The sequence below is a fragment of the Elgaria multicarinata genome, chromosome 8 (genome assembly GCF_023053635.1).
Source record: "Elgaria multicarinata webbii isolate HBS135686 ecotype San Diego chromosome 8, rElgMul1.1.pri, whole genome shotgun sequence".
NCBI classification, from domain to species: Eukaryota; Metazoa; Chordata; class Lepidosauria; order Squamata; family Anguidae; genus Elgaria; species Elgaria multicarinata.
Genome location: NC_086178.1, coordinates 5546672 through 5618760, shown reverse-complemented (window position 1 = coordinate 5618760; position 72089 = coordinate 5546672). Strand labels below are relative to the sequence as shown.

Sequence of the window (72089 nt, the reverse complement as noted above, 5' to 3'; positions counted from 1 at the left end):
TGAACATTCCGTCACCTCCCATGAAAGCTGGAGGCAGAACCTTCAGGGCTTCCCTCCGAGGGCGTCCAGTTCCATCCCTTGCCAAGATTTCTCAGCGATTTCGGCCCATCTTTGTCTGGCCTTTTTCGCCACCCTCCAAAATCCCCACCCAAAAGGGGGGCGGGGAACCAATAAAACACAAAGAGGGACGGCTTTTCAGAGCCTCCGTTCCCCTCCCACGTGGTTTCTCCCCTCTTCCTTCCACGTTGCTGGAAGAGAGGATTGTGGGGATTTTTCTCACAACTGTTAGCATCCAAAGTCTTCCCCTTGGCTTTCCCCCTCAGGTCAAGATAGGGAGAGCTAAAGGACGTAGTGTTTTCTGGAGCACGTCAAGTTACTATGGACCAAATCCCACATTAGCAGCAGGTCCGGCGGAAGGAGTTTATGGACCACCAGCATGCTTTGGTAGAAGCAGGGCTCCTTGTTCATCTTGCTGTTCTTGTTCTTCACAATGCCAAAGGTTTTGAAGCCAGCATGTGCCACGGGCTTCACCTTAAGGACCTCCAAACACATGCCCAAGAACACGTCGTCGATGGGATACAGCTCCAGGGTTTCAGAGGCTCGGTGGAGCTTCTTGGCCAACGGTCCGTCCATGACAAATCCGCCGCCCCCCGCATAGGGCGGGTAGTTGTTCTTGTTGTACAAGGCGTTGGGGATGTAGTACTTGTTCTCCTTCTTGCGGATGGGCCTGGCCTTGAAGAGGACATCGCCCACAAACAGGTCGCCCTCCTTCTGGTCCGCCAAGAACTCCACAATGTTACCGGGGCTCACAAAGACGTCGTCGTCACCTTTGAAGACGTACCGGATGTTGTCGCAGTAGATGTCGAACCACTTGAGGAAATGCACCTCCTTGAGGGTGAGGTTGAAAAAGCTGTCCAAGAAGTCCCACTGCAAGATGTCCCCGTAGATGTGGTTCTCGTATTCCAGAAGCTTCTGGTAATTCGCCCTCTCGTCTTCCTTGGAGGCGACACCCAAGAGGAACAAGGTCCGAATCTTCTTGCCGTCCAACTCTTTCTCTTGGCCCCAGGTCCTGCGGATGGCCTCCCGGCGGTCGTGCTGAGTGATGATGGACTTCACCACAATCAGCAGGTAGATGTCGCTGCTGCACTTCTCCGGGTGGTTGATGAGCATGGGGAAATACCTGCAGTGCCGGTACAGCAGAAACTGACGGAAGTTGGGCTCCAGGCCTTTGAACCAGTCGTCCTTGCTGAAGTTGAGGTTGGCTGTGCAGTTGATGGTGGTAACGTCCCATGAGCTCACCTGCTTCTCCGTCACTTCCGCAGCCTTGGTCGCCGGGTTCGCCTTCTTCCAGAAGTTGCTGGCGACGGAGATCACGCTGTCCCGCTTCTGAGCTTTCATGGGCTCCTGGGGAAGGAGATCTTTCTGCTGCTGGCCCTGGAAGAACTGAGTGGGCGTCATGCCTCTCTGTAGGACAGTCACTGCAACCACCAGGGCAAAGGACAGGAGGACACTTTTGTAGACGGTTTTCTTCCTATGAGGAAAGGAAAACAAAGAATCAAGGCTGAGCAAAACCTAAGTTTTCCAGGCAACGCAGGCAGGATGGTGCAGTGGAATAATGGGCTGAAGTTACAGGAAGCCAGATTCTGGCTGGACATCAGGAAAAAACTTCATGACTGTTAGAGCAGTACGACAATGGGACCGGTTACCTAGGGAGGTGGTGGGCTCTCCCACACCAGAGGCCTTCAAGAGGCAGCTGGACAACCATCTGTCAGGGATGCTTTAGGGTGGATTCCTGCATTGAGCAGGGGGTTGGACTCGATGGCCTTGTAGGCCCCTTCCAACTCTACTATTCTATGATTCTATGAACCACACATTTAGGCTGGATTTAGTTGTCAGACATTATTGGTGGTTCTCAGTCCTCAAAAACTCAAAAAGGAGCAACAGCGGGGCGGGGCGGGGGGTAGTTCCATCCATGCTTCTGACTTCCTATTGCATGGTGAAAGGCAAGACACAGCCACCCACCACGACATTCCCCCGAACAACAAAGAGTCTTGTGGCACCTTGAAGGCTAACGGATGCATCCTGACAAACCAGGGGAAGGCGACCTGGCACTCTCGCGATGTTTTTACTTGCGATTCCCACCTGGCCTAGCCAGCATGACCAAAGGTCAGGGATTATGGGTGTTGTAGTCTCAAACACATGAAGTCTTTAATATTGTGAAAGTGCCGTCCCAAACATCTTTAATATCGTGAAGCGCTGAGAGATTTCATGATATTCAGCAGTAGAGAAATGCCACAAATAAATAAATAAATTAGTCCAAAATACCAGGGTCAGGATACAGCACTATGAAAGCAGTATGTAAGAGGCAGGAGCAACGCCAAGCAGGACGTGGCACTATGAAAGCGGAATGTATGTTTTTCCCCTCCTCAGGAAAGCGTGGTATGTTATTCCCCCTCACCACGCTAACGGTGGCCTTAAGGGGAAAGCGTGTTATTACTGGACTTTGAAAGAAAATTACAGAAAATCCCCCAGACACCCAGGACAGGACAAAACCCCGGGGGGAAATCTGGACAGTTGGACACCCTAGCTCTGGCGGGGACATTCCAGAACGAGGCGCGACAGAAGCCAAACCCACCAGCATATTTTAGTTTAATCCTCTTACTGCCAGTAACAAAGGGTTGGGAGGGGCATTTTAACTATTTACAATGGGAGGGGGGGACTGAGAAAAGGCCAGGAAACCACCCGGATTAGTGGTGATGGGATGGACATCTGAGGACAATAGAAACCCTTCGGCTATAGAAATGCAATTAAATAAATAAATAAATAAATAAATAAATAAATAAATAGGCATGCCAGATTTGGCCCACAGGGCCTAGGTTCAATACCTCAGGCGTAAAGAACGCAGAAAGGGAAACTGGTTCTCAAAAAATGCCAACCATTCACATGCATTTATTGCAGCCCAGCGTATTTCGGAAGGGAAAGTTCAGTCTGTGAGAACAAGTGCAAACTTTCAACTTCTGCAAACAAATTTTTTATTTATTTATTTCTATAGCACCATCAATGTACAGGGTGCTGTACATAGTAAATTGAAGCAGCTTTCAGAAAAAGCGCCTGTCTTTCTTACATCATGGTTGAGGGGTGGGGGCAGCCTGATTTCACACACACACACACACACACACACACACACACACACACCAGCAGTGGGGTGAAGGTGGGGAACCTATTTCTGAGGGTTGCCTGCTACAACTTGTTTGCAGAATCTGAAAGTGTGTCCCTGAAGCAGGCGCTTAACACTCCCAAAGGAGATTTTCCCCCCCAGCCAAACTGCAGCACGCTCTTTGACCACCAGCACCCACGGCCTCAAACGCCTGGGCGAAACTTTTTAAAAACGCCTCTACCTGGAGCATGTTCAGAGGAGGGCAACCAGGATGATCAGGGGTCTGGAAGCAAAGCCCTATGAAGAGAGACTGAAAGAACTGGGCCTGTTTAGCCTGGAGAAGAGAAGATGGAGGGGAGACATGAGAGCACTCTTCAAATACTTAAAAGGAGGGCCAGGATCTCTTCTCGATCCTCCCAGAGTGCAGGACACGGAAGAACGGGCTCAAGTTAAAGGAAGCCAGATTCCAGCTGGACATCAGGAAAAACTTCCTGACTGTTAGAGCAGTACGACAATGGAAACAGTTGCCTGGTGAGGTTGTGGGCTCTCCCACACTAGAGTCCTTCAAGAGGCAGCTGGACAACCATCTGTCAGGGATGTTTTAGGGTGGATTCCTGCATTGAGCAGGGGGTTGGACTCGATGGCCTTGTAGGCCCCTTCCAATTCTGCTATTCTATGTTTCTATGATTCCACCCATCCAAGATGTCCGTCGGTGGCAGTCTGCATCAGACGTCACCGGCCGAAATTTATTCCATTCATAAAGCTGAAGTTCTACCCAGGCGGTGTCTAATTTCTGCCGGCTACCCACCCCCACCCGGCACTCCGTTTCCAAATCCCTCACATGCCAGTCACCTGGGTTGGCTCCATCGTTTTTGCAAGCAGCAAAAAGGTGTGTGTGTGGGGGGGGGAAGACAGCAGTCAGGGTTCTGTTTGCGGAGTGAGGCCTTCCCTGAATAGAAGGGTGGTCTGTTTCCCAGCCAACAGTCCCTGTTCTCCCCCCCACCCGAATGTAAGAACGGGGCCTGGGAGGTGGGCTCATCATCAGAGACTCTTTGATGCTTGTAGCGTTGAATAAGAGCACAGTGTGGAAACGGTGCTCTTATTCAACTTTCACAGTGTGGAAAGTTTTTTTGGGGGGGGCAGGACACCTCCCCTTGCGTGGTCCAGACAGGAACTGCTTTTTTTCACTCTGCAACTGCCATACATTCTCTGCTCCCAATGGAATGATTCTTCTCCCCAGTTAAATGTGTTAGTCTTTTAAGGTACCACAAGACGCTTTACTGTTTAAGCTTCTCTAGGTGACCCACCCCCTCTCCCGTTCTAATGTCATGGATAGGGAAAAAATGTTTCCATATTTCCATGCTACTCCCTAGTTTTGTCCGCCTGTAACATCAAGCCTCCACTTTGCCTTTTTTCCAGGGGTGGGCTGCTTCTGGTCCTCCAGATGTTTTGACTGACAACTCCCAGAAGTGCTAGCTAGCACAGTCAATAATGAAGGGTCATGGGAGTCATAGGACAAAACATCTGGAGGGCCACCTGTTGCCCACCCTAGTTCTAAACTAAAGAAGCCCCAAATTATTTTAGCCTCCCTTTGCAGGAAAAGTTGTTTTGAGCAGTTTAGTTGCCCATTTATTTATTTATATTGTAGCTCTATGACACCCTGAGACACGGAGCTTTTCTACATGAGGTTGTTAATCCGCTGTATCTACTTTGGGTTTTGTTGCGGAATTGAGATCCAAGCACTACACAACAATCTTTTCCTTTCCTGCTTTTCCATTTCATAACCTCTAGGTGGCCCTGTAGTATGGTGGAATAGTGCAAATACACAACCGGAAATCGCGTTTTCTTTCACTTTCTTTAAATAATTCCACATTATAGCCGACTGTACTGTTTAAAAACCGCAGTGACACTGGAGGATCACAACATCTTCTAAGAACCCATACATGACTATGAGTAGGAAGTGACGAACTCACAATAAATGTGTCATGTAGAAAAGCTTAGGATGACTAGAAGCACAACCAGTATTATAATTGCAGCCACAACAGATTTATATAGTAGCATCTATGAAGCCTGCAGTTTTATTCCAAGGCTGTTGCGTAATGATTCTAAAAAAAAAAAAAATTAAGTTCCTATCCTAAAGCAAACTCAAGAAAGAAGCACAATAGGTTTAAGGAAGCTATTAGTTAAATTGAGATTTTTAAAAAGCTACAGTAAAATTAACTTTAATAAAAGGACCAGCCTAACATGTCAAGTATAAACAAATACTTAAAAAAATATTTTATGATAATGCAACATATAAAATTATACAGAAACAAGAGATTCCATATATATATATATATATATATATATATATATATATATATATGACAATGCTGATTTCCCCATAGTTTTTTCCCTAATACAACTGTAAGGCAATAAGGCTAACTACACCACCAGACGGTTGTTGTGTAGATGACATCTTTCCAAGAAGCTCCCCTGGGAAGCTTTTTCCAGGCCCTTTTCCAAATTCACATCCTGCTGGGAACAGGTGGAGAAGCAGTTTCCATAGTCGGATCTTCCTCATCTCTATTCTCTTCTCAGCAGCCCAATAACAACAATCCAAAGAACGTCAGAAGTGCCCTGAGGCTGGATCAGACCCAGGGCCCATCTAGCCCAGCGCTCTGTTCACACAGGGGCCGAACAGCCATCGACCACGGATGAACAAGCAGGACATGGTGCAACAGCACCCTCCTGCCCATGTTCCCCAGCAACTGGTGCCCACAGGCTTACGGCCTCGAATACTGGAGCTAGCACACAACCATCAGGATCACCTTGATGCAAAAGCATCGCGATCTGCAACTGATGAAGGGAGTTTCACGCCTTATTTTCATGCCTTAAACCTCACACCCGGGTTTCCGGGCTAATTCCCACCCTTCCCATCTGTGCCCATCTTTCTCTCCTCAGACACGTACATACGGCCAGATCGCACAGCCCTTTTGACATGGACAGAGCCATCTGAAGCAGGGGCGTCGTCAAGGGTGGGCACATCTGGGCACCTGGTGAGGTCCCACAGCCCAGCAGGGACCCATTGATAAGACACTCCAGGAGTTACTCCTCCCCTTCACCATTGCAACCTGCTTTGTTCAGCTGCCTCTCCCTCAGGTGGAGAGAAGGAGAAGTAACTGATGCTCCTGTTTGCCAAGTCCTACACCTAGGAAAAAGAAACCAAATGAACAGTTACTTTTTCTTGGACACGCTTATCAGATCTGCAGATGACACAAAATTGGGTGGGATAGCTAATACCCTGGAAGACAGAAACAAACTTCAAAGTGATCTTGATAGGCTGGAGCACTGGGCTGAAAACAACAGAATGACATTTAAGAGGGATAAATGCCAAGTTCTACATCTAGGAAATAGAAACCAAAGGCACAGTTACAAGATGGGGGATACTTGGCTCAGCAATACTACAAACGAGAAGGATCTTGGAATTGTGGTAGATCACAAGCTGAATAGGAGCCAACAGTGTGATGTGGCTGCAAAAAAAGCAGATGCTATTTTGGACTGCATTAATAGAAGTATAGCTGCCAAATCATGCAAGGTACTGGTTCCTCTCTCTTCGGCCCTGGTTAGGCCTCATCTAGAGTATTGCGTCCAGTTCTGGGCACCGCACTTCAAGAAGGATGCAGATCAGCTGGAACGTGTTCAGAGGAGGACAGTGAGGATGATCAGGGGTCTGGAAACAAAGCCCTATGAAGCCCTATGAAACAACTGGGCATGTTTAGCCTGGAGAAGAGAAGACTGAGGAGAGAGATGACAGCAGCCTTCCGATACTTGAAAGGTTGTCACACAGAGGAGGGCCAGGATCTCTTCTCAATCCTCCCAGAGTGCAGGATACGGAATAATGGGCTCAAGATAAAGGAAGCCAGATTTTGGCTGGACATCAGGAAAAACTTCCTGACTGTTACAGCAGTACAACAATGGAACCAATGACCTAGGAAGGTCGTGTTCTCTCCCACACTGGAGGCCTTCAAGAGGCAGCTGGACAGCCATCTGTCAGGGATGCTTTGAAGTAGATTCCTGCACTGAGCTGGGGGTTGGGCTAGATGGCCTTGTAGACCCCTTCCAATTCTATGATCCTATACTATTGTCTTGCTCACCAGCTCTCTACCTGTCAAGGAAGCAATTGGTAGCAATGATGAGACGGAAAAGGAGGAAGCGCCTCTAGTTACAATGGTGGTGAGGAGTTAACATAACATTTTAACATAACATTTTTAACGTAACATTTTAAAGTGCTTAAACGTCAGCTAGATTACTCCCTTAAACAGAGATAGCGCCTTTCTACCCAAGGTTTTATTATGTGGTTGTTATTCCTCACTCACAGAGGTTTGCGGGTCCATTACACAACACAGTCATTGTTCAAGCCCAGACTTGTGCTTTGCAACCATTTTAGCTGTCTGTGTATGTGCCATCTTCTAATGATGAAAGTCTGGTGTATCTCTGATTGGTGGCATGAAAACTAGGGTATTTCTGCAATTCCGCTATACCACAGTGCCACCTAGTGGTTGTGTAATGGAACATATAGAAAAGCAGAGGAAGAAAAAACAGGGGTGGGAGAGAAACACATGTCAAGGAGCCGATCTAAATCTTGCAAAGAATCCGGAAGCAGAACCCTCGGTAAAGGTGCAGGGTGAAAGCCTCATGTAGAAAGCCCATTTTGAAAGTCTTTCTCGGATGTGTAACAATTACAGTGGAATGTGTGAGCCCCACAAATGGGAACATGTTCTTATTAAGAATGTTCTTATCAAATACCATCTCCAACATGGAGAGAAAGTATGCAGGACGAGGCGTAATTACAGGAAAGACTGCATGGGTAGTCATTCGAGCAAATGGATGATGACTCAGAGGCAAAGAAGACCAGAAGCCTTTATTCCAGGAAGAAAATGCAACTTAATCATAGAATCATTGGATAGCAGAGTTGGAAGGGGCCTACTACAAGGCCATCGAGTCCAACCCCCTGCTCAATGCAGGAATCCACCCTAAAGCATCCCTGACAGATGGTTGTCCAGCTGCTTCTTGAAGGCCTCTAGTGTGGGAGGGCCCACAACCTCCCTAGGTAACTGGTACCATTGTCATACTGCTCTAACAGTCAGGAAGTTTTTCCTGATGTCCAGCTGGAATCTGGCTTCCTTTAACTTGAGCCTGTTATTCCGTGTCGTGCACTCTGGGAGGATCGAGAAGAGATCCTGGCCCTCCTCTGTGTGACAACCTTTGAAGTATTTGAAGAGTGCTGTCTTGTCTCCCCTCAATCTTCTCTTCTCCAGGCTAAACGTGCCCAGTTCTTTCAGTCTCTCTTCATAGGGCTTTGTTTCTAGACCCCTGATCATCCTGGTTGCCCTCCTCTGAACACGCTCCAGCTTGTCTGCGTCCTTCTTGAATTGTGGAGCCCAGAACTGGACGCAATACTCTTGATGAGGCCTAACCAGGGCCGAATAGAGAGGAACCAGGACCTCCCATGATTTGGAAGCTATACTTCTATTAATGCAGCCCCAAATAGCATTTGCCTTTCTTGCAGCCATATCGCACTGTTGGCTCATATCCAGCTTGTGATCTACAACCATTCCAAGATCCTTCTCGTTGTAGTATTGCTGAGCCAAGTATCCCCCATCTTGAAACTGTGCCTTTGGTTTCTATTTCCTAAATGTAGAACTTGTCCTTTATCCCTATTAAATTTTATCCTGTTGTTTTCAGCCCAGCACTCCAGCCTATCAAGATCACTTTGAAGTTTGTTTCTGTCTTCCAGGGTATTAGCTATCCCACCCAATTTGGTGTCATCTGCAAATTTGATCAGCGTTCCCTGCACCTCCTCATCCAAATCATTAATAAATCCTAATAGGCTATGGGGAACAGGGGAGGGGGGGTGATAGCTCAGTGGAACGGAGCCCCTGCTTTGCATACAGAAGGTCCCAGGTTCAATCCCCGTCTTCTCCAGGTAGGGCAAGGAAAGAATCCTGTCTGAAACCCTGGAGAATCATGGCTGTCAGTCAGTGCCAGCAATACTGGGCTCGATGCACTCAGGGCGTTGCTAGACCAGGGGTTAGCATGGTGCTAGGCCTGTGCTCGTCCCTGTGCGTCCAGATGACGCACAGGGCATCCCGGCCTCAGCCAGGCCTCGAGCCGCCCTCGCACCGCACTAACGGGAACCGCTTGTAGCACGGTTCTTCCCGTGGTCCCAGACTCAGGTCGGGCTGAGGACAGGACCGCAGGCATGTAGCCAGGTCCGCCGCTTTTCCTGGCTACCAGATTTACTCCTGAGTAGCTGGGGAAAGCGGTGCACAGGCTGCAGCGCTGCGGCCATCAGGGCTACAGTGGGGACATGGGGGGGGGGGGGAGGAAACGGAGATCGGGGACATTATTATTATTATTATTATTATTATTATTTATTTATTTATTTATTTATATAGCACCATCAATGTACATGGTGCTGTACAGAGTAAAACAGTAAATAGCAAGACCCTGCCACATAGGCTTACATTCTAATAAAATCATAATAAAACAATAAGGAGGGGAAGAGAATGCAAACAGGCACAGGGTAGGGTAAACAGGCACTGGGTAGTTGCTGCTCAGGGGACATCGGGGGGGGGAATTGCGGGGGGGCAGGCGGGGGATCAGACATCGCAGGTAGGGGGGGGGGTGGGGGAAGGAGAACGGGGCCGGGGGGATCGGGCATCGGGGGTGGGGGGGCAGGCAGGGGAAGAACGGGCCCGGGAGCCCGGGTGGGGTATCAGACATCGCGGGCGGGCAGAGGAAGGAGAACGGCGCCAGGTGGGGGATCGGACATCGGGGGCAGGCGGGGGCAGGTGGGGAAAGGAGAATTTTTTTAAAAAAAACCTACTTACCCTTCCTGCCTCCTGCCACTTTAAAAAAAAAAAAAAATGGCGGCCGCGACAGCTCTCCTCCAGAGCTCTTCGCGTCTCACGTCTGAATAAGGGCAAGATCTCGCGTTATTCATAATGCGAGGTCTCCCCTCCTCTCCCCCGGATTCTCACCTAGGTCTAGCAAGGCCCTCAGTATAAGGCAGCTTCCTATGTTCCTAACAGCAAGAGTCTCGTATCATCGGTATTCCTGGTAGGCTCAGGGCCGAAGCTACCGTTAGGCCCACTAGGCAGCCGCCGAGGGCGCAGACCTCAGAGGGGCGCAGTGCTGACCTTTAAGGGTCACCGTTTTATACAATTTAGCGGTTTTAAGAAAAAACACAATCAGTTCAAGTTTTGTGCTTTTTATTTTTTTCTACAAAACATCTCTTCTTAAAAATTAAAGTTGGCAATTTTTGAAGGGGATGGGGCACAATTAGCTCGCCTTGCCTAGGGCGCAAAATAGTCTGGCACCGGCCCTGGGTCGGCTACTAGTTTTAAGCATCCTCTCAAAACTACATTTCCCAGGATTCTTTAGAGAAAGCATCGACTCTTAAAATGGTATAAAATACATACGTTGTGTCTGCCGTGCAGCTACAGCTGTTTATCACGCTTGATATCCCGCAGATGCTGGAGGAGGGTGCAATTGACTTGCTTGGCGTGTTTCACATTTCCTGTTCAAGCGGAGGGCAAACCGTTTCTACATGCCCGCCTTTTATGCGGCACGAGGATCAACACAGTGACAGACTTTATCCAGAATTCAATCACTCTGGGGCTGCCTGCCTCAACCTGGGCCTCTCCGGATGTGTTGGACTACAACCCTCATCATCCCCAGCCATGCCAACTACGGATGATGGGACTTGCAGTCCAACGCACCTGGAGGGCCCCAAGCTGAGGAAGGCTGTTCTAGCGTAACAGAAGCGGCCATTCAGACCAGCGGTTTCCTGGGGAACCGCTAATCTGGAACGCACAACAGGATTCGACATGAGAAGGATTAGAAGGTTTACATGTTCCCAAGTGTTGGCTGATAAAACTATGCGAACATTGATTTCGTTAATGCTCGAAGCTCTGAGAGGGCAAAGAAATGTGTTAGATCGAAGCGGAAGCGGTCAGGCCAAAAAAGTGAGTAGGGGACCGAAGGAGAGTCCTGTTGGATCAGGCCGCAGGCCTCTCTAGTCCAGCATTCGGTCCCCACAGTGACCCAGGTCATGAATGCAGGAGCACCCTCACAGCTGTATTCCTCAGCAATTGGTACACAGAGGCATGTCTGAACTACTTCTTCATGCCAAAGCGAAAGAATACACTAAAGAAATGGGTGCGTAGGCCTCAAGCTTGTGGGGTCTAGTTTGGGGTTCTCCCCCGCTCCCCGAAAACCTCAAGATCCATCAAGTAGAACCTGGTGCAAAAGACGCAGACTTAGAAGTTCAACCCAGTGTGCAGCCGCTGAAAAGAAGGCAAACTCCACGTTAGGCATTATAAGAAAAGGAACGGAGAATAAAACTGCCAGAATCGTATGGCCCTTATACAAATCGATGGTGCGTCCACACTGAGAATACTGTGTACAGTTCTGGTCACCACACCTAAAAAAAGGATATTATGGAGCTGGAAAAAGTGCAGAAAAGAGCAACTAAAATGATTAAGGGGCTGGAGCATCTCCCCTAGGAGGGAAGGTTACATCAACTGGGATTGTTTAGCTTGGAAAAAAAGAGGCTGAGGGGAGACATGATAGAGGTATACAAAATTATGCATGGTGTGGAGAATGCAGAGAGGGAGACATTTTTCTCCTTCTCCCATAATACTAGAACCCAATCCCATGAATCTGATTGGTGGAAGATTCAGGACAGATAAAAGGAAGTCCTTCTTCACACAGCGCATAGTTAAATTATGGAACTCACTACCACAAGATGTTGTGATGGCCACCCATTTGGATGGTTTTAAAAGGGGGTTGGATGAATTGATGGAGGAGAAGGCTCTCCAGGGCTACTAGTCGTGATGAGGAAGGGCCGTACCTCAGTGGTAGATGTCACTTGACTTCCCAGAGGGAAGACACAAGACACAGTCCTTGACCAGCTTCAGTTCATGAGCCTCACAACCCAAACAGCTCTGGGTTGAGTAGACAGAATAAATAGAAACAGGTTCAGAGTTTTCTAGTGAAACCGGGGAAGCCTTCCAGGTTTTCAAAGTGTTGGTTCCAGCAGGCTCTACTCCTGGCTGCTCGGATTTAAATACAGGGGCGTGGCCACAAAAGATTAGTATCAGACCTTTAATCCTAGCTCTCAGGCTGTTGGCGCACCTCACCGGACGCCTCTGAAACACCCTCTTTAGTTGACGATGCACTAAAAGAGACACCCCCCTGAAACTGGACAGAGATAGCCTCGCTAGGGTTATCCATGCTCTGATAACCTCTCGTTTGGATTACTGCAATGCATTCTACGTGGGGCAGCCTTTGAAAACGGTCCAGAAGCTTCAGCTGGTACAAAACAGGGCAGCACTGTTACTAACGGACTGGCCGGCGAGACCACATCACGCCAGTCCTTTTCCAACTTCATCGGCTGCCAGTCCAGGTCCGTGCCCGATTCAAAGTGCTGGTATTGACATTTAAAGCCTTAAACAGTTTGGGGCCAGGTTATTTGAAGGAACGCTTCCTCCTCCCATATGTACCTGCCCGGACCTTAAGATAATCCACAGGGGCCCTTCTCCGTGAGCCCCTGCCAAAGGAAGTGAGGCAGATGGCTACTAGGAGGAGGGCTTTGTCCGCTGTGGCCCCCCCGGTTGTGGAACGAGCTCCCCAGAGAGGTCCGCCTGGCGCCTACACTGTACTCCTTTTGTCGCCAGCTGAAGACCTTTTCATTCTCTCAGTATTTTAACACTTAATTTTAACTTAAATTTAAATGTTACTATTCTAACTCTGTATTTTAATCTTATATCAATTTTGTTGCGTGGTTTTATCCTGGCTGTGCTTTTTATACTGTATTTTGTAATTGTGCTTTTAACATGTTGGTTGTTTTATTATGGTTTTAACTTTTGTGAACCGCCCAGAGAGCTTCGGCTATTGGGCGGAATAAAAATTAAATAAATAAATAAATAAATAAATAAATAAATAAAAATAAACTCAGTCCCCTGCTGAGACAAGAAGTCCCAGCTGAATGCCACCTTCAGAAGGGACCAGAACAGGAGAGGAACCGGTAAAATCCCTCCTCTTCATCTACTCTGATCTCCCCTGCCGTGGTCAACTTGTGCAATTTGCATTTTTAAAGCCCTGCAGGTTAGATTCAAAGACACATTTCACAACATGCCTCAGAGCGGTAAAGCAGCAGTTTCTGCAGCTGAAACTCTCCCCATGGCCTGAGTTCGATCCCAGCGGAAGCTGGTTTCAGGCAGTCGACTCAGCCTTCCATCTTCCCAAGGTCGGTAAAATGAGTACCCAGTTAGCTGAGGGAAAGGCAATCACGGCCAGGGAAGGCAACGGCAAACCACCCCACTATAAGGCCTGCCAAGAAAACGTCAGCGAAAGCTGGCGTCCCTCCAAGAGTCAGCAATGACTCAGTGCTTGCACAAGAGGTTCCTTTCCTTCCCTTTCCCTTCAACATCCTGCAGCAGGATATACCATAGGTGCGCACGGCACATTCCATTAGGGTCTGCACCCTGGGATTTTATTATTTAAAAAAAGCGAACATTTATTGAATACTCAGTCATAAAGCCAGGGTGGTATAGTGGCTAAAGTGTTGGACTAGGAGTCAAGAAGTCTGGGTTCTAGTCCCCACTCGGCCATGGAACACACACACACCCCAGTGAATTTGGTCCAGTCACAGACTCTCAGCCCAACCTACCATACAGGGTTGTTGTTGCTGAGGCTAGAAATGGAGAGGTGGATAATGTAAGCTGCCTTGGTTCCTTGGGAGGAAAAAAGGCGGAATATAAATGCAATAATCATAGAATCATAGAATAGCAGAGATGGAAGGGGCCTACAAGGCCATCAAGTCCAACCCCCTGCTCAGTGCAGGAATCCACCCTAAAGCATCCCTGACAGATGGTTGCCCAGCTGCCTCTTGAAGGCCTCTAGGGTGGGAGAGGCCACAACCTCCCTAGGTAACTGATTCTATTGTCGTACTGCTCTAACAGTCAGGAAGTTTTTCCTGGTGTCCAGCTGGAATCTGGCTTCCTTTAACTTGAGCCCGTTATTCCGTGTCCTGCACTCTGGGAGGATCGAGAAGAGATCCTGGCCCTCCTCTGTGTGACAACCTTTTAAGTATTTGAAGAGTGGACTCCATTCATTTCTGGAGTCCACTGACGACGAATTAATACCAGAAGTAAAATCTAACATCTCTGAGCTCCTGTGTGATTTAGCGACTAGCTTCAGAGATTACTTCCCTGCACCTAATCCTGAAAACTCATGGAGAAGGAATCCTTTTGAATGGGGTGATGTACAACTAACAACTCTGTCTGCGGAAGAGCAAGATGCACTTGTTGATGTGACTTGGGATGGTTCATTGAAATCATTTTTCAAAGAATATAGACTGGACCAATTCTGGGCGACAGTTTTTCCTGATTATAAGCTAGGTGAAAAAGCTTTGAAACATCTTGTTTCCTTTTGTTCCACATATCTTTGTGAACAAACATTTTCGACGTTTTGTTATTTGAAGAACAAGCATAGAAATCGGCTCGATGCTGATCCAGATTTGAGATTAAAAGTAGGAAACACTGAACCAGATGTGGAAGGGATTGTTCGGGACAAAAAGAGGCAGGATTCCTCCCATCACATTTAGGTTTAGTAACTGCTAGAAAAGTCATAATTTGTTCAATTGTAAACTAGACGTTAGTAAAATTAAATTCGTCTTTATATTCCTAACTAAATCATTGTCATTTTTGCGTGGCAATATCACAAATACCACAAATTTTATGGTCTGTTTTTTAGTATACCTAAAATCCTTTGCTTATTAGGGGCTACCACTTATTTTCTCCAAAAAATTGCTTCACACAGGTAACTACCATAGAGATAACAATTTTTTCAAAAGTAGGGGGTCCATGGCTTGGTATATGAAAAACAAGGGGTCCGCGGTACTTAGCTAATTGGGAACTATTGCTATACACAGAGAAGTGATGTGCAGAACAGGCTTACTCAAAAGCCAGTTCCAACTGGGTTTCAATGGGGCTTATTCCCTAGTAAGGGTGTTTCAGAGTGCAATGTCAGCTAGCTGATCGTTTTTGAATGGATACACCCCAATATGTGGGGAAAGATTTGCTCAAGACCTATTTAAGTGCACTGAAATTGCACCGCACATTCTCTTGGAAATCTACCAAGTTGTATATTTTCTCCACGCTATCCATTTTTCCTAGCAGAAATTGCCCAGCCTGGCTATCGAAGATTTGAGCAGAATTGCGAGCCAACACCCACAATGGAATTCTAAAGACACAGAGCCATAACTACTGCATTCAGACAACAGTGAACCTGGGCCCTGGGTTCAAATCTCATCACCTTTTGAACTTTCTGTTCCTTCAATGACTCAGGAGGAAAAATGCTAAACTCTCAGTGTCAGTTTCCCCAAGGTAACAAAGCAAATATAATGACTGGCTGTACCTTCGTTGAGGTGAGATTTAGGTCAGGGCTATGAGGCCAAGGGTTGTATAAGACATCACAACCATAACACAGATGCCATCGGCAGGGCGGAGGAGAGAGAAATGCGTTATTAGCATCCTATCTTGTTGCTGTGAAGTTTGCAAGGAAATCTAAAGCACCAATAACTTAGGCTAGCACTGGAGGGGGGAGAATCTCAAAGACGCATATTAAGAAACAAAACTATTGGCCCAACTAAGGATATTGAACAAGATCCAGGATCTCCCTTCCTTGAAAGAAAGCGCTCCAGTTGCAGAAGGTCCCTCTACCCAAATTTGAAAGATCCCACCTCCCACTTACACACAGCTCACCCCATTCTGCGGGGTCCTAACTCAGCATTTCCAGGGGGCTGGAGGGGTTGCGATGTGAAGGAAAGGGCGGGGAACTGCATTTCCGCCACCGCAGTTGATCCAGCTCAAATCTGGATTCAACCCATTGACTTGGTTTGTACAACAACGGCAGGCTCACTAGGGTCTGTTTACCTCTGCAGCTTCACCTGTCTAGCTGGCCCTGCACATGGAAGAAGTAGAATTTGATGGAAATGATAAATTGCCTGCATGGTGCGAAGATTGCAGATCTTTGAGCAGGGGGTTGCAGTTCATTGAGCAGGGGGTTGGACTCGATGGCCTTGTAGGCCCCTTCTAACTCTGCTATTCTATGATTCTATGATATCACTCGCCGTCTAGATAGCTTCGTAGATAGTGCTGGGAGTCAGCAACCATGGTCCATATTGGTTCCAACGATGTGGGGAAATGTAGCTGCAAGGTCCTGGAAGCCAAATTGAGTTGGCTAGTTAGGAAGCTGCGGTCCAGGACCACCAAAGGGGGTTTCTCTGAAATGCTACATGTTCCACATGCCTGGTCAGCTAGACAAGCGAAGCTGAGGAGTCTCATTGCATGGATGAGATTGTGTTATAGGGAGGAGGGGTTCAGATTTGTTAGGCACATTTTGGGACAAACCAGGCCTACACAAGAGGGATGGGTTCCCCTTCAAATAAAATGGAACCAGACTGCTGGTGCTAAACATAAAAAAGTTCACAGCGCAGATTTTAAACTGAACCCTGGGGGAAAGCTAAGTGGAGCCTGGAAGCATGGTTGAAAATAAGAAGAGCCCTGATGCTGGGTTGAACCAAGGGTCCATCTGGTCCAGCACTCTGTTCACACAGTGGCCAACCAGCTGCCCAGAAGAAACTCACAAACAGGACATGAGTGCAACAGCACTCTACCGCCCATGTTCCCCAGCAACTGGTGTATATAGGCATACTGGCTCTGATAATAGCCTTCTCCTCCAGGAATTTATCCAATCTCCTTTTAAAGCCATCCAAACTGGCGGCCATCACTACATCTTGTGGTAGTGAGTTCCATAATTTAACTCTGCGCTGTGTGAAGAAGCCCTTCCTTTTATTTGTCCTGGATCTCCCATCAATCAGCTTCATGGGATGACCTTAATGGGTTCCGGTATTACGGGAGAGCGAGAGAAATGTCTCCTTATCCGCGTTCTCCATACGATGCATACTTTTGTACGCCTCTATCCGGTCTCCCCTCAGCCTCCTTTTTTTCCAAGCTAAACAATCCCAGCTGTTGTAACCTTCCCTCATAGGGGAGATGCTCCAGCCCCTTAATCATTTCCTTTGCCCTTTTCAGAACCTTTTCCCAACTCCACCATCTCCTGCTTTTAGGTGTGGTGCCCAGAAGTGTCCTGTATGGGTCTGGACTGTCCTGCATCCACCCAGGGGCGAGCGGAGGGGTGGGGAGGGATCTCCCCAAAGGAAGCAGACTCACTCCACTCAATGCATGAGAATATGGGCCTGGTCTGTCTTGGCACCTTAACCCAGGGTTTGGGCACAGAGGAAGAGCTTTAGGGTGGATTCCTGCATTGAGTAGGGGATTGGACTCGATGGCCTTGTACGCCTCTTCCAACTCTACTATTCTATGATTCTATGTGGGTAGAGAGCAATCCCATTCAGCAGGGAGAGGGAGGAGCCACCTTTTCCCAGTGGCAGGGTGGAAAATTGTGTGTGTGGCCTTTTCCCTTTTTATTTGGCTATTTCCAGCAATTATTTCTCTTCCACCGCCTCTTATTCCCATTACTTCGAGGGGGAGGAAAATGGCTGGCGAGATCTCCCCTATTCTGGGGTGGGGGTGGGGGGTGGCCAGAAGCACAAGACAGCTTTCGGTTCTTCAGATCCAGTGGCAAAGTCTGAGTTAGGGCTCAATGGGTTGAACCAGGCCCTGGATTAATCTTTAAGCAATATAAGCATGTGCTTAAGGCCCCAAGGGAACAGGAGGCACCACAGAGTACCGGTACCATAGCTGTAGCCATCTAATTTTAAGGAATTCCAGATTATATGTGTATATTTATTGTTTTATACTGTATGTTTTTATCTGTTCGCTGCCCTGAGATCTTAGTGATATAGGGCGGGATATAAATATTTTAAATAAAATAAAATAAATAAATAATAAAAATAGTTTTCAATAAATTTTTGCATTTCCCCCCCTTATAACAGTTTTATTTTAAAAAATGCCTAAAACAGTGATGAAAATTTGTATTTTTTTTTCTGTTGCCCTAGTTATAACTAAGTCATAGGCTTATATTGCTTGCTGCTATTTAGTGCTAAATAAATTTAACAAAAACAGTTTAGATTTAATATAGTTGTGTGTTCTGGTATAGAATCATAGAATCATAGAGAGTTGGAAGCGGCCTACAAGGCCATCGAGTCCAACTCCCTGCTCAATGCAGGAATCCACTATAAAGCATCCCTGACAGAGGGTTGTCCAGCTGCCTCTTGAAGGCCTCTAGTGTGGGAGAGACCACCACCTCCCAAGGTAACTGATTCCATTGTCGTACTGCTCTAACAGTCAGGAAGTTTTTCCTGATGTCCAGCTGGAATCTGGCTTCCTGTCACTTGAGCCCATTATTCCGTGTCCTGCACTCTGGGAGGATCGAGAAGAGATCCTGGCCCTCCTCTGTGTGACAACCTTTCAAGTATTTGAAGAGTGCTATCACGTCTCCCCTCCATCTTCCCTTCTCCAGGCATGGGGGATGGCCTTGAAGAAAATTGAGTTTTTAATTATTATTATTATTATTATTATTATTATTATTATTTATTTATTTATATAGCACCATCAATGTACATGGTGCTGTACAGATAATACAGTAAATAGCAAGACCCTGCCGCATAGGCTTTATTTCACCTTCAGCACTTATGGAGTCTTAATGTCTTGCCAGCTAAGCAATGGAAGGGCCAAGGGGGCACCATGATGGGGCTGTGATTAGGGCATCAGCTGGCCTTAATCCGGCCCTGGTTGAAGCTCTGAGACTTTCTGATTTGCAGGGAAGATCACATCACCTGCTATCCCTGCTCCCTCTGAGTTTAGCCAAAATCCTCAAAAATCGGGATGGGGAGTGGGATTTTCCAGCAACATGGGAGTTCAGCTCTCCCCGTTGTAATGCAAAGTATTTCAGGCTTGGTCTTGAATGGGTAATTAAGACCTAATCCTTTTACAAAAGACCTGGTCCTGCCGGAGAGGAACACTGCTAGAACTGGTTTGCTAACTTTGAGATAAAATGTTTCTCCTTGGTGCTAGGGAAAAGAACTCCTGGAAAATCTTGAGCAGGTGATTGTATTCTGTTTGGGGACTGTTTGGGGACGTGCTAGGGCAGGGGCCCCTCTCTTTTCGCTTTCTCGTGCAATCTCAGGACTCTCCAGCCAAAGTCGAACATGCATAGGATTGCACCCTTACAAATATGTCTAAACCAAGCAACTAGACAAAAACCAAGAAAACATATCAGTGATGAAAAGATACAGGCACCAACATCAGTCATCAGGCAAAACCCTAGTAAAAAGGTTAAGTCTTCAAAAGACAATGGAAACACATCACAGGTGATGCCTCACATATGGCTGAGCGAAAAGCATTGCAAAAGACATTAGCAAGAGGAGAAAAGGCTCATTTCTGGGTCACTGCCATATGATAATCTGCAAGATACTGGCCACTAAATAAAAATTTCCCCTCCCTCCCTCCAACTACCTTGCTTCCCAAACTTGAATGGGTCTATCTGAGATTTACCAGATCAAGAGAGAATACAATGGCTTTAAAGGGCAGACCCCACTCAGAGATAGAATTTGCACATCTTTACCAAGTGTCTTGGGCTTCAAGAATTAAAGTTTATGAGCAGTGGTCCCTGAAAATTCTCTCAAGCCCGACAACACAAATATGGTACTTAGGTATCTATATATTTATTGCTCAAACAGTCTAAGGGTATAACATAACAAGCTTTTGCTAAGATGAGGCAGATCATGAGGCAGAACATTCCTATATAATCATTAAAAGAATAATGATGATAGTAGCAAGCACATTGTTACCACAGCAAAACTTAGGTTCCTCTCAATCTAACGGTAAATATCAAAGGTTCATATTTACCTAAATGGAAAGCATGAGGACAAGGACAGTTTATGCCCATATGGCAGATATGTTGCCACTCTCCAGAACTGATGAAACCAGGGCTTTTTATAACCGCCACGATGCCAGTGACCAGGCCCGGCCCTACCATGAAGCGGGAGGATGCAGGAACATCAGACAGCCGAATATGGAAAGAGCTCTCCCCCTCCAAAGGGTCTGCCACTTCTTGGTCCTGTCAGCCCCCTGCATGAATTTTAAGATGCCTTTTAATAATGTGCTGCGTTTTAATAATGTATTCGTTTTATATGTTTTAATCACTTATATGTATCTTATGTATCACAAGCTGAATATGAGCCAACAGTGTGATATGGCTGCAAGAAAGGCAAATGCTATTTGGGGCTGCATTAATAGAAGTATAGCTTCCAAATCGCGTGAGGTACTGGTTCCTCTCTCTTCGGCCGTGGTTAGGCCTCATCTAGAGTATTGCGTCCAGTTCTGGGCTCCACAATTCAAGAAGGACGCAGACAAGCTGGAGCGTGTTCAGAGCAGGGCAACCAGGTTGATCAGGGGTCTGGAAACAAAGCCCTATGAAGGGAGACTGAAAGAACTGGGCATGTTTAGCCTGGAGAAGAGAAGACTGAGGGAAGACATGATAGCACTCTTCAAATACTTAAAAGGTTGTCACACAGAGGAGGGCCAGGATCTCTTCTCGATCATCCCAGAGTGCAGGACACGAAATAACAGGCTCAAGTTACAAGAAGCCAGATTCCGGCTGGACATCAGGAAAAACTTCCTGACTGTTAGAGCAGTATGACAATGGAACCAGTGACCTAGGGAGGTGGTGGGCTCTCCCACACTGGAGGCATTCAAGAGGCAGCTGGACAGCCATCTGTCAGGGATGCTTTAGGGCGGATTCCTGCATTGAGCAGGGGGTTCGACTCGATAGCCTTGTAGGCCCCTTCCAACTCTGCTATTCTATGATTCTATTATTTGTGTTGTACCCCGCCTTGATCCAGAGGGAGAGATGGGTAACAAATAAATACATGGAATAATGGGCTTATATTTACAGGAAGCCAGATTCCAGCTGGACATCAGGAAAAACTTCCTGACTGTTAGAGCAGTATGACAATGAAACCAATTCCCTAGGGATGTGGTGCGCTCTCCCACAGTGGAGGCCTTCAAGAGGCAGCTGGGCAGCCATCTGTCTGGGATGCTTGAAGGTGGATTCCTGCATTGAGCAAGAGGGTTGGACTCGATGGCCTTAGAGACCCCTTCCAACTCTACTATCCTATGATTCTATGAAATATATTTATTATTTGTTGCTATTATTATTATTATTATTGCCAGCCAGAAGGACCAAGACACACCTGCCCCTCCGCACTCCCACCCCGCTGTGGCCAGCTTATTTTTCTTGGTGCGCGAATGTACATGCACCTCACCAGCGCACTGCCCACAAGAAGATCCCAGAACTTCCTAACCTCACACAGGCACCGCACAACTCCATAGATGCACCCATAATAATAAGCCGGCAGGTGGGAAAGCCGGCAGCTGGTTTCCACGTCAGGCAGTGTCTTGCCTTGGGCCAGACCTGGCAATGACCTCGTTTTTGACCGTTCCCATTTCCCTTGCTATAACCAGATCTGCCACCGAAACCAGTAACACCCAGACAAAGATATCCCTGCTAAGTTAAGAGCTAAGTGATGCTTCTAGCACCTCAATGACCCATTCGAGGCAGCCTCGTTCCATTTCCAAGAATATATTCTATTATTCATAGTTTTCACTACACAAGACATTCAGAAGTAGTCAACCAACAAGATACAATAAATTCTTATCAGTTCTACTCGCTAAAGTGTATTTTCCGCTGCGCCCTGATGAACACAGTAGTCTAGCAGGCCCATAAAGGGGGAATGTGGTCCTTCAGATAATTTGATCCTGAGTTGATCAAGGTTTTATATGTTATCAATAAGAACTTGCCCATGGCCTGCTAGCAAATAGGGGGAGAATGCAGTTTCCTCGGCATGGACATAATCAGCATGGAGAGCCAATGTGGTATAGTGCCTAAAGTGTTGGACTGGGAGTCAGGTGATCCAGGTTCTAATCTCCACTTGGCCATGGAAGCCCACTGGGTGACTTTGAGCCAGTTACAACCTCTCAGCCCAACCCACCTCACAGGGTTGTTGTGAGGATAAAATGGAGGATTACGTACACCGCCTTGGGTTCCTTAGAGGAAAAAAGGCGGGATATGAATGCAATAATAAATAAATAAATAATATGTGCATGACCCAGTACCCATTTAACAATCACCCCATCATGTGCCACTCCAGCTGCAGCTTCTGGACCAAAGCTCCACATAGAGCTCATTACAGTAATCCAGTCGGGAGGTCACCAACGCACAAATCACAGTGGCCAAGTTATCCCTGCCAGGGAACGGGCACAACTGGTGCACCAATCGAAGTGGGTAATGGGCACTTCTTGCCATGGGACCTACCTGAGCTTCCATGGACAGTGATGGATCCAGGAGCACACCCCAAGCTATGTACTTACGGATTATAAATTCATAGAATAGTAGAGTTGGAAGGGGCCTACAAGGCCATCAAGTCCAACCCCCTGCTCAATGCAAGAATCCACCTTAAAGCATCCCTGACAGATGGTTGTCCAGCTGCCTCTTGAAGGCCTCTAGTGTGGGAGAGCCCACAGCCTCCCTAGGTCATTGCTTCCATTGTTGTACTGCTCTAACCGTCAGGAAGTGTTTCCTGCTGTCCAGCCGGAATCAGGCTTCCTGTAACTTGAGCCCATTATTCCGTGTCCTGCATTCTAGGATGATCAAGAAAACATACTTATTCCTTCATGGTGGGGGGGAGGGTTGCAACCCATCTGGAAGAGGTAACCTAATCCCGGACCTGAGAACCACTTATGCAGAGTGACCGTCTTATCAGGATTCAGTTTCAGGCTATTGGCCCTCGTCCAGGCACTGGTTAAGAACAGGAATGGCCTCTCCGGAGTCAAGAGCTGGGTGTCATCAACATACTAGTGACACTACATTCCAAGCCTCCTAATCACTGCTCCCCAATAGTTCCGTAGAGAGGTTGGAGAGCGTCAGGGGCAAAATAGTGCCCAGTGGTGCTTTGATAATTTCTCATATGGATTATTGCAGTGCGTTAGACGTGGGGCTGCCTTTTAAAACAGTCCAGAAACTTCCACTGATCCCAAAGAGGACAGCAAGATTGTTAATGAGGAGTAGTCAATGAGATCACACTATGCCAGTCCTTTTCCAGCTTCACTGGCTACCAGGCTAGTATTAACATTCAGAGCCCTTAATGGCAATCTGAAGGAACGCCTCCTCCCATATGTACCTGCCTGGACCCTAAGGTCATCTTCAGCGTTCCTTCTCCATGAGCCCCTGCCAAAGGAAGTGAGGTGGGTGGCTACCAGGAGCAGGGCTCCTACGTTATACTCTTTCCAACACCAAGTGAAGACCTTTTTATTTTCCTGGTATTTTAACATTTTACCATCCTAGTCTTTTAACTTGGTGTTTTAAATTGGTATTTTAAATCTCCGCGTTGCTTCTCAATTTTATTCTGGTTGTACTTTTATATTGTGATTTTATACCATAAATTGTACATTATGGTTTCAATTTTTGTGAACCACTCAGAGAGCTTCAGCTATTGGGCGGTTCAAAAATAAATAAACTGCCCAGCGCCGAAAAGTAGTCACCCAATGCTATTCTGAAACCAGGCAGGAGGAAACTCCATATCAAACACTTCCCCTAACTCTCAGAGTGGGGCCAGAAGGGTACTGTGAGCAATGGTATCAAACATTGCTTAGAGATCAAGCAAGAGCCATGAGGTCGCACTCCCCCTGTCCCTCTCCCAAAGTTCATCCGTTAGGGCGACCAAGACCAGTCCCATCCCCAAACGAGGCCTGAACCCAGACTGAAATGGGTCAAGATAATCGAGGTCCTCCAAGAGGCTCTAGAACTGAACTACCACTGTTCTCTCGAGCACCTTGCCCAAAAAAGGGAGTTTAGTGTACAGGTGGTAGTTGTCAAGTATCTCAGGTCCAGGAATGGTGTTTTTTTAAGGAGTACATGCACTATCACCTCTTTCAAAGTGGCAAGCACTCTTCCATCACGTAAAGGCATGTTTACAACCCTCTAGATCCGTACTTGGGACTTCCAAAAAGCTCTTGACAAAGTCCTTCACCAAAAGTTCTTGACAAAGCCCTTTATCAAAAAGTTCTTGACAAAGTCCTTCACCAAAAGCTCCCAAGCAGCCTTCTCCAGCCTGTTGTCCTCCGTGTTGGACTGCGACCCCCATAATTCTTAGCCAGCATGGCCTACGGCTGTACTGAGAAATTAAAACAGAGAGACTCTTGTATGCACAAGTGCACTAAAATACAGGACGCATATGAAACACTTTGGATTTTAAGCTAGCAGGGTTGGTGCCAACATTTTGAAACACTGCCATTGCAGTTTTCAAACCTTCGCTTCATCCGCAAGAGGAATGAAGCATGCCAGCAGCGACGTGGAGTATGATGCCCCAGAGTTAAGCACCATGGATTCCAATGAGATTTAGCGGGATCATGACCCTGGCCTCCATAAGGTTAGGCTGCTCCTTAAAGCAAAACGAGAGGAACGGGACTGAAGGAGGCGACGGCAGGAAATCTAACCTAAAGTATAAGGTGATGATGGTATTATGTAGAACATTTGAGAGGGTTAAGTGCTTTGCATCCCATTCTCCCAGTCACCTGTACAATATTATCATCTCTATATATCAGAAGAGAGGCTGAGGCTGAGACAATAGCAGCCTTTATATGGCCACCTCGTCCGTTTGTGGCTAACTGGGATTTGGCCAAGGGATCGCGCTAACACAGCTCTTAAAATCTCTTTTGCCGTATGTGGTTAGTTCCGAAATATCAACACGGCTACTGTTGCTCAAACCGTTACTGTTAGCAACACACTGCAATCACTTTCTAACACAGGGCATAGCTACAACCATTTAAACATGCCTAGAAGCTACGCACTTTGACCTGAAGCCCTCTGCCTAGATCTGTGGAGGGGCGATATGCAGTGAGGAAAACACACTCTGTATATGATCAGAGGTACACACCACTTTGCACAATAGTTCGGACTTTTATAACACAGCACAGCTTCTATCAACTCAATTAGCTGGATTTCACTTCAGTTTTAGCGTTAACGGAGATTACATCCAAACAGCCATTCTTTTAAAACTAATATGTTTAATTTTTTTTAAAAAAAAAACGTTGTTAGCAGGTCAGTTTTTAACCAATTGTTTAACAACCCACTGCAATCAAAACTGCTGGTATTTTTTTTTAATTACTGATGATCTAAAGAATTTGGAATGAAAAGTTATTTCTCATCACTACAACAGAGATGAAAAGATTCCCTTGTTTGGAAGGGGGAAACTTGGCACACATTAATAAGATTATTCTTCAGAATGAGAAACAGTACTGTAAATTACACAAGAAAGTGTTAACTAAATAATCGGAGTTTATCTCACACAGATACGGTGAGAATGAAAACCAGACCACATGTAGGAAACAAAATTAATGCTGCTAACTTTCTTACCATCAAAACCAGCCCGATATGTTAGGCTGCCTCTTAGTAGGAACTAAACAGAAACTTCAGAAGGGACATTGAAATTAAACATTACGTTTCTGCATCAGGAAGATAAGGAATTACCACAACTCATGACCTTGTAACTCAGAATCTCCAAAGCTCATATGCGGATTTACAGAAAAACGTCCCCTGTGGCAAATTTGCCATTTCCTGAAAATTCATACAAGAAACCGTTCTCAGAAGATGCCAGCTCAGAAGTTTTCAAATATAAAGTATCCCATGATGTTTTGAATTAAGCAACACTCAGTTCCATCTTTCTAGAAGATGTCAAAAAAGACACACACATTACAGGTCAACTTCCCAGCTTTTTGAGAGCTCCATTCGGAGTGGGGGCACAAAAGGATTCTTCTTGTTAATCTGTTAACAAGAGGGCATATCCAGAATCTGGGCTAAACTGCCCAGAGAGCTTCAGCTATGGGACGGTATATAAATGTAATAAATCAAATCAAATCAGTGTTGTTCCTCTCCTCGATCCAGAGGGAGAGGCGGATAAGAAATAAATATTCTATTCTATTCTATTCTATTCTATTCTATTCTATTCTATGAAGGCATAATTGATTTGTGTTGTCTGTTTCTGTGTTGCTCACATGCTTTGCTGATTCAAATCCTAATCCACCTAGTCCATGGGGTTTTTTTGGGTTTTTTTCAAGAATCACAGCAACCGCTAGCCCTGATGTGAGTTTAAGATGACACGGGTCTGCTGGCTTCTTTTTTGCTAACTGCATGGATTATAGGCAGTCAATTCTAGAACCACGTGGTGGGTTATTATGGGAGTTGTACTCTAACACATCTGGAGGGCACCAGGTTGGGGAAGGTTGATCTAAGTTATGATGCTAGGGACATATACTCCAAACCCCTTTCACTATTTTTATTTATTGAAATGCTTTCAAGCACTTTTCACGCACTCCTTCCGAGGCTGTGAACAAATTGCAAGAATAATGGATAATTGCAAGAATCCTTCTGCTAATGGAGTTCATGTGAGCTTTTTCCTAAACCACCAACTTCTAAATCCTCTTTTTTATACTGACTTAATCATATTTTAACATACTTGGGGGGGGTTGGGGGGAGTTTTATTATGATGTTATTTTATTGCATTTCATTTTTATTCTTGCAATTTGTTCACAGCCTCGGAAGGAGTGCTTGAAAAGTGCTTGAAAGCATTTCAATAAATAAAAATAGTGAAAGGGGGTTGGAGTATATGTCCCTAGCATCATAACTTAGATCAACCTTCCCCAACCTGGCGCCCTCCAGATGTGTTAGAGTACAACTCCCATAATAACCCATCATGTGGTTCTAGAATTGACTGCCTATAATCCATGCAGTTAGCAAAAAAGAAGCCAGCAGACCCGTGTCATCTTAAACTTACATCAGGGCTAGCGTTTGCTGCGATTCTTGCAAAAAAAAAAAACACCCATGGACTAGGTGGATCAGGATTTGAATCAGCAAAGAATGTAAGCAACACAGAAACAGACAGCACAAATCAATTATGCCTGAATAGAATAGAATATTTATTTCTTATCTGCCTCTTCCTCTGGATCGAGGAGAGGAACAACATTGATTTGATTTGATTTATTACATTTATATAACGTCCCATAGCTGAAGCTATCTGGGCAGTTTAGCCCAGATTCTGGATATGTCCTCTTGTTAACAGATTCTGGATATGCCCTCTTCTTCAAGAAAAATAACTCACAGCAGTAGACTAGAGATTCTACTGTTGTTTTTAGAGTAGACCAGTGGTTCCCAAACTTTTTCAGGTAACCGCCCCCTTGGTTCCACAAACTCATGCCCAGCGCCCCCTACCCTACACTATAAAAATCATTATTCAGAATAGTGGTTTTCAACAACCCACTAAGGAAGATAATAACAATAAAATTCAAAACAGTAACAATTAATGGAATATTTTATTTCAAATCCATAGCACCCGCTGCAGGCTTGCCGAGGGAGGGAGGGAAAAGAGAGCGAACGCCTCTGTTTTGCAGCCAGCATGGCGGGGCACACCAAGCAGGGTATGTCTCTTCATTAGCGTTTTGGTGCTTTTGAAATATTTCAATCACCGTTAAAAGGACCCTTCTTAAACGGTATTAATACATGTGTGGATTCTTCCCCTATATGGCTTGGGACCAAACTACCTTCGCCCATAAAAGCGTCCCTGGGTTTTAAGACCTTCTGGAGAGGCGCTTCTCAGAAAAGACCACCCCGAGCGCCCCCCTGCCGCTTCCTTGCCTCTTAACGCCCCCCTATGCAATCCCACCCACCCCAAGGGGGCAATACCGCCCACTTTGGGAACCACTGAAGTAGACCATTCAAGATGGAAGTTAGCTCTCCACCCATCCCAACCCATGTTTTAAGCAATAAACACAACCAAATTTCTACCCAATTCTCTCAAGCTGCTCAAAGCATGCCCCCCACCCCCCGGTTACCCTCACAACCTGCAAGGTAGGCTACGTTGAGTGGTTGCGAATGGCTGTGAAGCTCAAATCATTGCAGGGATTTGAACCCGGGTCTCTTCCTAGTCTAAAGCTGCGAAACTATACCAACTTTCTTGGGAGTAAGGGCTATTGAATATAACTGGACACTGTAAACGTGTGATCCTAAGCATAGGCATTGGGCATAAACACGCTCAGCTCACAACTCAAGTCTCTCTTTCTCCAATACACCACATTTTCGAACACAGCCCTCATCACTAAAAGCCAAGCAAAATGCAGGGTTGAAGTTGGGAGATATTGAAGTTAGGAAGCATCTTTAAAAAGGAGCTTTCCAGAAATTCTGAACGGCTAATACTGGTTGGTTTTGCTTTGTAGGTTCTCTCTTGCTCCTTCTCACAACCCTTTGCAATATATAGCTAGTCTCGTATGCTTTTTTCTAAATACATCGAAGTCCTACCCATTGGTACAAATGTACTGTGAACTTGCAAGAAAAAAAGTCGTCGTCCCACCGCAAAAAAACCCACCCACCACTATAGCTCCATGTAGACCTTAAAAGGTTGGAACATCCTTCTGTACCCCTAAAAAAAGTCACCCCAGAAAGAAATGTGTGGTAGTGGGTTTTAGTGTCCAGAACACTGGAGGATTGAAGAAAAGCTTGCATAAGAAGTTTCTGAAGAAGAAGAAGAAGAAGAGGAGCAAAGCTTCCAGAAGTGTTGGACTACAGCTCCTATCATCCCTAACCGGCATAGCGAAAGAAAAGAATCGTGCTCTATCATTTTTAATAAACTGCTAGGAAAGGATAAAGTTTAGCCACAAAGGGCACCCGCGGGAGAAGAGCAGCAGCCAGCAAAGGACAAAGAGAGAGAAACCGACCAACCTCCCCCAATCCGGTGGCCTCCAGAGGAGCTGGAGTACAAATCCCATCAGCCGGCACGCCATGAACAGGAATCGAACAACCTTCCCCGACCTGGAGCCCTCCAGAGGTGCTGGACTACAAATCCCATCAGCCAGCATGAACAGGAGTCGACCAACTTTCCCCAACCTGGAGCCCTCCAGAGGTGCTGGGCTACAAATCCCATCACCCGGCATGAACAGGAATCGGCCAACTTTCTCCAACCTGGAGCCCTCAAGAGGTACTGGGCTACAAATCCCATCACCCGGCATGAACAGGAATCGGCCAACTTTCTCCAACCTGGAGCCCTCCAGAGGTACTGGACTACAAATCCCATCAACCGGCATGAACAGGAATCGGCCAACCGTCCCCACCCTGAAGCCCTCCAGAGGTGCTGGACTTCAAATCCCATCAACCGGCATGAACAGGAATCGGCCAACCTTCCCCAGCCTGCAGCCCTCCAAAGGCGCCGGACTACAAATCCCACCAACCGGCACTGCCAAGGAGTTGGCCAACCTTCCCCAACCTGGGGCCCTGCAGAAGAGTGGGACCAGCATGGCTGTCTGGGGCGATGGGATGTGTAGTCCAACGCCTCCGGAGAGCCCTGGGTTGAGCTAGGTGAGCGGGGCAGCCGGGAAGAGGCGGTCCTGCTCCGCGCTGCCGGCCTCGCCGGAGTTGGAGCAACTCGCTCCGCGGAGGAGACCAACCACGCGGGGATTTGCGCCGGGAAGCCCGCGCGCGCGCAGGGGAGGACTCACCACTGGAACATGCTGGGCGCCTTTCGCGGGGAAGGAAGGACCGGGCTGGGAGGCAGAAAAGAGACGGGGGCCGCGGGGGGCTTTTGAATCCGGCGGAGGCTGCTCCACGCACGCCGGCCTGGGGCTCAGTGATGCCCCGGCGGAGCGCTCCTCGCCTCCGCCTCCGCCTCCGCCTCCGCGCTGCTCCGCCTCCGCCTCCGCCTCCTCGCCATTAGCCAAAGCTGGAGCCCAGAGAGGAATCTTTCCAAGGCTGCAGGTGTTTAACCCTTCAGGTCCAGGCCGGTGCCAGACTATTTTGTGCCCTAAGCAAGGTGAGCTACTTTCACACACACACACACACACACACCAAAAAAATGCCAACTTTGATTTTTAAGAACAGATGTTTCCTGGGAAAAAATAAGAAGCACAAAACTTGAAACGGCTAAATTTATTTTAAAGTGCAAGAAATACGTCATGCCAATTACAGCAAACAAATGGGAAAGGAACATGTATGGGTCTAAAATGCATTATTTAATAGGAATATCACCGCCAAATCATCCCCCCCCCCAACTCTCACACATGCGCACACGCTCAGCATCACTCACTCCAAACAAACACACGCATAGAATAGCAGAGTTGGAAGGGGCCTACAAGGCCTTCGAGTCCAACCCCCTGCTCAATGCAGGAATCCACCCTGAAGCATCCCTGACAGAGGGTTGTCCAGCTGCCTCTTGAAGGCCTCTAGGGTGGGAGAGCCCACGACCTTCCTAGGTCACTGGTTCCATTGTCGTACTGCTCTAACAGTCAGGAATGCCAGATACCCAACTTACAAAAGAAGAATCCCCACGCCTGCCCTCTTTCCTTTCCTTCCCCAATCACAGCTTCCCATCACATGCTTGAGGGCCCCCAATTCCCAGAGGAAAACCTGGATGGAGTTTGAGGCTGCCACCTCCCCCCGGCTTACATACGCATTCACTCAAAGACCCCATGCACCCCATTCACCCATACATTCGCTCGCTCTCTCTTCCAGGTGCATTCCGGAAGTCCGAACGTGGAGCCACCCCATCCCCACCCCAGCGTCCCTGGCTTCGCTTCGGCTGGGCAGGCGCGGGGCGCCATCTCGCCTGCCCAGGCCCAGCTGAATCCTCGGGCCGGCCCAGCTCACAGCCAACGCACGTGAGTGCTGCGCTGTACCTGGCGCCCCTCTTAGCTTGGCACTCTAGGCGGCTGCCTGAGTGGCCTCTATGGTAGCACCAGCCCCCTCCACTCCTAGCCCAGCGCCTTCCAGAGAGGTGTTGGATCGCAACTCCCATCATGCTGGCAGGGGGTGATGGGGGTTGTAGTCCAAGGCCTCTTTGGGATGGGGCGGGGCCATTGGGCTGCAATGCAGAATTCATGATCAACTGGGAGTTTTTTCCTGTAAGCCTCGCTTGACCTGGAGACCCCCACCCACCCCCTCACCCCACCTGGGGGCTCCAAAGAGGCAGAAACTGTGACTTCGACGTCAATTGTCTGGGTGTCTTCTTTCCCCTTCCCTAGGGCCACCCACCCACCCACCTACCCCAACTCTGCTTTTTCTAACCTCTTACCTGGCGAAGAGATCTGGAGATCTCGAAAGCTAGCACACTTTGGGATGACCTTTTGGTTCGCCCAATAAAGGTATTACCTTAATATGGACTTTGGAAATTTTCATTGGGTCCGCATGGCTACCTTTTTTTCTTCCCCACCCCCAAGTCTAATTCTAACTCTCCCCGGTATTATGCAAACATTTCCAAGTTTTTTAAAGTTTTCTGATTTCTAAGTTTTAAAAACAGCATGATTTGGGGGTTTTAAAAGGCAGGGCCTGACACTTGTATCAGAAATAGACTTTTGCCTTGGCAGTGATTGACACGCTGTCAAATCATCACATATTGTCAGAACTGTGAACGTCATTTGAATCATTAGCATATGTCCTCTTCCCACCTAATTGTACAAATAAAAGATTTAAGTACAGAGCTAACACATGAGGCTAAATTAAAAATTAAAAAACACCAAAATACACAGGAACTAGGACGTTACTCTGCTGAACTCTTGTGTTAGATTTCACTGTGGCTGAAAGCGAGGAGGAGCCGAGGAGCCTTATGACGAAGGTGAAAAAAGAAAGTGCAAAAGCTGGGTTGCCGTTAAACCTCAAAAAAACCAAGATTATGGCAACCAGCTTGATTGATAACTGGCAAATAGAGGGAGAAAACGTGGAGGCAGTGACAGACTTTGTATTTCTGGGCGCAAAGATTACTGCAGACGCTGACTGCAGCCAGGAAATCAGAAGAGGTTTACTTCTTGGGAGGAGAGCAATGACAAATCTTGATAAAATAGTTCAGAGCAGAGACACCACACTGACAACAAAGGTCCGCATAGTTAAAGCAATGGTGTTCCCCGTAGTAACCTATGGCTGCGAGAGCTGGACCATAAGGAAAGCTGAGCAAAGGAAGAGAGATGCTTTTGAACTGTGGTGTTGGAGGAAAATTCTGAGAGTGCCTTGGACTGCAAGAAGATCAAACCAGTCCATACTCCAGGAAATAAAGCCAGACTGCTCACTTGAGGGAATGGTATTAAAGGCAAAACTGAAGTACTTTGGCCACATAATGAGAAGACAGGACACCCTGGAGAAGAGGCAGATGCTTGGGAAAGTGGAAGGCAAAAGGAAGAGGGGCCGACCAAGGGCAAGATGGAGGGATGATATTCTGGAGGTGACAGACTTGACCTTGGGGGAGCTGGGGGTGGCGACAGCCGATAGAAAGCTCTGGCGTGGGCTGGTCCATGAAGTCACGAAGAGTCGGAAGCGACTGAACGAATAAACAACAAAATTAGTGGAAATGTTTAAGTTTACATTTAATAATAAATGCGCACGTGCAAAGCGTTTAAGTTTACGTTTCATAATTTCAATTTAAAAGTAAACTTAAAGTAAAATTAAGTAAATCTAACTTTTAAATTTAAGTAAAAATTGAAGGGCTGAAATTTAAAAGGGCAGTGCAATAGGTTTTCAAGGCCTAAAAGGGTCCTTCACAGTAAACTATCAGCATGTGACTGATTTAGCATGCAATCCTATGTGGATTTAGACAGAAAGGAGTCCTACATCTCCCAGAATTCCCCAGGGAGTATAGCTACACGGGTATGCTGGGAGTTGTCGGACTTTTTTCTGCCTGAATGTGCACAGTATTGCAGCTTTAAAGTGTTAAAATACAACGAACACGTAAAAGCTTGCAGTGCATTTGATAAATGAAAGATTTTGCCATGTATTTGGAGTCTAAGGCGCTGGAATACCACTGACGGACAGATTGGGGTGCAATTGGATGGCGCTATCAAGAGTTAAAATCATTGCACATAGGAATATTTTTAGACAGAACTTGCTGCAGGATTTCTCCCCCTGTGGGGTGAATCCATATTCCAGTACAACCAATTTTGTGATTAAATTTGCTATATGGGTAGCTATAAAATTGCACAGGGCAAAGAGAAGCTTCAGAGGGGGTGTGTGTAGATACAGCTTTAACTGGGAATATGGCGGGGGGGAAGGGGTTAAATCTCCATCTCACAAAATCCCAGTCTGGTCCAAATCAGCCAGCCAGCCAGCCAGCCAGCCTTCCTTCCTTCCTTCCTTCTCTATACTGCCCAATAGCCGGAGCTCTCTGGGCGGTTCACAAAAATTAAAAACATTCAAAGTGTAAAACAACAGTATAAAACCATAATATAAAATACAATATAAAAGCTCAACCAGATAAAAACAGCAGCAATGCAAAATCACAAACTGCTTTAAGAACCCACAGGGCCCAGTTTGAAGAACCCCTGTATCTGGAATCAGCAAGGCATTTGAACTTAAACAAAGCGAAGTCCTTAAGCGAACCAAGCGATATCTTCTCTCCCTGATGCTGCTATGTAAACGATGCTTTCAGGCAGTTGTGACTGACTGCTCTACAGACAGTGATTTAATTGCTGCTTTCCCATTCCATCTGAGGCGGTGTTCAGTGAAACTCCAAAATTTGCATCCTCCCACACCAAGTTAAATTGGTCCATTAAACATGTATAATTTTAACTCCTTTGTATCCCTGCGACTGAGGAGGCGACAGTGTCATGTGGCGGCTTTTCCTCAGCTCACCTCCATGAGACCTAGAAACAGTGGAGGCTGGGGGCTCCGATGTCAGCAGGGTGGCGAATCCGCTCCGGGTTTCAGTCAGAACCAGACAGAACTCTGAAGGCGCTCTCCAAGAGGTGAAGCCCCTTGGATCGCTCCTTTGGAGTTCTGTATGAAACCCGGAGCGGATTCACAGACCTGCTGACATTGGAGCCACCAGCCTCCACTGCCCATAAACATATATTTCTCTCCTCAGGAACTAAATTCTACTCAGAAAGTGTCTTTTTCACAGCCTCTCCAAGTGTTGTTGTTTATTCGTTCAGTCGCTTCCGACTCTTTGTGACTTCATGGACCAGCCCACGCCAGAGCTTTCTGTCGGCCGTCGCCACCCCCAGATCCCCCAAGGTCAAGTCTGTCTGGGAGATGTAGGACTCCTTTCTGTCTAAATCCACATAGGATTGCATGCTAAATCAGTCACATGCTGATAGTTTACTGTGAAGGACCCTTTTAGGCCTTGAAAACCTATTGCACTGCCCTTTTAAATTTCAGCCCTTCAATTTTTACTTAAATTTAAAAGTTAAATTTACTTAATTTTACTTTAAGTTTACTTTTAAATTGAAATTATGAAACGTAAACTTAAACGCTTTGCACGTGCGCATTTATTATTAAATGTCAACTTAAACATTTCCACTAATTTTGTTGTTTATTCGTTCAGTCGCTTCCGACTCTTCGTGACTTCATGGACCAGCCCACGCCAGAGCTTTCTGTCGGCCGTCGCCACCCCTAGCTCCCCCAAGGTCAAGTCTGTCACCTCCAGAATATCATCCCTCCATCTTGCGCTTGGTCGGCCCCTCTTCCTTTTGCCTTCCGCTTTCCCTAGCATCAGCCTCTTCTCCAGGGTGTCCTGTCTTCTCATTATGTGGCCAAAGTACTTCAGTTTTGCCTTTAATACCATTCCCTCAAGTGAGCAGTCTGGCTTTATTTCCTGGAGTATGGACTGGTTTGATCTTCTTGCAGTCCAAGGCACTCTCAGAATTTTCCTCCAACACCACAGTTCAAAAGCATCTATCTTCCTTCGCTCAGCTTTCCTTATGGTCCAGCTCTCGCAGCCATAGGTTACTACGGGGAATACCATTGCTTTAACTATGCGGACCTTTGTTGTCAGTGTGGTGTCTCTGCTCTGAACTATTTGATCAAGATTTGTCATTGCTCTCCTCCCAAGAAGTAAACCTCTTCTGATTTCCTGGCTGCAGTCAGCGTCTGCAGTAATCTTTGCGCCCAGAAATACAAAGTCTGTCACTGCCTCCACGTTTTCTCCCTCTATTTGCCAGTTATCAATCAAGCTGGTTGCCATAATCTTGGTTTTTTTGAGGTTTAACTGCAACCCAGCTTTTGCACTTTCTTCTTCCACCTTCGTCATAAGGCTCCTCAGCTCCTCCTCGCTTTCAGCCATCAATGTGGTGTCATCTGCATATCTGATTTCCACTAATACCAGACACCTTTCTTTTAAAACACAATATAAATGTCAATTCATTAGTGAGAGTTCTTAATAGAAGTAATCATGTGCTTCCCTTGATTATTATTTTTTCAAAGTACTCTCAGGACTGCTAAGCCTCATCTCTGGTTTGATGGTTTTCAGAAGGGGCGGAATCCTCTTTCAGCCCAAGGGCCAAATTCAATTTGGGGGAAAGGTCTCTGGAACTACACTCCAGTGGTGGGTGCGGCCAAAAGCAAAGGAGGGCGGGGCCAAAATACCAGCATATTTTAGCTTAACGTTTCTATTGCTGATAACTAAGCCTTAAGATAGGGTGACCCTATGGAAAGGAGGACAGGGCTCCTGTATTGAGCAGGGGGTTGGACTCGATGGCCTTTTAGGCCCCTTCCAACTCTACTATTCTATGATTCTATGATTCTATGTTGCATAGAAACAGGTGCCATTTATATACATGCAGCACCTGGGGAAATCCCTTCTTCATCACAACAGTGAAAGCTGCAGGAGCCCTGCGTGACATGACCAGATACAAAACAATCAGTGGACAATTGGCAGCTGGGAAACCGGGGGTGGGGGGCGGATTTGGTTTATTGGCCTGAGGTTCCTGCCACCCCACCCCACCCAGTTAGTGCAATCCTGTACATGTCTGCTCAGAAGAATGGCCCACAGAGTTACATTTATTTATTTAAAATATTTATATCCCGCCCTATATCACTAAGAACTCAGGGCGCCGTACAGATAAAAACATACAGTATAAAACAATAAATATACACAGTTAAAAACAAATTAAACCATAATCCAAGTTAAAACAATATATAATTTAAAAGCAATAGATGCAGTTAAAACAATGTGCCAGTGAGTTTAGCCATCAAAGGCTTTGTTAAAAAGCCATGTTTTTACTTGGCGTCGAAACGCAATCAATGTTGGCACCAATCGGGCCTCCAAGGAGAGGGCATTCCACAGTCTGGGTGCCACCACAGAGAAGGCCCTCTCCCTTGTCCCATCATAACGTATAAGTTGCATTGGTGGGATACAGAGAAGGGCTCCTCCAACAGATCTAAGGTCTCAGGCAGGCATATACAAGGAAAGGCGCTCTCTCAAGTATTGAGGTCTCAAGCCGTTTAGAGATTTAAACGTCATTACCAGCACCTTGAATTCCGACCGGAAGCGTATAGGCAGCCAGTGCAGTTCCTTTAAAACCGGTGTTATGTGGTCTCTGTAAGATGTACCTGCCAGCAGTCTAGCTGTTGCATTTTGCACTAGCTGCAATTTCCGCGTTGTCTTCAAGGGCAGCCCCACGTAGAGTGCATTGCAGTAGTCTAATCGGGAAGTTACCAGTGCATGCACTACTGTGGCTAGGTAATGGGACTTACTACCGAGTTATGTGTGTATAGGATTGCATTCTCAGTGGCTCAGTCCTTCCAATGTGCCTTAATTTATAACTGTCGGTTACCTGAGTGACTTGGCGATGAAATGTTCTCCATGTCAGTTTCCAGAGGGACAGCTGCGTTAGTATGTTGCACCATCAAAAAGACAAAGAGTCGTACGTGTTGGACAACAACTCCCATCATCCACAGAGGCTCTTGTCTGGGGATGATGGGATTTGCAGACACCTCTGGAGGGAGCAAGGTGGGAGAAGGGTTGCATAGAGCTTTCCTGAAGCACCTGAAAGCAGCTCCATCCACACTAGACAGAGGGTGGACTTCTCAAATGGTTCCTCTGCCGCGGCGTATTGTAGAGCCAGGGTCAAAGGGCTGGGACTGTCATTGGCCACACTTGCCCCTCATAGTTCCTTGTTCTTTCTGAGCTTAGCTGCGATCCTCACCGTAGCTGGGGGAGAAAATGGATTTCCCCAGCAATGATTTATGGTTTTGAGCTCTCCCTGTTATAATGCAAAGTATTTCAGGGTGACTTGGCCTTGAATAGACAATTAAGACCCATTAACTTTACAAAAGACCTGGTCCCGGTGGAAATGCACACTGCTAAAACTGGGTTGTCCACTTTGAGATCAAGTTTTTCTCCCTGGTACTGAGAAAAGGGGACTTTCACGGGGAATGCGAGGGTGCGATTCAGCGCAAAAGTGTTTTTTAAAAACAAAAACAAAGCCAGTGCCACAAAATGCCGGCAGCCATTCCAGGGATGGCGAAGAAGTTCACCCCCTTAACCCCCGGTGCCACGCTACTCTCGGGGAGGAGGGAGGACCCGGGAGTGCATGCCACCTTGCCCGCCATCCTCGGGGTTGTCTCGGGAGGACGGGGAAAATCGAGATAACTGCCACCCATTTTATCCCGGGGAAAGTGAAAGGTCGCACGCCCTTTGGACTCACAGGGACGACCTCAAGACGCCCTTGGGATAAATGGATGGTCTAGACACGCCCGTGATAATATACGAATGCACTTGCACATGTGAAAAGTGTCTTTCCTTCAAGTAATGATGGGAGTCAAGCAATTGGGGGGCGATCTCCTCATTTGGGGAGGCACATGCGCCCCCCTCTCTAGCGCCCCCTGCCCCTGCCAAGCACCACACCGCCCTTTACCATCAGACAATTCTATGCTTGTCAGCTGATCCTAATAAAATGTGTCTTATGCTACAGACTTCTGCTTTGTCTGCACTGCTGTCTGTGCTTTGCTGTGCATTTTTCCCTCTGGCTCTTCCTCCCAACGGTGTTCCCAAAGTGTCATGTCTACGTGCACCCTCTGGCAACTGCAGATGGATAAGAGGAGGAGGACAACGGAAGGCCTCCTCACCCCCCAACATCGCTGCTGATTTTCCCATCCTGGTAGCTCAATCACAAGTCAAAGACTGGCCAGACCCACCAGTTCTGGGCTCCACAATTAAAGAAGGACGCAGACAAGCTGGAGCGTGTTTAGAGGAGGGCAACCAGGATGATCAGGGCTCTGGAAACAAAGCCCTGTGAAGAGAGACTGAAAGAACTGGGCATGTTTATCCTGGAGAAGAGAAGATTGAGGGGAGACATGATAGCACTCTTCAAATACTTCAAAGGTTGTCACACAGAGGAGGGCCAGGATCTCTTCTCGATCCTCCCAGAGTGCAGGACACGGAATAATGGGCTCAAGTTAAAGGGAGCCAGATTCCAGGTGGACATCAGGAAAAACTTCCTAACTGTTAGAGCAGTACAACAATGGAATCAGTTACCTTGGGAGGTGGTGGGCTCTCCCACACTGGAGGCCTTCAAGAGGCAGCTGGACAACCATCTGTCAGGGATGCTTTAGGGTGGATTCCTGCATTGAGCAGGGGGTTGGACTCGATGGCCTTGTAGGCCCCTTCCACCTCTGCTATTGTATGATTCTATGATGGAGCTAAACGCACGGGGCCCGGGCGGCTGGATTGGTGAAGGAGCCTCACATATAGCACCTGTTGGCAGGAGACATCCTGCATCCGGGAAAGCTTGATAAAAAGGTTTACCCAGTGTGACGCTGCTGCGAAAAGGGCAAATTCCAGTAGTGGCAGCAGGTGGCCAATCTGATTGGTGGAGCAGAATGCAGGTTAGCCGAGGCAGAGCCAAGGGTTCACTGGAGGTGGGGCCAACGTTGTGCAGAGGAGCTTTTAAAGGTATAAAAGTTGGCCATCTAGCACAGGGTGAGTTGTGGGGGTTTTTTAGTATAGGCAAGTTTATGATTTTTCCATACTCACTAATGCATTGCAAGTCAGCCCATGGCTTTTCTACACTTGCAAATACATTATAAGTCAGCCCATGATTTTTCCAGACTCACAAATTAATTAACCAGTTTATCATTTTTCCCAGATTCACAACTGCATTGTACCTCAGTTTATATATTTTCTCAAATGCACAATTTGGGACCAGGATATCTAGCAGACCGCCTTCCCTTATATATACCCAATTGCCGTCTCAACGCCTTTCTGGTCATTCCGAAATTAACAGAATGTCACCATGCCTTCTTGGTAGTGGCACCCACCCTTTGCAAAACTCTCTCAGATGAAGTTCAGGAGGTAAAAAATGTGGCATCCTTCAAACACCTTCTAGAAACACATTTGTTCACCCAGGCTTTCCCCGGGTTATTATTACATTAATCATGCTGGTGCTCTATCTTACTACTCTTAGTATTGTACTGTTATTTTTAATATTGTATTTTAAATGTGATTTTAATATTTATATGTGAACCACTTAGGGATTTTATTATATTTAGTAGTGTATAAATATCCCAAATAAATAAGCCTGCCAGGCTCACAAATGAATTATATAAGCCAGTTTCTGAAATGTATTTATTTATGGTGCTATATAAATAAATAATAATTATTATTATTATTATTATTGCACTTATATCCCGCCTTTTTCCCCTCCAAGGAACCCAAGGCGGTGTACATAATCCTCCTCCTCCTCCTCTCCATTTTATCCTCACAACAACACCCCTGTGAGGTAGGCTGGGCTGAGAGTGTGTGACTGGCCCAAAGTCACCCAGTGGGTTTCCATGGCTGAGTGGGGACTAGAACCCGGATCTCGCAAGTCCAACACTTAGGCACTACGCCGCACTGGCTATATAACCCTCTGCCTGCACCTGCATTAAAGGAGTTTTATATACCAGGACAAATACCAGGATAAATACTTTTCCCAACAGCTCTCTGCAGAAAATCCATAACTGCTTCAGTAGCACATCAGGGTAGATGAGATTCCGACAGCATGAAATGAAATGATCTTTATCAAACCAGAAATCCCCTTTGCTTAATACTTAATTCTGTGCGGAATGTTAGGGCTGGTTGTTATTTTATCCATATCAGATCCCACCCCACCTCTCTCTCTCTCTCTCTGCCTCTCTTAAGCACTTATTTTGGATTATGGCTTTTCACAGCATGCATAGTTTAGCAGGCATCAAATGATTACCCAAAGCGAGCTGAGAACCGGTTGGGTTGCCCACTGATTTTCTGGCAGGGCCCCTGTGCTTTTAAAAGCAGCACAACAGGCAGACATTCACCAGGTGTAGTTTTCTCTGGCATTGAAGTGCCTTATATGGGGGAAGGTTTTTGTCCAGTTGAATTTTGGCCTTTCAGGCCACACAGGGGCCTTACAATGAAGATTAAAAAATCAAAGGGGAAAAGGGAAGCGACACTCTGCTTTGCATACTTTCATCTCCACAAGTAAGTGGGCTAAACTAAAAGCTTAGTTATTTTGAATGGAAACTACAGAACAGAAAGCATTTGTTTTCTGCTTTTCAGTTCACAGACTCATAGAATAGCAGAGTTGGAAGGGTCCTAGAAGGCCATCTAGTCCAACCCCCTGCTCAATGCAGGAATCCACCCTAAATCATCCCTGACAGATGGTTGTCCAGCTGCCTCTTGAAGGCCTCTAGTGTGGGAGAGCCCACAACCTCCCTAGGTAACTGGTTTCATTGTCAGAGAATCAGAGAATCAGAGAATAGCAGAGTTGGAAGGGGCCTAGAAGGCCATCTAGTCCAACCCCCTGCTCAATGCAGGAATCCACCCTAAAGCATCCCGGACAGATGGTTGTCTAGCTGCCTCTTGAAGGCCTCTGGTGTGGCAGCTGGTTGGCCTCTGTGTGAACAAAATGCTGGACTAGATGGACCCTTGGTCAGATCCAGCATGGCTCTTATTTTCTTATGTTCTCAAATTGGAACATTCAGGAAGAGTTCAGGAATATCCAGGAGGAGGGGGCAGGATCCCATAGCCCTCACCTCCCCCATGGCTACTGCCATGAAAGCTAATCTTCTCACTGAGGAAACTTGTCATAAGCCTCTGCGGGTGGAGCAAAATAATTGCTTCAACCTCTTGGTCACGCTAGTTGCTGTTTTCTGTACTTCTGTGATACCTGGGAGGAAGGAAAACCTTGCTGTGTTGGAACTAGCCTTGACAATCTGTTTCCACATCCCTCCCTCCCTCCCTCCCTCTCTCTCTCTCTCTCTCTCTCTCTCTCTCTCTCGGCTTGTTTACATCAGGAGTAACATAGGTCCCCTTCGGATGATTGTGAACGGGCGCTGGTGCCCAGCTCTCCCATCGCACACCAACTTTGGAGAATAGATCACAGCTTGTATGAAGTCAGATTTCCCACCGTTGTGTCTGAACCAGGGAACTCCATCTTAAAGCATTAACAAACCAGGAAAATCACCCAGGGTCTTAGCCCTAGGGTTGCCAAAGTGTTCCTCTCTGTTGGTAGTAGGGTGAGTCCTAGGGTGACCATATGCAAAGGAGGACAGGGCTCCTGTATCTTTATCAGTTGTATTGAAAAGGGTAATTTCAGCAGGTGTCATTTGTACATATGGAACACCTGGTGAAATTCCTCTTTATCACAACAGTTAAAGCTGCAGGAGCCCTGCCCTCTTTTAAATCTGGTCACAGTATTGCTGCAGTATAGCTCCCGCACCTTTAACTGTTGTGATGAAGAGGAAATTTCACCAGGTGCTGCATGCATACAAATGACACCTGCTGTAATGCCCTTTTCTATGCAACTGTTAAAGATACAGGAGCCCTGTCCTCCTTTTCACAGGGTCACCCTGAGGGTGACCCTATGAAAAGGAGGCTGCTTCATGGCCAAATTAAGGCCAGCTGATGCCCTAAGCACAGCCCCAACAATGGTTCCTCCTTGGCCCTTCCATTGCGTGGCCAGCAAGACATTAAGACTCCATAAGTGCTGATGGTGAAATAAGACATTAAAAACTCAGTTTTCTTCAAGAGCATCCCCCACACCAAAACACACAACTATATTAAATCTAAACTGGTTTTGTTAAATTTATTTAGCACTAAATAGCAACAAGCAATATAAGCCAATGCCTTACTTATAACTAGGGCAACAGAAAAATATATATACAAATTTTCATCACTGTTTTAGGCATTTTTTAATAAAACTGTTATAAGAGGGGGAAATGAGAATGCAAAAATTTATTGGAAATGATTTTTAATCACCCTCGAAGGCCTTAGCTAGACCTAGCGGTCTAGCGGGATGGAGAGCGAAAGATCTCGCGATTTTTTCATTGCGAGATCTCCACCTCATAGAATCACAGAATAGCAGAGTTGGAAGGGGCCTACAAGGCCATCAAGTCCAACCCCCTGCTCAGTGCAGGAATCCACCCTAAAGCATCCCTGACAGAGGGCTGTCCAGCTGCCTCTTGAAGGCCTCTAGTGTGGGAGAGCCCACAACCTCCCTAGGTCACTGATTCCATTGTCGCACTGCTCTAACAGTCAGGAAGTTTTTCCTGATGTCCAGCTGGAATCTGGCTGCCTTTAACCGGAGTCCATTATTCCGTGTCCTGCACTCTGGGAGGATTGAGAAGTTCACATGCGGCACGCGATGACCTCAGACAGACAGGCGTCGCGCCCGCCATTTTTTTTCCCGGTTAAAGGGCCAGCAGCGCATGAATGTTTGCGCACAAAAGGTAAGTTATTTTTTAAAAAAATACTATTTTCCCCGCTCCTGGCTCCTCACGAGGAATAGCGAGGAGCCTGGACAAACCACGGCGCCCAAGCTCGAGACCACGGAAAAACCAGGCCTAAAGGGGAGGGTGAGATCCCGGGGCAAAGGAGGGATCATCCCTCCCTGATCCCGGGATCCCCTGTGTGTCATGTGGACGCACAGGGACGATCCCGGGGATCACCCCAGGATTTCGCCCCGCCTAGCTATGGCCCAAAAGACTGCAAGACAAAATAAGATTCTGATATTATTTCTACTGAAATTATGTGATCTCGAGAGCATACTTTTCAATTTGGGTGCCCTAAGGACGCGCTTATATTGCTTAAAGCAGCCTTCCTCAACCTGGGGCGCTCCAGATGTGTTGGACTACAACTCCCAGAATGCCCCAGCCAGCTGGCTGGGGCATTCTGGGAGATGCAGTCCAACACATCTGGAGCGCCCCAGGTTGAGGAAGGCTGGCTTAAAGGTTGATCCAGGACTGGGCTGCTTCCTGCAGCCTCCCAGGGCATAGATGACTGCAAAGCTGTTGTTATATACTTTGAATGTTATACTGTTATTTTATACTTTGAATGTTTTTAATTTTTGTGAACCGCCCAGAGAGCTCCAGCTATTGGGCGGTATAGAAATGTAATAAATAAATAAATAAATAAATAAATAAATAAATAAATAAATAAATAAGCGGACTGCTTGTGGAGGCACGGATAGAGGGCAGGGATCAATCCTGGAGAATGGGCCCCACTGGTGCAATAAAATTATGATTATCACTTCCTTCTGCAATCAAGTACAAGGGGCTACACTTATTCAGACATTCTTTCCACTAGTACATGTAGTTTCCAGACACTACAAGCTTGTGACAGCTGTGTCCTGGCTGGAACTATTTCAGCAGACGGGTGGCATGGGGGTGGGGGCGAACAAGTGCATCACCGCTGTAACCCACATCCAGCCGAGCATAGCCTGAAAAGGGGCCGGTGAGCAGGAATCTGTAGAGCAGGAGATACCAGTGGATGCTGGTGGCTCCGGTGCCAGTGGGGCGGGGAATCTGCTCCATGTTTTAGTCAGAACTCTAAAGGAGAGATCCAAGCTCCTCTTATGGATCAGCAATGGGTTAAACAACAGAAAGCAGAGAGTAGGAATAAACGGTCAATTCACTCACTGGAGGGATGTAAATAGGGGGGATCCCACATGGATCTGTATTGGGGCGAACGCTTTTCAACTTAGAATCAATCATAGAATAGCAGAGTTGGAAGGGGCCTACAAGGCCATCGAGTTCAACCCCCTGATCAATGCAGGAATCCACCCTAAAGCATCCCTGACAGATGGTTGTCCAGCTGCCTCTTGAAGTCCTTGAGTGTGGGAGAGCCCACCACCTCCCTAGGTCACTGATTCCATTGTTGTACTGCTCTAACAGTCCGGAAGTTTTTCCTGATGTCCAGCTGGAATCTGGCTTCCTGCAACTTGAACCTGTTATTCCGTGTCCTGCACTCTGGGAGGATCGAGAAGAGATCCTGGCCCTCCTCTGTGTGACAACCTTTTAAGTATTTGAAGAGTGCTCTCATGTCTCCCCTCCATCTTCTCTTCTCCAGGCTAAACCTGCCCAGTTCTTTCAGTCTCTCTTCATAGGGCTTTGTTTCCAGACCCCTGATCATCCTGGTTGCCCTCCTCTGAACACGCTCCAGCTTGTCTGCGTCCTTCTTGAATTGTGGAACCCAGAACTGGACGCAATACTCTAGATGAGGTCTAACCAGGGCCGAATAGAGAGGAACCAGGACCTCACGTGATTTGGAAGCTATACTTCTATTAATGCAGCCCAAATTAGCATTTGCCTTTCTTGCAGCCGCATGGCACTGTTGGCTCATATTCAGCTTGTGGAGGCCACTGATTGCTGAGAACCATCAGCACTCAGGCCACAGCCCCTTCAGGCCCTGCAGCAACTCTCCCCACACACCCCTTCCCTTCTTCCCTCAGCACTCAGGAGCACATGGCAAGGCTTAAGCAGAGGATTAGTGAAGAATTGTCCCTTAAAGATCCAGATTGTTTTTCCCCTAGGAGCTCAGAAGGCAAAGCTGCTTTGGGAGGAAACTGGACTTAATGCTTGGATCTGACCCTTTTTCCTGCGCCCAGTGACTGCTTGTCTTAAGAGGAGCCAACAGCAATGAGCCAGAGAGGTGAATGGTGCAACTTTCTCATAGTAACCGCTGTGTTGAAATGTTGCTGTTCTCCATAAAACTGCATGGCTTTTCTCTTGGTTGTTGTCCCTTGGTAGGGTGGCCAGGTGCAAAAGAGGACTGGGCCCCTGTACCTTTAAATAGTTGCACACAAGAGGAGCCCTGTCCTCTTTTGCATCTGGCCACCCAGCTAGGGTGACCCTATGAAAAGGAGGACAGGGCTCCTGTATCTTTAACAGTTGCATAGAAAAGGGAATTTCAGCAGGTGTCATTTGTATATATGGAGAACCTGGTGAAATTCCCTCTTCATCACAACAGTCAAAGCTGCAGGAGCGTGCTCCTGCCCTGCAGTTGCAAAAGGAATTCCAAATTCTAGATAGTTTGCACAACAATGAAACAGATGGAATCATTTGAAGCGGGCCGCGAGTAGGGGAGAGAAGTTCGTTTTGAAAACATATTATAGACATGTTTGTGTTATTTGAATTCACTACTATAAGCTGTGGTGACGGCTGCCAGTGATTGGGGACTAGAGCAACTGAGGGTCATCTACTCTCCAATAACTTTGCCTGTTTAAGATCTTTCCTGGAAGCCGGACTCTGGCTTTTCCCCTCCTTCGGAAGTACATTGAGCAGTGACCAGGGGGCAGGGCCTTTTCCGTTGTGACACCTCCCTGTTATTGCTGCTATTGCCCTTGTTGTTCTTGCTGACTTTATTGTTGGCTTTTATTGTTTTTAATTGCTACTTTATTGTGTTTACGCTTTTAATATTTTAACTTTTTATGCATTTTATGGTTGTGAGCCACCTCATGAGGGCTTCTGTCCTGAAGCTGCCAAAAATGTTTTAAATAAATAAATAAAAATAAATACAATTTTATTTTTATTATTACATTTATATCCTGCCTTTTTCCCCTCTTGCAGGGAACCCAAAGCAGCTTACATAGTTGTCCTCCTGCTTTCCATTTTATTAGGGTGACCCTATGGAAAGGAGGACAGGGCTCCTGTATCTTTAACAGTTGCATAGAAAAGGGAATTGTGGCAGGTGTCCTTTGTATATATGGGGAACCTGGTGAAATTCCCTCTTCATCACAACAGTTAAAGCTGCAAGAGCCCTGCCCTCTTTTGTATCTGGTCACTCTAGTATAGCTCCTGCAGCTTTAACTGTTGTAATGAAGAGGATATTTCACCAGGTGCTGCATGCCTACAAATGACCCCTGATGAAATTCCCTTTTCTACACAAAGATGCAGGAGCCCGGTCCTCCTTTCCATAGGGCCACCCTATGTTTGAAGATCTAGTTCTGCTGCCATCAAGTTTGACCTAAGCTCTGCTTGTGAAAGTTCATTGCCTGATCTCTCAGTTCCTTCTGCTGCGATTGCCTGGTGCGCTGTGAATGGTGCCGGTGGGCAGGAAATGAAAGTGGTGCACCCACGCAGTCCTCTCGGTGAAGCGTGCCATGCGCCCCTTCTTCAGAAAGGCAGGGGGCCGGTTCCTTGTGCTCCCCTCCACCCCTCACTGTCAGGTGACGCTTTCTGTTTGAACTGACTACATTTGGTGCATTTCTACAGTCGATTTCTCTCCTGAGATTTGCATTGCTGTTCTATGCTCTGCTTTAAAAATGGCAGGTGGGGGCTAACCGCAAGCCAAACGCTTGCCGATGTGGGAGGCAGAGGCGGGGAGAGATCGACCCCAACACACAGCCACGCCTTAGACAAGGTTGCCAACTTTTGCCAGCCCCTGCTTCTGTGCCGTTGACAGCAGAGAGAGATCTGCGGGACTTATCCAGGAGCTGAAGCGCATGTGGCATCTCCATGCCACAATAACCTTCCGTTGCTGGTTCCTGCAGCTCACTCTGCTGTTATAGGGGCACACAAGCAAATCACAGGCCGCTCTTTCTGGTCAGTTGTCAACCCTGGCTTGTTAAGGCTGGCCAAGAAGAGGGCAGTCCCACGGAAGAATCAGCAGCGGCAGAGGTGGTGGGGCCCACGGCATCAGGCCAAGCAAGAACCAAGGTCAGAATCGAGATGAAGTTGTTCCCGGAGCATTACTCTACTCTGGAGGAAGGCGGGGAGAGAGGGGGCGGAGGATTCAGGAAATGAGGGGGGCAGGCAGAAAGGGGCAGTGCAGTAGTGCTGTGACAATTACACGACGCAGCAGTGACCTCGAAGCCACCGTGGGGCTTTCCTGCAGAGCTCCGCATTTGAAAGTTGGGGACTTTCCCTGACATTTTTCTCTGGAGCAATGCGAATACAGCGTATCCGCCATCTACCTTCGCTCCGTCGCTGTGGCGGAGGCATTCCTGGGCAGACGGCGACCCCTGATTGGTCGCCATCCTCCCGGGCAGAGGGCAGGGCCCATACGCCAACTTCCATCATCATTCCATGGCCGTGCTGGCTGGGAATGATGGGAGTTGCAATCCAACGCATCTGGAGGGCACCAGGTTGGGGGAGGCTGGAACAGAGGGTCAGATAAAGGTGCTGCGCACCAGCTGTATGCAGGCTTGAGCTGCAGCAAGGTGCAATATCTACAAGCCCAAAGGAAAGGAAAGGAAAGGAAAGGGGTGATCTGGACAGGGAAGGATCTGGACCGTAAGGCGCGAATGTTATCAAAGGAGAAGCAGAGCTGTGGGCCTTTTATCTCTGTTGCTGCCGGAGACTGAATTCCTGGAGGCAGAAGAGGGCGGGATTTGGGGGGGAGGGGAGGGGAGGGGGGTCCTGTGTGGCCAGATAAGGTGTCCCTGTGCCAAGCAACCTCCTCCTTTCTCAGAAGTGCTTTCTCTGCCTCCCTGCACTAATCCCAGTATAATTAAACAAATAAATTCTGCCGCTTGTTTCCTTCCTTAAAACTTAGATCAGAGAAAAAGGGGCTAATCCTTCTTCAAAGGAGATACTTACAGCAGGAGAAATCGCTCAGGAATTGGAGGGATCCCTCCCGGTGCCTTCCCCATTGTTTTTAAATCCCCCCCCCCCATCAGTGATTCCAAAGCAGGGAAAGGGGCTTATGCCAAGGAGAAAGCCCTCGGCTTTGCCATGATGGGACCCACGGAAAGGGAGACCAGCCAAGCTCAGGAAGAACACGGCTGACAGGTGTGGATCTCAGGGCTGGAAAGATGCAGATACCTCCCAGGTGGAATTGCTGGATGTGGGGGCCCAGGCCTCGGGCCGCACGCGGTGCCTGCCATTTGGGGCTCATGTTGAAGCTGACAGCGAGTTACATTAACTGCAAGATGCGGGGAGCCGGCGGACTCATTGAAAGGGCTGTCGCTCCAGGGCAATGCACTTGTTCTGCCTGCGGAAGACCCCAGGTCCAACCGCTGACATCTCCAGTTATCGGAAGGGTGGCGGACCTCCGGCCGGCAGATCTAATCTGGCCTGTAGAGGTTCCCCAACCGGCCCAGGGCCAAGCCCCAAGCCCTGGAGGAGTCCCCTCCAGAGAAAATCCTGCCGTTATTTCCAATCTGAGATCAGAGATAACAGCGAGTATGTTGGAGGCACTGGGAATGTTTCCTCTCAGTGTGCCATACACATGTCCGTTTGTGTGTTGCGCGTCATCTCAGGCTGAAGACTTGCCCATGCTGCGCTTTCCAGTGTTGGGGAGGAAGCAGCAGGGGTGAAGCAGCCCCAGCCTGGACGGCAGCTGGAGCGGCCCATTCCCAGCCTTCTCCCCTGTAATCCTTTCACTGGACCACGGATGACCAGGCTGGGGAAGGGTGCTCTCTTCGCCTGAGACCTTGGAGGACTGATGCCAGTCCGGGTGGCCGGTCCTGGGCCAGATGGGCCAGCAGTCTCTATGGGCCAAACTAGACATGATGGAGCAGCTGTGTGTGTGTGTGTGTGTGTGTTATCCAATGCAAATAGGGTGACCCTATGGAAAGGAGGACTAGGGCTCCTGGATCTTTACCAGATGCATAGAAAAGGGAATTTCAGCATTTATATGCAAGCAGCACCTGGTGAAATCACCGCTTCATCACAACAGTTAACGGAGCAGGAGCCCTGCCCTCTTTTGTATCTGGTCATTCTACAAAAGAGGGCAGGGTTCCTGCAGCTTTAACTATTGTGATGAAGAGGGGATTTCACCAGGTGCTGCACGTGTACAAATGACACCTGCTGCAATTCTCTTTTCAATAGAGCTGTTAAAGATACAGGAGCCCGGTCCTCCTTTCCATACAGAATAAATTCACAGCTCCCAATCGTAGATCTTCGAACACTAATGACGCCTTGACTGCATGCAGGACAAAGAGGAGAGGCAGAGAGAACCATGGGAAATTCCACAGGATTCCTTCTCAAAAAACGCTAAAGCTGCCCCACCCGCTATAAACCAGCACAAAGGCATTCTTCTGCCAGGAAGGGTATGCATACAGATGAGACTAGTCACAGAGACATCTGGAAGAGCCTTTCTCTTTGGCCTGCGGGCTGGAAACCTGAGCCAGATCTGCATTTACTCAAGACAGATTAAAAGAAGCTTCTGATGACACCCATGTTTCAAAAACCTGCAACGTAAGCCCCAGGTTGCGAGGTGTATGCAAAAGTTGTCTGAGGTGGGGGGGGTTTTATAGTTTACTTCTGAGCTGCTCTTTTCGTCGTCAGCTGAAGACCTTTTTATTGTCTCAGTATTTTAATACTTAATTTTAACTTAAATTTAAATTTTATTGTTCTAACTCTGCATTTTAATCTTATATAAATTTTGCTGCGTGGTTGTGCTTTTGATACTGTATTTTGTAATTGTGTTTTTAATCTGTTGGTAGTTTTATTATGGTTTTACTTTTTGTGAACCGCCCAGAGAGCTTCGGCTATTGGGCGGTATAACAATGTAATAAATTAAATAAATAAATAAATTTAAAGCAGTACTGTAGAGGGGTTTTTCGTTTCCATTTTTTCCAAAACAACAAAATTCTTTGCCAACAGATTTAGGGTCCATATATTTAGTGATCACCCCCTCAGACACATCAAGTGTTCTCGTTAGCTGGTAGGTTATAATTGCCAATGGAAGATTATATAAAGTTCATATATGATCTTAAATGTGGGTGGGGGAGATAATACCTAGAGTGACCATATGCAAATGAGGACAGGGCTCCTGTATTTTTAACAGTTGCATAGAAAAGGGAATTTCAGCAGGTGTCATTTGTATACATGGAGAACCTGTTGAAATCCCCTCTTCATCACAACAGTTAAAGCTGCAGGCACTATACTAGAGTGACCAGATGCAAAAGAGGGCAGGGCACCTGCAGCTTTAACTGTTGTGATGAAAAGGAAATTTCACCAGGTTCCCCATGTATACAAATGTAGGGTGACCGTATGAAAAGGAGGACAGGGCTCCTGTATCTTTAACAGTTGCATAGAAAAGGGAATTTCAGCAGGTGTCATTTATATATATGGAGAAACTGGTGAAATTTCCTCTTCATCACACCAGTTAAAGCTGCAGGTGCCCTGCCCTCTTCTAAATCTGGTCACTTATAGCTCCTGCAGCTTTAAATGTTGTGATGAAGATGGAATTTCACCAGGTTCTCCATATACACAAATGACACCTGCTGAAATTTCCTTTTCAATACAGCTGTTAAAGATACAGGAGCCCGGTCCTCCTTTTCATAGGGTCACCCTAGCGAGGCAAACAACAGGCTCAGAAGTCGATAAAATACAACATTTAACATCAGAGACAATTTCATACAAAGTTCAAATGTATGCAAGATAAGCACAGTAAGCATTCAATTGAAGGCCATTAGCAATAACGCAAGCTTTCTAGTTTGGCAATGTTCTAACCTAAGCTGTAGTGAGAAAGAAAACCTTGGTCTCCATTGAGTCCTAAACAAATAGAATCAAATTTGCTGATACATTCCCCTCACTTTGATATCCTTTTTCTGCAGAATGGTGCCTTTCTGATTAGCATCAGGGTGTGCTGGGAGCCTGAAATTTAATCAGTGGAGAATGGCCAGTTGGTTATCTTGTATGCATTGGCGATTTGAGATTAAGTGGGAAAATACTGTGTGCAGTTCTGGTCACCACACCTAAAAATGGATATTATAGAGCTGGAAAAAGTGCAGAAAAGGGCAACTCAAATGATTAAGGGGCTGGAGCATGTCCCCTACAAGGGAAGGTTGCATCAACTGGGATTGTTTAGCTTGGAAAAAAGGAGGCTGAGGGGAGACAGGATAGAGGTGTACAAAATGATGCATGGTATGGAGAATGTGGACAGGGAGACATTTTTCTCCCTCTCTCAAAATACGAGAACCCAAGGCGTCATCCCATGAAACTGATTGGTGGGAGATCTCGGACAAATAAAAGGAAGTACTTCTTCACACAGCGCAGAGTTAAATTATGGAATTCACTGCCACAGGATGTGGTGATGGCCACCAATCTGGGTGGCTTCAAAAGAGGGTTGGATAAACTCCAGTTGCTGGGGAACATGGGCGGGAGGGTGCTGTTGCACCAGTCCTGCTTGTTCATCCCTGGCCGATGGCTGGTTGGCCACTGTGTGAACAGAGTGCTGGACTAGATGGACCCTTGGTCTGATCCAGCATCAGGGCACTTCTGATGTTCTTAAAAGACAGCCTAAAATCACTGATTTACACACAGGGTAGATGCAAAGAGCGCAGGGCTACTTCCGGACAAGTGGCTCCTGGCACTATCCAATTGCTGGTCTTAACGCTGTAAACTACAAGCAAAATTGACTTTCCACACTGTTTGGAGGCATTGCAGTTTTTCTGGTTATACCTCCCACTATATTTCATCCACATTTATTTTATTTATTGCACTTATATGCCGCCCCCATAGCCAGGGCTCTCTGGGCGGTTTACAGAAATTCTAAAATTGAGGTAAAAACAAGTATACAAAAATTAAAACTCTAAAACGCAGAACATACACACATAAAGCATTAAAAACCAATTAAAAACTAAACATGTGGGTGATTAAGATGTGCCGCCATATGCCTGGGCAAAGAGGAAAGTCTTAACCTGGTGCCGAAAGGACAGCAGCGTTGGCGCCAGGCGAGCCTCGTCAGGGAGATCATTCCACAGTCTGGGGGCCACCACCGAAAAGGCCCTGTCCCTCGTTGCCACACTCTGAGCCTCTCTCGGAGTAGGCACCCGGAGGAGGACCTTAGATGCTGAACGTAGTGACCAGGTATATTCACGTCGGGAGAGGCGTTCCGTCAGGTATTGTGGTCCCAAGCCGTGTAAGGCTTTATAGGTCAAAAACAGCACCTTGAATTGGGCTCGGAAATATACAGGCAGCCAGTGCAAGAGGAACAGAGCAGGTGTTATATGGTCGAACCTTCTGGTTCCCGAAATCAATCTGGCCGCTGCATTTTGCACGAGCTGCAGCTTCCGAACCATCTTCAAAGGCAGCCCTACGTAGAGCGCATTGCAGTAATCTAACTTGGAGGTTACCAGAGCATGGACAACTGAAGCCAGGTTATCCCTGTCCAGATAGGGGTGTAGCTGGGCCACCAACCGGAGTTTGTAGAAGGCACTCCGTGCCACTGAGGTCACCTGAGCCTCGAGTGACAATGATGGGTCTAAAAGAACCCCCAAGCTACATTAATTAAATTAGTTACATTAGTAGGTGTGACATAGTTGCTGTGGGTGGAGAAGGCCCAGTGCACCTGAGCCGTTAAAAAAGCAACAATTATTTAATTAGGGCTAAAGCACATAATCGTTCTGAGCAAGATTGCCAGATTACTGCCCATGTTGACATGAAATCAAAGGGTGTAATGTTTGACTGGAAGTGTGAATCGGCAGTGTTTAACTCTGATAAAAACACATTGCTAAAACACCAGTGACTGGAAAGTCAGTTGCAGGGATCTTTTAAAATCCATTTAAACATTAGTAGTATGATAATAATAATAATAATTCCATGTAAGCACTTTGTTTGCTAAAATGATTTTTTTAATAGAACTGGAAAAGCATTCTAGGCTTCATTTTGAAAAACAAAAATTTGGGTGATTAAAATTCCACCCACCTCAAAGGTAAGAATAGCAAAGGTGTGCTGAGTGGCAATAAGTTTACCTGCCCGATACAACCTGTGGAAACCACACCCCTTCAAGAGACGGAAGAATAAGGGCAAAAAAAAAAAATCTGTACCTTTGGAAGCTATGCTGTTGTCCCATTTTAATTTTAACTTAATTTAATTTTCTGTGGTGTGTGAAAAGATGGCAGAGGCTTTGGGGAAACACTTGGATTTGGACACCCTGGGTACTATCGTATTTAGGGTGACCATATGAAAAGGAGGACAGGGCTCTTGTATCTTTAACTGTAATGGAGAAAAGGGAATTCCAGCAGGTGTCAATTGAAGAGGGTGAAATTCTCTCAACATCAACACAGTTAATACTGCAGGAGCCCTGCCCTCTTTTGTATCTGGCCACTCTACTATAGCTAGTGTAGCTTTAACTGTTGTGATGAAGAGGGAATTTCACCCACTTCAATTGACACCTGCTGAAATTCCCTTTTCTACATTACTGTTAAAGATACAGGAGCCCTGTCCTCCTTTTCATATGGTCACCCTAATCGTATTCGACACTACCGCTATTGTCAATTACGTTACGTACGTTACGTCATCTAGGTTATTGTGCAGTTGTGTGCTGTTCGCAAAAGAAGGACCTAACAGGTGGCTAAAAAACACAAATGTGATCACTTTCGGAGGATGCCGTTGTGGGTATAAATTTTTAACAAGCAATTGGTTTGATAGAAAGCATTACAGTTTTTGACAAGCAGTTGCTAATTTTGCATTTGTAATAAAGTTATAATAAAATAAAATAAAGTTTAACATGCACTTGTTATATTTAATAAGCAATAGTAGATCATTAATAGACAGTTGCTTACTCTACAGGTCTTAATAGAATCTTAAGACATAATAATGGCTAAATTATATATATTTCCAGTTGATAGCAAGCAGTTGCTAATTTTTAATTTGTAATAAGGATGATGAGGTTAAATTAGCAACTGCTTGCTATCAACTGGAAATATATATAATTTAGCCATTATTACTGTGTGTCTTAAGATTCTATTAAGACCTGTAGAGTAAGCAACTGTCTATTAATGATCTATTATTGCTTATTAAATATAACAATATTATATTTTGGTGCTTTCTTTGGCATGGATTCAGAAGCTGCAGCTCAGTCGTCAAGACTACCTGCTTGGCCTGCAGAAGGTCCCAGGTTTCATCTCTGGCACCTCCAGGCTAGGGTGACCCTATGGAAAGGAGGACAGGGCTCCTGTATCTTTAACAGTTGTCTTGAAAAGATCATTATAAATTTGCACTGCTTTGCCTTTATATTGTAACTGTGTCAAAGATCTCAATTCTTTCATGATTTGCTCTTTTTTATAATAGTTACCAAATTTCACCAAAATATCTCTAGTCCCTTTGTAGTTTTGCCCCCCCACGCGGTGGACTCGGTCCAGATCCGATCCATCTATTGGTATGTCAGGCATCAGCTCTTTGAACCAGTTCAGAATGATTTCTCTAAGATCTTCTCCTTGTATCTGCTTCAGCTGCTTTATTCGAATTGAAGATCTACGAGATTGGTCTTCCAAGGCGATCAGACGTAATTCCCATTCCTTAAATTGAATATTTGTTGATTTTTCAAAGGCCTCTTGCTTCTTCTGGTCCAATTCCGCTTTTGCCTCTATCTCTTTGATCTTATCCGAGTTTTCTGCGGTCTTATCCGAAAGAACACGCATTTGTTGGCTAAATTCATTCATTTGCAGATCCATTTTTTTAAAAATGATGATATTATTCTCTACAATAACTGCCTTAATTTCTGCTAGGGAGGGAAAGTTGCTGTCCATTGCTTTTCCCCCTTCAGCCATATTCTTTTCTTTATTTGGTACTGTATCCAAAGAAACTGGGTCTATAACTTCGTCTTCCTGGTCTGTTCCAGGGGCTGTATCTTCCAGGTGGGAGAGGTGGGTTAAATTATGATTTGAAGGTTTCTTTTTTTGTATATTCAACTTTTCCCACTTCTTAATCTTTTTTTTAATGTTGGACATAGGACCCTTCTGAGTAGGGCATAAATCTTAGAGCCCCCACTTCCTTAGCAACTTTTACTGGCTTCTCTTCTATGTGCCAAACACACCACCTTCTTCCCGAGGGGGAGGAAATATATTCAGTTCACAACAGCATTCACTAGAGGGGATCAGATCCAATCATTCACAGTTTCTCAAAATCCCACATCTCCCTCACAGAATGCTGTTTCTTCCCCTTCACCCCCCCCTTCTCGGCACACCGCAAACAGCTTCCACTTTCCACTTTACAAAGATTACAGCAAACAACTTCAAAGCCAGTATTTCAATCTTTCCAACTTAAGATAAAGGATGAGAAGTGAGGATCGCTGTAAATCAGATCAACGTCTAACAAGCATAAGTTCTTTCTTTTCAAACTGCGACATCAATCATGTTACTTTACTTTCGGTTTTGCCTCTGCAGTTTATAAAGACATTCCGTCAAGCTCACCTCATCCCATCGGCTCTTCTCAACACTTTCCAGCTCCGATAGCTTTTATAATCATTTCCTGTCGTTTGCTCAAAGATTTATGCCCATTAAAAAATAGATAATTGCTTTTTCCGGCAACGCCGCTCAGAGCCTCAGAAGAAACCTGCCACCGCCATGATCTTTCTCAACATACATTAAATTGGAGACGGAGTATTAAACCAATAACTGGAATGTTAATGCAGAACAAAATTCCATACGCATGGGGTTACCCGGTTTTCTTAAGATTTACATATGGGAGGAGGGAACACAGAGTAACCTCATTGGATCAAGGTAAAGAATTGCTGAAGAGGCTGGGTCTGGATGGGGAAGCAAATGGGGCTGGAGTGGGTGGGGGAGGGAATGAGGCTGGGACATCTGGAGAGTAAGAGAATTGTTAATTATGTTTGGAGATAATTGCAAATAGAAATGCTAATATAGAAACCTGCCGGCCAGGCGCAGCACTGCCTCCCCCCCCCCCTTTAAAGTAGATGGCTGGAGTACTAGACTCACGGGGATATGGGGGGGGATTAGAGTGGGGGGTGGGGAGGGGGGGAAGGTAGGAGAGGAGGGATTGGGGTAGGAGGGTGGGGGTTTTATGTATGGAGTTTGTTTTTTTATGTAAGCAAGTTTGAACTGCTGAGCACAAGGGATCGGAAGAGATTTCAAAAGGGTGATTATGGATAAAAAGATAAAGGTATCAACACTCAATGTTAAAGGTTTGGGGGCAGTCGTGAAAAGGAAGAGAATAGAACAAATGCTTAATAAAGAGGGATCAGATATTATAATGGTCCAAGAGACACACCAAGGCTCCGAGAATTCGAATATGATAAAATTAAAGTGGTTAGCCTATTATGAAAAGTCATTAGGGACATCGAAAAAAAATGGAGTGGCCACTTTGATTTCAAAAAAAAGTGGGTTTATATTAGAAGAAGTAAAAAAGGATGATAAGGGCAGATATCTTATGTTAAAAGGTAAAATTGAGGGAAAGGTCTATACTTTGATTAATGTTTATGCCCCAAATGAGAGGCATAGAGAGTTTTTTATAAAGTTGTTTAAAGAAATAGAAGAATTTAAGGAGGGGTATGCTATATTAGCTGGGGATTTTAATATGGTTATGGATAATAAACGGGACAGGTCAAATCCCACTAATGCTGAAAAGAGGAACAATATGACTATATTGAATAAATTAGTAAAAGAAAATGATTATTTAGATTCGTGGCGTTTACTTAACGGGAATAGGCCTGGATTTTCATACTTTTCCCCAGTTCATCATACATACTCCAGGATAGATTATATATTTGTTTCAAAAGATTTTGCAACGAGGATCTGTAAAATGGAAATGGGGGTAATAAAAGTAACTGATCATGCCTTGTTAAGTCTAGAATTTACAGTTAAGAAAGATTATAAAGAGGCATATAGATGGAAGCTGAATACAAAGATATTGAAATATAATAAAATAGTAGATAAAATTCGGAAGGAACTGTCGGAGTCATGGGAAATTAATGAAAAAGGAGGAACAGCTGGGTCAGTCATTTGGGACACCATGAAGGCTGTAGCAAGAGGAATCTGTATTAGAGAAACATGTAGTTTAAAAAGACAACAACGTGCAGAACAGGAAAAGTTAGAGATAGAAATTAAAAACTTGGAGGAAAGATATTGGCGAGTTAAAGATAAATATAAATTAGTGGAAATACAAGCTAAGAAGAAACAATTAGAAAATTTAAATATAGAAGAGATTCAAAAGAATTTAATGTATATGAAAAGGGAATATTTTGAAAACAGTGATAAGAACTCGAGGTTGCTTGCCAAGCTCACACAAAAAGAAAAAGGGAGGAATGGGATAGAAACGTTGAAAGATAGCCGAGGGAATTATTGTCATGCAATGAAAGCTAAAATAAAAATTTTTCAGGAATTCTATCAGGAATTGTATAAGGGTAAAGAAAGTCAACAAGAAAAGGTGGAGGAGTATATTGGAAGGTTTATAAAGAAGGGAATAAAATTAGAATATAAGGAGTTAATGGAGTCAGTAATAACTCAAAGAGAAGTTGAAGAGGTTATTGATAAGTTAAAAGTTGGTAAATCACCGGGAGCAGATGGTTTGGGTCCAGAATATTATAAGGTCTTCAAAGACTGTTTAGTTCCAAAATTAATGGAACTTTATAATAGGATATTATCAGGAGAGAAGATACCTGAATCATGGGAACATTCAGTGATAATTCTGATCCCAAAACCAGATAAAGATTTGACTAATCCCGATTCTTATAGACCTATTTCTTTAATAAATCAGGATGCTAAAATTTTTACATCTATTATGGCCAAACGGCTAAATAAATTTTTGGCAGAATATATAGGAGCAGATCAATGTGGGTTTGTGGTAGGAAGGCATATGCATAATTTAGTGGGTAGAGTTTTAAATGTAATAAATGTAATTAAAAAAGCAAATATTAAGGCAGGTATTATGGCATTAGATATTTTTAAAGCTTTTGATTGTGTGAGCTGGCAGGCACTAAAGAGTATTATAGATAAATTGGGATTTGGAAATAAATTTAAAAATGTAATAGAACAGCTATATTCCCAAAATACGGCGGTAGTGGTGGTAAATGACGGACTTACTGAAAAGATACGACTAGCCAGAGGAACAAGACAAGGATGTCCGCTCTCGCCGGTCCTGTTTGTAATGGTTATGGAAGTTTTGGCGAAGGCACTAAGGGAGGATGAAGAGTTAGAAGGAATTGGAGAGGTAAGGGAAATAAAGTTAAACATGTTTGCGGATGACACTTTATTGACCATTAAGAATCCATTAAGAAAGTTAGAAAGAATTAAATATCAGTTGAGGGAATTTGAGGAAATTACAGGGTTAAAAATAAATTGGTCTAAATCAGAGATGATGTTGTTTAACTATACCAAGAAGGAAGAAAAGGATTGGGAATTTAAGGGAATGGAATTGAAAGTTAAGAATGAGATTAAATATTTGGGAATTAAAATTACAAAAAATTTAGAGAATCTTGAAAAGGAAAATTTAACGAGGTTAAAGAAAGAGGTATTAGAGAAATTGGAGAAATATAAAAGATTAAATTTATCTTGGTTCGGAAGAATAGCCTTAATAAAAATGAAGATATTAGCTAAAATTAATTTTGTATTTAGAATGTTACCTATAAAAATATCAGAAACCGAGATAAAAAGTTGGCAAAATATTATTAATAAATATTGTAATGGAGAAAAGAGAGCAAGAGTGAATAAAAATAATTGGTACCTAAGCCAAAAAAAGGGGGGAATGGGTCTCCCAAACATAAAATTATACTACGTAGCAAATAGATTAAGACATGTTGTAGAAGCAATTATGGGAGTAGGAGATTTATATTGGATGGAAGAAAAAACCATAAATAAGGTAGAGATGAATTTGGAGAATGTTTTTTTTAAAGACGGAGGAAGAAAGTGGGTTGGAAGTATAGATAATCCACTCCTGAGGACTCAATGGGAAATTTGGAGTAAATTTAAAGGGAAGCTGCTTCCGAGCAACTCTCCCTTAGCACCGATAATAATGTTAAAGAATTTCCCAGAGGATCTAAAGGGTAGATTATGTAAAATATTAAAAGAGAAAAATAAAATAAGATTAAAGGATTGGGTAAGAGATATTAAAACAAGAGAGGATATGGAAAATTTGTTAAAGGAGAAGAAGCTATCTTGGCTAGAATATGGTCAATTAGAGCAATGGAATAAAAAGTGGATTAAAGATAATAGAATGTGCAGAAAGATGACGAGGTTTGAAGAATTAGTAGTAAGTAAGGAGGAAGGGAAAGGAGGGAGTATAGTTTCAAAAGGATTAATGAGTGAAATATATAAAATATTGTTAGAGAAGGAGTTTAGAGAGAATACAGAGAAAATGGTTTGGGAATCAGATTTGAAGATACAAATAGGGCGACAGAGCTGGGAGGGACTATGGAAACAAAGAGTGTTGAGAAGTTTATCAGTAAGAATAAAGGAGAATTATTTTAAAATCCTATGGAGGTGGTACCTAACCCCGGTTAGATTGAATAAGATAAGTGATCAACATTCAGCAAATTGTTGGAGAGGTTGTGGGGAAAAAGGAACGTATTTACATATGTGGTGGCAATGCAAATATGTACAAAGATTATGGAAGATGGTGTTCTCAGAAATTGAAGAAATAGTGGGAATGAAAATAGAACAAACACCAAAAATAGCATTGCTGTCACTATTTGAAGATATAAAGTGTGGAAAAGGAACTATAGAGCTGATATCGAATTTGTTGGTTGCAGCACGACTGATGGTAGCTAGGAACTGGAAGGTCCAAGGGGAATATACTATTGAGGAATGGTACAAAGAAGTATGGGACATAGCCATTAATGATAAACTGACATGTAATATTAAGTGGAGAAAAGGCGTAACTAAAATAAATGAGTTCGAAGGAATTTGGAAACAGTTCCTAGTGTTTGTGTTTACTAAGGGAAGTGGGAAACCACCAGCAGAAGAAACGATTAGATTTTGGACTCAAGAATGATCCCGAGGTGGGGGGTGCACTTTTATGTTAAGAACGAAGATGTTGTAGTATGATAAGGTATATGTAATAGTTTTTGATATTTGTACTCAACAATCATTCAATATGTATGCAGCAGATATTTGATGTTTTTCTTTTTCTTATTGTGTTTTGTTTCAGTTATATTTTGGTAATGTTTATCTATGTTTATATAGTGTTGAAAATGAATAAAAATTTAAAAAAAAAAAAAACAGTTGTCTTGAAAACGGAATTTCAGCAGGTGTCATTTGTATATATGGGGAACCTGGTGAAATTCCCTCTTCATCACATCAGTTAAAGCTGCAGGTGCCCTACCCTCTTTTAAATCTGGTCACTCTAGTATAGCTCCTGCAGCTTTAACTGTTGTGATGAAGAGGGGATTTCAGCAGGTTCTCCATATATACAAATGACACCCGTTATAATTCCCTTTTCTATGCAACTGTTAAAGATACAGGAGCCCTGTCCTCCTTTTCATAGGGTCACCCTACTCCAGGCAAAAGGATCACACACCCTTGTAGGCCTGTGAAGAATGATAATTCCTCCCTGAATGGCACCGGATTTGAGGAGTGCTGTCACTAGAGTGACATCAGGTGAGGATCCTCTTAGTAGGCAGCACTGGGCCTCTGCACCAGCAAATGGATTGGTGCCAGGCAGCCAAGCATGAGCCAGAGCGGCATTGTGGGAAATTAAAATGGCGGCCCTCAGGCCCAGCCACCTGGGGCTGTCCCAGGGACGGCCTCGACACAGCAGCAGGCCCTGCTGGAGTCCTGACCAATGCCAGGGCGTGCAGCTTTGCCCAAGCTGGTGCCCTCCAGTGGGGTTGGACTGCAACTCCCATCATCCCCAGCCACCACCTGTGGCGAGCACCAGGTTGGGGCAGGCTCAGAGACAGCGCTGAGAAGCGCTTCACGTTTCACCGTTCTGCCTGCCGTGCATTGGAAGCCCGGGGTGAGCAGGTGGGTACCCTGCCAGAAGGAAAACACGCCGCTCTTACCGCATAGCCGAGTCGCCTTCCAGGAAATTCCTGCCCGACCTGTTCGAGCAGCCGGTGAAGAAAGAGAAGAGGGGAAATTCCAGCGGAATCGTTTGCTCGGAGGGAATCTTTTAATCTTCCAGATCCGGAGGGAGATGGCCTCCTGGGAATGGCTGTAGAACAGGTCGAGGGCCCTGTGGTGCTGTGGCCTGCCTAGATCACGGTGCTGTGTCCCCCCTGGCTGGGCCTTAAGCAAGCGGGGAGCAGGCCTGTCATTCCTGGTTCGTGATTCTTTCCCGCAGCTGCAACCTCCAAACGTGTGACGGAGTTTTCACTGGACACCATGAGTGGAGGGAACAGCGGAGTGGGGGGAGACCTAGCAGCTGACCTGCCCTGCAGCCCCTCACCCTCGGTGGTTGAAATAGCAGGGGCTTAATTGCTGTAGAGAATGATTTATCGCCACAAGGTCGGCCAGTGGCTCAGATCATAGAACCAAAGTCAGAGGCGATTAATTCCAACCCTTCCTTGACTTGGGGAATGCCAGAGATTGCTGTGCTTCCTCCAGTAGCAGAGGCAGTACGCGTATGTGCACCAGTTGCTGGGGAACATGGGTGGGAGGGTGCTGTTGGAGCCGTGTCCTGCTTGTGGATCCCTGGCTGACAGCTGGTTGGCCACTGGCTGAGAAGATGGGACTTGTAGTGCAAAATCTATGGAGGGCAACTGCTCTGCGGAATCGCCACCAGTAGATTATCCCGTGAATAGCTCAGATCCTGTTTTAAAGTAGAATCATAGAATAGCAGAGTTGGAAGGGGCCTACAAGGCCATTGAGTCCAACCCCCTGCTCAATGCAGGAATCCACCCTAAAGCATCCCTGACAGATGGTTGTCCAGCTGCCTCTTGAAGGCTTCTCGTGTGGGAGAGCCCATAACCTCCCTAGGTAACTGGTTCCATTGTCATACTGCTCTCACAGACAGGAAGTTTTTCCTGAAGTCCAGCCGGAATCTGGCTTCATGCAACTTGAGCCCATTATTCCATATCCTACACTCTGGGAGGATCGAGAAGAGATCCTGGCCCTCCTCTATGTGACAACCTTTCAAGTCCTTGAAGAGTGCTATCATGTCTTCCCTCAGCCTTCTCTTCTCCAGGCTAAAACATGTCCAGTTCTTTCAGTCTCTCTTCATAGGGCTTTGTTTCCAGACCCCTGATCATCCTGGCTGCCCTCCTCTGAACCCCTTCCAGCTTGTCTGCATCCTTCTTGAATTGTGGTGCCCAGAACTGGACGCAATACTCAAGAGGAGGCCTAACCAACCAGGGCCGAATAGAGGTGAACCAGTACCATGTGCGATTTGGAAGCTATACTTCTATTAATTCAGCCCAAAATGGCATTTGCTTTTTTTTGCAGCCACACCACACTGTTGGCTCATATTCAGAGAGCAAGAGTTGGACCCCTGATGGGACAGATTTCCCCTGCTAGATCTGAGCTTCTTCATCTCTGCATTAGAAGGTAGGTGGTTAATCCAACCCTAATCTTGGGCAGGCGGATATATTGCCCTGCCTTGCTGGCAATACAGAATCATACAAACAGTTCCCTGTTTGCTTTAAGTCGAAAAAGGTCTTTCCTTGCCGTCCTCTTCCCTGGCTCTCGGTGTGCCTGCATCTCCAGCACCAAACACAGCCCGTCTCTCTTCCCTGGAGCTGCCTTCTCATCTGGTTGAGTCACCATGCTCAAGGTGTGCACTTACACACACTCTTGTACTCCAGACACACTGCATCCTTTCAGGAACGCTTGACTCCAAACACTGCCCCACTCTTTGCAGCTAGGATACCTTTGGGGTTTCTGGCACATAGATCACACTGGGTTCTTTTTTCCCCAAGCAAGTGAAAAGAAAGGGGGTGGGTTGTGGTGGGGTGAGGGGAGGGGGCCTCCTCCCCCCCCTCCCTCCCCTTGACGCAAGGCTCCATTCTAGAGGGGACGGGCAAGTCCTCCCCATAACAGCTGCTCTTTATACTTCAAAGCCCTCCCCCATTGCATTCTGGGCTAGGACAGCCAAACAACCTATCAGCGTGAAGGCGCTGCTATTCGGAAACTCATTAATACACACCCATCCTTCCTTGCATACACACTCAGCCCTTGACTTGTACAGTCAAAAGTTGCCAGTTCTCTCTCTCTCTCTCTCTCTCTCTCACACACACACACACACACACATCCTCTACCAAGTATCCCACAGTCTTCTCTGGACAACGAATCTGTGTCCATTTCTTGGGATCGTCTGGGCATTTTGAACAGGGCTTAGTTATTTTCTCTGCTTCGGCCGGCATGTATGGATGTATGCATATATAAACAGCTATGCTCAGAAATTATTTAATTTAATTTAAAAAAGGGTTCTTCAATTTAAAAACACAGCAACTAGCAGCTGCAAAAGGAGTTCCTAGGAAGCGTTGTTATAGGTGAAGCCCATTCTCAGCTCATCCCACGGAGGTGCGAGGAAACCACTGTCCCTGTCGGAATGACAAATGAAATAATTTAGGGATTTCCTGGGCTCTGGGCTGTTTTTCTCCCTCAGTTTATTTATTTATTTATTTATTTATTGCCTTTTTATACCGCCCTATAGCTGAAGCTCCCTGGGCGGTTCACAAAAATGAACACTTTTCAAAGTATAAAACAAACAGTATAAAAACATGACATAAAATACAATATAAAAGTTTCAAAGGTTGAATTCTTAAGGCTTAGCTGCCGGCAGTAAGAGCTTGAAGCTGACATCTGCCTGTCTTGGCCCCACACCCCTCCCAGAACTGCTGCAAAATAGAATTTGGTCCTCGGGGCTGAAAGAGTTTCACGGCCTCCTGATCGGAAACATCCTATGGGCACTCGGCCATTCCCTGAGAGATTTCTCCCTAAAACACACAACGAAAAAGAGCACTCAATAATCCTCAAATCTCGCCAGCCAGCATGGCCAATAGCCGGGGATTATGGAAGCTGTTGTCCAAAACATCTGGAGGGCACCAGGTTGTGCACCCTTGCTCTAAAAGGACCCCTCCCCTGCCCTCATACAAAAAAAACCAAGCAGTGAAACAGCAATCTGATAGAGAATGGAAACGTCTTCATATTGCTGCCTAAATAGCAGGAAGTGCTGTTGCCAGCTGAAACTGCCTGGGAGAGCATTCTGCAACCGGTTTGGTTACCACCACTAAAAAGGCCCTGTCCCCAGTCGCCACCTGCCTCATCCCTGAAGGGGGTGGCACCATGGAGGATCTCTGGACAGATCTGAATGGGGTGGGGCATTCCCGTAGACTTCCCAGCCCCAATTCATTTCAGCTGTAGAACAAACACCTGGAAGGACAATTGGTCCACGTCAATGCAAAGTCCATGTCAATGCCATGCGGCTCCCACAGTTGATAAATCAAAAATGCCAACCCCGACTTTCTCACTTCCTCAACAGTCAGTCGTATACAGATCTACACTCCCTTTTCCCTTTGTGAGAGTTTGGCTATAGGGCGGTATAAAAATGCAATAAATAAATAAATGAATATTCCCTTTTAATGCATTTCCTCCTCGCCTGGCAAAAGAGCCTACAGTGGAGCGAATCGAGATGATTAACCAGGCAGCAAGGGCCCTAATAGATTCAGGGGGCAGGGGTTAGCCACAAGAGCATAAACATTTGGGTGGGGGTGTGTCATGTAACATTTACCCAAGGTTTGTCCCCAGTGACTGGTGCTAAAGTGAGCTCCTTTGCCAGCTGTTCTTGAAGGAGAGAGAAGGAAGGAGGCGAAACTTCGCTCAACACAATCCTGGTCTTCTTTCTTCATGGAGGAAGTTGGCAAAGAGCCGGAGATCAAAGCACTGACTTGCTCAGACACTCTTTTTCCTGGAGGGTTGTCACTTTTCGGTGGCTGTGATGGGTGGGGGGACCATTTAATTATTTGTTTGTTTAAAACATTTCTTGGCTGCCTTTCTGGGCAGAAGCCCTAGGTGCTCACAGCAATAAAACACATAAAAACCAACAAAATGTTAAAGGCAATAAGAACATAAAACACACAATAAAAACAGTACTCATTGTGAGTAGGCCACAGGAAAATGATTTTTTTTTCAAGGCCTTCTTAAAGGCCTGCAAGGGTGGTGCATGGCGGACCTCTGATGGGAGTTTGTTCAAAGGTGTGGAGCCACTGCGGAAAAGGCCTTCTCCCGTGCGCTCACCCACCTAATTGCTCTCACGGGTGGGCAAATGAGAAGGGCCTCTCTTTATTTCAGACACTTTTGGATGAGACTGACTATCTGGATCCATTTCAGTCGGGTTTCAGGCCTGGTTTTGGCACGGAAACAGCCTTGGTCGCCCTGTATGATGACCTCTGTCGGGAGAAAGACAGGGGGAGTGTGACTCTGTTGATTCTCCTTGATCGCTCAGCGGCTTTCGACACCATCGACCATGGTATCCTTCTGGAGCGTCTGGCTGAGTTGGGAGTGGGGGGCCCTGCATTGCAGTGGGTCCGCTCCTAATTGGCAGGTTGGCTCCAGAAGGTGGTGCTTGGGGGACATTGCTCAGCCCCGTGGACTCTCCAGTATGGGGTTCCGCAGGGGTCGGTCTTAGGTCGTCGTACTTGCGGAGCGGAAGCACTGCGACGAGAAATTGCAAATCAGACTGAGGAAGAACGGGCATCAGCAAACGAGAAAAAAAGAAAAAGAATGCCTCAAATACGTGCCAAGGAACCAGCCAAGCAACGTTCAGCCAGACTTGAGGATGCACGATTGCGAGCACGGCAATCGCGTTCTACAGCTTCAGATCGAGTCGACAGACAACCTGGCATATTCAAAGAAACAACGATAGGCAGACTGTACACCGTGCATCCCAATCAAGATGAATGCTTCTTTCTTCGCATGCTGTTGGTAAATGTGCCCGGTCCAACGTCTTTCCATCAATTGAGAATTGTCAATGGCGTTACACATGCCACTTTCCGCAGTGCATGTCAAACTCTGAATTTATTGGAGAACGACCGACACTGGGATGTATGCATTAATGATGCGTGCAACACGTCACATCCAAATCAAATTCGTGCATTGTTTGCAATCATATTGACCGCCTGCTCTCCTTCATCTCCAACAGAGTTATGGGAGAAATATAAATCGGACATGGCTGAAGATATTCTCCGTTGAATACGCAAAGAAAATTCAAATATAAACATGGATTTCACACCAGAAATCTACAACGAAGCGTTGATAATGATTGAAGATTTGTGCTTAGAAATCGCAAACAAAGTTCTCAATCAATTGGGAATGCCATCACCGAATCGAACTGTTGCTGCTTCGTTCGATGTAGAATTGCGTCGTGAACAAAATTACAACACGGATGATCTTTTGTCGTATGTGCAATCAAATATTCCTAAGCTAACGCTTGAGCAAAAACGCATTTACGATCAAATAATGAAAACCATCAATAACGGGATTGGAGAAATCTTCTTCTTAGATGCGCCAGGAGGAACTGGTAAAACGTTCCTAATTAGATTGATTCTGGCAGCAATTCGATCCCAAAATGACATAGCCTTAGCTCTTGCGTCGTCCGGAATAGCTGCGACATTGCTACCTGGTGGAAGAATTGCTCATTCTGTTTTGAAATTGCCATTAAACATACAATTCATTGAAACTCCCACGTGCAACATTTCCAAAGCATCCGGCATGGGAAAAATATTACAAAAATGCAAACTTATTGTTTGGGATGAATGCACAATGGCACACAAAAAATCACTTGAGGCTCTTGATAGATCATTGCAAGATTTGCGTGGAAACATCAGACCATTTGAGAACACATTAATATTGCTTGCAGGAGATTTCAGGCAAACATTACCTGTAATTCCTCGATCGACACCAGCGGACGAAATAAATGCTTGCCTGAAATACTCTACTTTGTGGCGACATAAAGACGTTAAAATTAACTACAAATATGCGTGTCCAGCTGCAAAATGATCGATCAGCTGAGATATTCTCACGTCAATTGCTGGAAATTTGGAACGGAAAGGTGCCGGTTGATCTGACCTCAGGACGAATTTTATTACCTCATAACTTCTGTAATTTAGTGACGTCAAAAGAAGAATTAGTTGAAAAAGTATTTCCAAATATTCAAACCAATTATAAGAATCATGATTGGCTGAGTGAACGAGCTATTCTTGCGGCCAAGAACAAAAACGTCTACGAACTTAACAATATTATTCAATCTAACATTCAAAGCGAGGCAGTCACATACAAGTCCATCCACACTGTTGCAGAAGCAGATGAAGCGGTTAATTATCCAACAGAATTTTTGAATTCACTCGATCTGGCAGGGATGCCACCGCACGTACTGCAATTGAAAATCGGCATGCCAATTATCATGTTGCGAAATATCAACCAGCCAAAACTTTGCAACGGCACGCAGCTTGCAGTAAAAAAATTACTGAGCAACGTCATAGATCTAGACACAGATTGCTTCTCACATTGCTTCTCATATGTTGCGTGTTCTAGAGTCGGCAAACCAGACAATCTCTATATCTTCACAGACAATGGAACAACTAAAAATATTGTATATCCACAAGCATTGTGAAATTAAACATATTAGAAACATCCACTTTGTCTTTTCTTTCTTTTCAATTTAACCAGACTGAGCCACAGCAACGCGTGGCAGGGTACAGCTAGTAAATAAATAAGTAAATAAATATTATTTATTAATTACATTTTTATACTGCCCATCAGCTGAAACTCCCTGGGAAGTACACAATTAAAACCCATACAATATAAGTATAAATTTAAAACATTAAACGTTTAAAAAGCAATGTCAAACTAGCTGCATTAAAAACCAGGGAAAGCCTGCGTAAAAAGGTATGTCTTCAGGAGACGTTTAAAAGACATGTTTTCCGCCTCACGATCCGCAAGAGGGAGGGTCCTCCAGAGGGTGGGTGCCGCCACCGAGAAGGCCCTGCCACCGAGGTTCTTCAGGGTGGCATTTCGTTCCTTTAGGAATGGCCGGTAGGGTTACCTCTGAGGATCGCAGTTGTCATCTTCAATGGCAGGAAGAGCAGCAAAAGACCCAAGCAGCCTTTCTTCTGAAGAATCCTCTCTTGGTAAAGCTGGGCTCTGGGGAAGCTGTACTAAGTAAGGTTCATCCCAGATAATTCAGTCGAAATCAAGATCATAGAATCATAGAATAGCAGAGTTGGAAGGGGCGTACAAAGCCATCGAGTCCAACCCCCTGCTCAGTGCAGGAATCCACCCTAAAGCATCCCTGACAGAGGGTTGTCCAGCTGTCTCTTGAAAGCCTCTAGTGTGGGAGAGCCCACGACCTCCAAAGGTAACTGGCTCCATTGCCGTACTGCTCTAACAGTCAGGAAGTTTTTCCTAATGTCCAGCCAGAATCTGGCTTCCTGTAACTTGAGCCCGTTATTCCGTGTCCTGCACTCTGGGAGGATCGAGAAGAGATCCTGGCCCTCCTCTGTGTGACAAACTTTTAAGTATTTGAAGAGGGCTATCATGTCTCCCCTCAATCTTCTCTTCTCCAGGCTAAACATGCCCAGTTCTTTCAGTCTCTCTTCATAGGGCTTTGTTTGGAAGGATGTTTTGAATTTCTGGGCAGGAATTAATTGTAATTTGGACAGGATGCGGGAAATCTACCAGCAGTTTCAAACTGAATCTGTTCCAACTCTGTGAGTCTTTGTGATTTTAAAAAATTCCAAATCTGGATCCTTAGTATTTCAGAAATCTTCTCTGATTCATATTTGTTGTCGCTGAAAACAATCCCATTCAAGAAAAATGACACTTTTAAACATACAGGCTCATTGGTTAATTCTTTCTCATTCTTTCCTGGTGTAAAACTATTAAACAGCCCGGGTTCTGTCTTGCTAGCTTATGCGGAACTTCCAGAGGATTTTAGCTTATCCTTTGTCATGATCTGCTGGCTGGCCAATCCTTTGTTAGGGAAATTACTTGCTAATAGGACAGGATAGTTTATGGATGTTTGCTCAATGGGAGGTAAAGTTAAAGAAGTTGTCTTCTGAATTTATGAAGATCTCTCTGGAGATTAGCCATGAGAGCTAGGAAAAGTTTGCCTGGCCTCCGCATCCGGCTAAGAGGAAAGAGAGGCTGTCATAAAGAGTGTATGCGAAGATACAAAAGTTTGGCAAGAATTGGAAACAACAAATAAATGACATCAAAGAGTCTCGTGGCACCTTAAAGACTAAGGAATTTATTCTGGCATAGACTTTCATTTGATGAAGTAATTCAAGAAAGCTTGTTCCGGGGGGGAGGGGGGGAATTCTTAGTCTTTAAAGTGCCACAAGACTCTTAATTCTTTTTGGTGCAAGACTTAAGTGTTCTGTTCTGTCATGACAAGGGCTTAATGTTGTTGGGTGCTGGTAAGGCCTGGGTTACAGGGCGCCCACTATAGACTGGGCTTTCACTAATCTCTTTGACAAGTCAACTTTCCCAGGGAGGCAGGGACGGGAATAGGATGGCACCCTCGAGAGCTCCACCGGGGGCTGGAAGCCATACTTGCTTGCCTGTATGTTGCTCCAACAAGCAGCAAATGGTGACTGAGCCTTAGGTTGGAGGTTGATTTCCTCTAGGTTGGTTAGCCTCACCTCCACATGAAGACCTTTTCTCTTAAAGGGACCTGTTCTGTTTTAGAATCCTCAAGTTGCAATAATGTCGACTCCGAGGATGACAATACAACCTCCTCCGAATGCTGTTGGTCTTCCTGGAGAACTCGGGCCTGAAGAACTGGAAGCCTCGTAACACCTTTCTGTAACTGCATCCTCTCCCTGAACCATTAACTCAGAAATCTCTTCCGAGGATAAGAGGTGGGATGTTTCAAGGATGAGGGTTCAGAGTTCTGGACCATGACACAAAGAGAGCTGTGAGCTGGCTGAAGGCACCTGGGTGTGGGTGTGGGTGACAAAATGTTAATTTACGTAATTGTTTATATGTGTATTTATATGGAGCCTCGTGTGGTGCAGAGCGGTAAAGCAGCAGTTTCTGCAGCTTGAAACTCTCCCCACGGCCTGAGTTCAATCCCAGCGGAAGCTGGTTTCAGGCAGCCGGCTTGGGTCAACTCAGCCTTCCATCCTCCCGAGATTGGTAAAATGAGTACCCAGTTAAATGGTGGAAAGGTAATCACAGCCGGGGAAGGCAACGGCAAACCACCCGCTATAAGGCCTGCCAAGAAAACGTCAGCAAAAGCTGGCGTCCCTCCAAGAGTCAATAATGACTCAGTGCTTGCATGAGAGGTTCCGTTCCTTTCCTTATATGTGTATATTTAAGTGTTTGGTTCAGGTTTGGATTTGCTGTGGCCAATTCTTTTATTTTCAAGAAATGATAAGTAAGTGGGAGGTGGGAGTTAGAATGGTGAGCAGTGCGAATGGCATCATCTGATTGGTTGGTGGATTTGAATGGTGAGAGAGAGCTGGGAGTGAGAGGCCTCGTTCAGAAGACACCTTAAACCACGGCTTTAACCACGGTGACTAAGGCCTTAGTCACCATGGTTAAAGCCGTGGTTTGAAGTGTCTTCTGAACACAGCCAGAGACAGTTGAGGAGTTTTTGAGCAGTTGGAGTCAATCGGAATTAGGGAGGGAGTGGGGTTTAGTAGAGGCTTGTTTCAAGATAGTATTAGGAAAGTGAGGTTATAGGATTTGAAGGTGGTTATTTATTTATATTTATTTATTTTATTACATTTATATCCCGCCCCACAGCCAAAGCTCTCTGGGCAGTTTACAACAATTAAAAATAGTAAACATTAAAAGTATACAAAATTTAAAAACCATAAAAAAAAACAGTATAAAAACAACAGTATCCATTTAAAAACAACAATTCTGGGGTCCATTAAAAAAAACTTAACGTTGTTAAATGCTGTTAAAATACCTGGGAGAAAAGTCTTGACCTGGCGCCGAAAAGATAACAATGTTGGCGCCAGGCGAGCCTCATCGGGGAGATCATTCCACAGTCGGGGGGCCACCACCGAGAAGGCCCTCTCCCTTGTTGCCATCCTCCGAGCTTCCCTCGGAGTAGGCACTCAGAGGAGGACCTGAGATGTTGAGCGCAGTGTACGGGGAGGTTCATGTCAGGAGAGGTGTTCCATCAGGTATTGCGGTCCCAAGCCATGTAGGGCTTTATAGGTTGAAACCAGCACCTTGAATTGGGCTCGGAAACGTATAGGCAGCCAATGCAAGCGGGCCAGAATCGGTGTTACATGCTCAAACCTCCCTGTTCCAGCTATCAATCTGTCCGCCGCATTTTGCACAAGCTGCAGCTTCCGGACCGTCTTCAAAGGCTGCCCCATGTAGACGGCATTGCAGTAATCTGATTTGGAAGTTACCAAAGTATGGACAACTGAAGCTAGGTTATCCCTGTCCAGATAGGGGCGTAGCTGGGCCACCAACCGGAGTTGGTAGAAAGCACTCCGTGCCACCGAGGCCACCTGAGCCTCAAGTGACAAAGATGGTTCTAGGAGAACCCCCAAGTTACGAACCTGCTCTTTTAGTATTCCCTGGGAGGTTGAGGGAGGTAGATGTATGTGGATAAAGTAGAATGATCTTAGTGTGTTTTAAAATCCTTTTCTATATGAATAATCTGTATTCTTATTTTGTTTAAAGCCCACGTCTGCTCAGTCATACGTGTTACTTCAGGTGGACAATACACACGCACACTCAAAGGTTTATTATTCTCTCATTTTTTTAGAAGAATAGGGTGGCGGCAACGAAGGAGAGGTTTAATAACAGCCGTCACAGAGCCTGGTGACGCCACAAGGGGGTACTGGATCTCTCTCTGGGGATGACAGACCTCGGATGTAGGTGGTGGATCCACTGCTTTGCAAGGCTGCCTCCTGCTTGTTGCCAACTATACTTTATTTACATGTTTGTAAATAAAGCATATAGTACAACAATGGCATTACGTGGCCAAAGCTCTCATCCAACAGGCACAAGGGTGACCATACAGAAAGGAGGACACAGCTCCTGTATCCCCAACAGTTGAATAGAGAAGGGAATTTCAGCAGGTGTCATTTGTATGCCTGCAGCACGGGGTGAAATTCCCTCTTCATCACAACAGTTAAAGCTGCAGAAGCCCTGCCCTCTTTTGTATCTGGCCGCTGTAGTAGAGGTAGTGCAGCATACAAAAGAGGGAAGGGCTCCTGCAGCTTCAACTGTTGTGATGAAGAGGGAATTTCACCAGGTGCTGCATGCATACAAATGACACCTGC

At 45.8% G+C, this 72089-nt stretch overlaps 1 protein-coding gene across 1 annotated transcript; it reads right to left on the bottom strand.

Annotated features, from left to right (window-relative positions):
* Positions 1 to 339: 339 nt before the first annotated feature.
* Positions 340 to 2030, bottom strand: B3GNT7 (UDP-GlcNAc:betaGal beta-1,3-N-acetylglucosaminyltransferase 7). Its single transcript, XM_063131410.1, has 2 exons — positions 2023 to 2030; positions 340 to 1531 (listed from the first exon to the last, which is right to left on the bottom strand). Exons 1-2 carry the CDS (start codon positions 2028 to 2030, stop codon positions 340 to 342), a joined length of 1200 nt encoding a protein of 399 aa, XP_062987480.1.
* Between the last annotated feature and the right edge of the window lie 70059 nt (positions 2031 to 72089).